The sequence below is a fragment of the Ursus americanus genome, chromosome X, assembly GCF_024610735.1.
Source record: "Ursus americanus isolate L20-20 chromosome X, mUrsAme1.1.p, whole genome shotgun sequence".
NCBI lineage: Eukaryota > Metazoa > Chordata > Mammalia > Carnivora > Ursidae > Ursus > Ursus americanus.
This window is the reverse complement of record NC_142164.1, coordinates 5089743-5161831: the sequence shown is the minus strand read 5'-3', so window position 1 is coordinate 5161831 and position 72089 is coordinate 5089743. Positions and strand designations below refer to the sequence as shown.

General features: G+C 44.4%; 1 long non-coding RNA gene across 1 annotated transcript; it reads right to left on the bottom strand.

The window, feature by feature from the left end:
- Positions 1-17682: 17682 nt before the first annotated feature.
- Positions 17683-68329, bottom strand: LOC148106809 (uncharacterized). The gene is made up of 4 exons (XR_015723265.1): positions 68052-68329; positions 36547-36649; positions 20036-20109; positions 17683-19472 (listed from the first exon to the last, which is right to left on the bottom strand). It is a non-coding gene; the product is annotated as an uncharacterized LOC148106809 (long non-coding RNA).
- Positions 68330-72089: the final 3760 nt, after the last annotated feature.

Genomic DNA, 72089 nt, shown 5'->3' with positions numbered 1-72089 from the left:
CGGCCCAAGTTTACATTGGCTTACATTTAGAACGGGCATGTACACTGTTAATGCTCTCCGAATGCGTTTGCTGGCATTCCAGTCACCAGCGACCTCATTATGGCTGACGTCGCTCATGATTTAGTGGGACTGCGGTAGGTGAGGATACCGAACGCCTAGAGGTCGCAGCTCAGGGAAGAAGGATTAGCAAGAGGAACGGGTCCGTCCTTTTAGCATGTTGGCATTTCTAGCTGTACTCTGCAAAACGGACTCTGCTCCTCTAGGCTCTGACGGCTGAGTCTGAGCGCTCCACAAGATTCCCCCCAAACCCCAGGGGCCATCTTGGAAACAAGGCATCTAGGACAATGGTGGTGATCTCTGGGGCCAAAGAGATAGACGGAGAGAGGTATTGAGGTGGATTTGCGTTCCCTGAATTTATTAGGTAAAGCTTTCATTGACGGCATGATTTCTTGGCCCTTCATAGTCTCTGGTTTTCCATGAAATATAGTATATAGAACACTAATAATGGATGATATTGATTTAATGGGGGATTTTCACGAGGAACAGATTTTTATGAGATGCAACAGCACTTATTTGAAACATATCGACATTTTCAGTGGTTGACAGCATACAAGCTGAGCAGCTTCCAGATTTGCAGGATGCAGGCTTGTAATAGGAAACAAGACAATAAAGATCATTAAGAATTCTAAATTAAATTGGGAATCTTTTAAGAACTGTAAAGTTTTAGTCAGAAAGTAGCTGTCAAGAGGGCCCCAGGTACTAATTCTGCAATTTCCAGCCACGGCAATCATGCCTTAGAAAACAACAGAAAGGACAATTCATTCTTAGCTGTTTTAATACAAGAAATCATCTCAATAGGAAATGGCTTGGCTTTACTCCAACCCCGGGAGTTTCTAGCAAGTGTGATCACTTCTTTTGTGGTTACCCAGCTATCAGAGCCCACGAAGAGCTAAGTGATGGAGTTACATGAGCAAGGCGGAGAGATAGAGGCAGCGTGAAAAGCAACATCTTTATCATCAACTGGGTTGTCAGCTTCTAAGTATATCACGAGTCTCTTGGGGCTGGAATATCGTCAGCTCCTCTGTACATCCCTCTAAGCAATCACACAGTAAGCCTAACTCAATGGCGTGCACATAGTAGGAATCAAATGTCACTTATTCATAAACTCACTCATTCATTAAATACATATTCCGTGAGGCATGCTCTGTGCTAGGCCCTGGGGATACAGGAAGAGACAAACAAGGCTTGACCCTAAGCCTCCAATTTCACAGTACAGCAGGGAAGACCTACATATAGGTCTCCACAGTCTAGCTTGAGCAGCACGAATAGAAGCATGCTGCTTTACAATAATATTTAATGGCATGTGGAAATGTTCAAGATACAGCAGATTAGAAAAAAAGGAAAGATAACCCTGCCTCCCTGTCATGCAAAAAATAATTATGCAAGCATCTTTTTGCAAAGAAAAGATTGGAGATGTCTGCTCAAGATGGCATTATAGATTCATACTTTGAGCCCTGTCCTGTCACATCACCCTTTCCCCCTTCCCCCTTCCCTTCCCATTCTCCAGACCCACACCAATGTGAAATGAAATGTGGGGAGAAAATTTAAAAATGTAGCCACACTCCAAAAAAAAATTACGTCTCTGGACTTAAAATGGTACAGAGAAACAAAGTAGCAAGCAGGGATGAAGTGCCCAGCAAGGTCTGTAGGGTACTGCTTCGGGAAACAACCAGAGGTGTCTAAGAGTTCAGGGTCTGACGGGTAACTCAGCACAGAAACACACCACGCAATATGGAAAAAGAGGCAAGCCTTGCTGCTTGAAATGGTAGGCTGAAATAGGACTCCTCACTGAGAAAGGAGCCTGAAATATCCTGGCACATGGGAGGAAGCAGACCAGACCGCTCGGCTAGACCTCGGGCCAAGGTGCTGATGGTCTTATGGTCGGATCTGTGAGAGTCCCCAGTATCGTGGAGGAACAGGGAACTGTATGCTGGATTGGGGACCTGGGAGACTGGATGAAGGCAAGTGCACAACCATAAGTATGTTTATAATCCCCAAAGAGAAAAAGGAAAGAGTAACAAATGAAATGAACCATAAATTATGAAAAACATACATGGAGAAAGAAAACAATTAGAAGTTTGAAATACTGGAAATTCCATATACATATATGGAGTACACAGATATACATATACATATAGAGAGAAAGAGAGATACGAGAGGCAGAGACAAAGAGAAGGAGACAGAGACAGAGAGAGATTGAAATAAAAACTCAGATGGGAGTCAAAGAACAAATTAGTAAACTGGAGAACTCTTGTACAAATCAGCACAGAGAGACAGAGATACTAAAAAGTATATGAAAGCATATGGAAAAACGTGTAAGAAAAAAGTTGAGACATAAAGGACAGATTTAGAGATGCCAACATACATGTCTTGAAAGCTACTGAAGTAAAGAAATGGCAGAAAATATTTGAAGAGTTAGTGGCTGAGAACTTTTCAGAACTAAGAAAAATATCAAAGTACACCGAATCAATTTCACATGGATTACTGATTGAAGTGTTAAAGGAAAAACAATAGAGCTTTTTAAAAATGAAATAGTAGAATAACGTAAGAGAACATCTGTATGACCTTAGGGTAGGCAAAGATGTCTTAAACAAAAGAAAAAAAAAATCATGAACCCTAAAGGAAAAAGTTTCAAAATGGACTACATTAAAATTAAGAACTTCTATTCATCCAAAGACACAATTAAGAACTTGGAAAATGCAAGAAACAAAATAGAAAATATATCTGTGAAAAATATAAATGATAAAGAACTTGTGTCCAGAATACTGAAAGAATTGCAGCAATTCAAGAAGAAAAAGACATTTTTAGAAAAACAGGAAGTGACTCGAGCAGACATTTCATAAGAGAATGGCCAACAAGCGTAGCAGAGGTGCTCCATGTCGGTCATCATCGGGGAAATTCAAATTAAAACCACAGTAAGATATTAGCACACACCTGCCCAACTGGTTTAAAAAAAAAAAAGATTCGCAACAGTATCATGTGTTGGTGAGCATGCGAAACAACTGGAACTCTGCGACACTGGTGGGGGGAGTAGACGTTGGTGCAGCTATAGAGGGAAACTGTCAGCACCCACTAAAGCTGGATATATGCATACTCTATGATCCCACAATTCTCTTCTTCAGTAGATCCAACAGAAAAGTGTATACGGTGCCCCCAAAGCCATGCACCAGAATGTTCACCGCAGCACCATTTTTAAAGCTTCAAACTAAAAAAAAGCCCAAATGTCCATCAACAGTACAGATCAGTAAATTCTGCTCTATTTGTATAACAGAACACTATCCAGCAGTAAGAACGGTCTGCTTCTAGGTGCAACGACGTGTCACGAACAGACACATGTCAGTGGATCACGTACGATTCCACAGATATAGATTGCGAAAAATGGGCAAATGAGTCTAGGGTAGTAGAAGCTAAAATCGTGGTCTCCTTTGAGGAGGACGGTGTGGGGGGGACTGGGAGCGTGCAAGACCAGGACTTCGGGGCGCTGGAAATGCCATACTTTGTGATCTATGTGGTGTTCACACAGATGCATTCACTTTGCGAAAATTCTTCAAACCACACACCCTTAGGATCTGTGCACATTTCTGTATGTAAAAATTTATAATGGACAAAAGACATCTAAAATCTCCAGGGTATACTGCTAGTGAAAAAAATCAAGGTAGGAAAAAAGAGTGTGTATACTCTCGTTTTATCTCTAAGTAAGCTCTACACCCAATGTGGGGCTTGAGCTCTAGACTTGGATATCGAGTCACATGCTGCACCCACTGAGCCAGCCAGGTGCCCCATATGTTCTCATTTATCTACAAAGGGGAAGGATATGAATACACACACACGCACACACACACGTCTGTCTCTGCTACACCCTCCTCCAAAAAAAAAAGGATAGCCATAATATTTTTTAAAGGGCCTTATATAGGGAAAAGGGGGACACGGGACGACAGTAAAGGGGTAAAAGCCATACCTTTTTGAGTATATCGGGATTGTATATTAGACTTTGGAATGATATAAACATTCCTCATAATTATAATGCAGAATTCAATGAAAATGAAAACCAAAACCATTCCTACAAACTGAAAATGAAATTAAACCAAGGAAAGGAACTGTTCATTCAGTTGGAGGCAGAACCGCACAGAAAGGAATTATTCCACACGGCAGGGATTTGACAGCTCATCCCTAGTGGGATGTAGCTTGTGGGGTGGGGAAAGCCAACCAAACAACAGCAACAATAAGACCAACCAAACCAAACCCAAACCCCCAGAACGACAAACCACAACGAGCAAAAACGACCCTTAAATTATTTTCAGTTCTCATATTGGTAGTTTAAAAAATGGTATTGCTGTTCTGAATCTATCAATCTATTGATCAAATTCTCTCTATATATATACAGCTATATATACACATGTATATATGTGGAAGTGGATTCTCTGCCCAAGAGAAAAGAAATAATATCATAATATTGAAGAAATTAACTATAAAATCTACAATCCTGATTTTGAATTGAAAGTATTAGTGGAAGTTCACAATGTGTTTGGATCTCGATTTGAACAAACCAAGTATAAAACATTAATAGACAATTTGAAAATAAATTTGACCCATGATTGAATGTTTGGTGATATTAAGGAGTTATCATTTTAGGGGTGAAATCGTCAATAAGTTTTTTTAAAGTGTGCTTAAAATCAGCATAGGGAAGATAGACACTGGTATTATAATCGGGTTTTATGGTGACAGATGGGAGCTGCACCTGTCTGAGCGTAGCAGAACCCACAGAGAAGTCGAATCACTATGTTGCACATCCGAAACTAACATTGTGTGTCAACTAGACTCAAAGAAAAAAAATATTTTTCAAGTGTGCTTAAAATGCCAAGCAGGAAAAATGAAACCAAATCCTCCCCTTGCATACCTATATACATAATAAATCTCATTTTCTGATACAGAGGGAAAAAAGAACACCTACACCACCATACAGACAGTATATTAGTTACCTATTGCTGCATACGAGTTACCCCCAAGCTGAGTGGCTTAAAACAACAAGTCTTATGTCACAGTTTCAGTGGATCGGGAATGTACGCACAGCTTAGTGGGCCGACTCTGCCTCAGGATCTCTCACAGAGCTGCAGTCACGGTGTCATCTGAAGGCTCAGCCGAGGGAGGATCGGCCTGTGCGCTCACTCATGGGACGTTCACCAGATTCGGTGTGTCACTGGTTATTGGACTGGGCCCCAGTCCTTTCCTAGCTGTTGGCTGGAGGGGCTCCTCAGAGCCTTGCCGTGGTTGCCTTTCTGTGGGGAAGCTCACAAGCTGGCAGCTGACTTCACCAGGGCAAGAAAGCAGGAGAGGAACAGAAGCCATCCAAGAGGGAAACCAGATCTTTTCTGTAACCCAGTGTTGGAAGTAACATCTCATTACTTTTGTTATATTTCATTCATTAGAAGAAAGTCACCAGGCCCAGCCCACCCTGAAAGCCAGGGGACTGCAAGAGGGGACACAGAGCAGTAGGTAGAGATCATGAGACCCCTGGCTGTGACTGAGAAAGCAGCAAAAATTAGATTGGCAGAGTTTTCATCAGCAATAATGGATTCAAAAACATAATGCAAGACTATCTTCAAATAGCCACCAATGTAGAATTTTATTTCAGGCTAAATTTGGTACAATAAAAGAGATGTTTCTTCAAAAGTCAATGAAAAGTAAATATTTTTTTTAAAAGACCGTAGCTCTGGAGTAAACAAAATTATTCAATATAGCTAGGATTCTGTATGAAGATAAACTGGTATAACATTCAAGACTAAAAGATAACACATGTTTTTCTGTGCAAAAAATAAGACCTTACCACCACACCACTACTGAAGAATATTCTTCAGTGGTAGGAAGAAAAGTGATCGAAGAAATGACACAAAGCAGTAAAGCCTATCCCATCGCGGCGGAAAAGGAAACTGAAGAAGATGTCGTGGAGAGGTGATTTCACTGTGGCCAAGGAACATCATAAATGTGACATCAGACAGCAATTGCCACCCCACCTTAGCAGAGGAAGAGATCACTGTGTTAGGTCGGTCACATGACTTGCACCTGCCACGGGACAGGGCTTCTCCCTTCCACATTCCCTTCCTGGAAGGGGCCTTTGGGATGTCATAGGAAAGAGCTGGAGGCCACTGATACAATATCTCACTGGAATTGTTCCGTAAAAGGTGGTACATATCAGCCAGAGAGAGGTTTGCTTCCTTATATATATTTTACTATGAGCTTCCCCTCCAGCTCCATCAAGAGGAAAATGGAAAGGCAGCAACATTTTCTGACTAAGAGAGGCCTATGGAGAGGCCAGAGGAGGGAAAAACCTGAGCAGTGCCCAGCCAAGACGACGTATGTTTAGATTTAGGAAAAGAAAAATAGGGCAAAACAAGACAAGGCAGGATAGTAAAGATATTGTTCCAAATGCTTACAAAGGTTATCTCTGGAAAATGTGATTAGCGATGATTTTTTTTTCTTTTTGTTTCTTTTTATATTTTTTCTTAAATTCCTATGGGAATAATACATATTTTTGTAATAATAAAAAAAAGATGTCTCTTCAAAAATGAAAGAAGAGTAAATTACAAAAACAACCTTTGTCTTCCCAGTGTCCTGAGGGTTTGTCATAGCCTGTTGGGGGGAGAGCTGCTGAACGTGGTAACAGGGAGATAGTATGAACTTGTCTCGTCCCGGCCCCACCCCCACATCAGTTTCGGGTACCCGATGGCAGACATCTTCCTGTGGGAGTCATGAGTGCTGCTCACCCAATGTTTCCGGCCTTCCATCTTCTAGGGCACGTGGCGGCATTGTACTTCTCTATCCTTCTTCGAAGTTTCGCTTGGTTATGTGACTTGATTTGCCCACCAACTGTGAGTGCAAGTGACACGCGTCCCCTCTGGGTGCTGTTTGTTCAGTTGCCCTCCTCTTGTGGAGGTAATGAAGAGATCGCATGCTCAGGTGGAACCTTCGAGGGCCTGAGTCTCTGAAGGGCTGCCATGAGCAGTCCTTCTGCTGCCCCTTGTTGGATGCGTAGCAGGTGCAAACCCCCAGACTCGTATTAGTCGCACCACCCGGACGTGGGAGCTGTTTGTTACTGCAGGCGTCCAGAGATCCTCTTGAGAGATCCCTCCACCCGATATTCTATTGTTATCAGGCCTTCTCGTTTTTCTGCTGACAAATTTAAGAACCAAATGAATGGAGCAGAAAATAGGCCTCCCCCAACATCTTTCAAATGACAAGCTTAAAATCACCTGACGGCTTCCCCTTAAACTTTCAACACTTCACGCTTAGAAGATTTGCTCCAATAATGGCCAGGGCTTCGGAAGGATCTGCTCCTATTATTTACTCACGAAATGTCTCCAGTGCTCACAGAGAGAAAAAAATCTCAGGATTGCTGCACATGAAGGCCTACTTTCCCTCCACACAAATGGCTAATTGCCTTGGAATCCCAGAGGCAGTGCAAGGCAGAAGGGAGAGGGAGAATAAAAGAAAATTGCTTTAAATGGGCTAAATATACCTATGAAGAAAAAAAAGGCAAATTTTCCTACCAGGCAAGTGCATCAATTAAACCTTTCAATGGGGAGATCTTACTTATGCTCTCGGCATTAGTCTGGAATATATATTATGGAACTCTATTTACTCCTCTAATTAATATAAATGAGCGGTTACCATAGCAATTATTGCATTATATGATGCACATAAAACTCTGGCTATGCTTAGAGCTAGGGTCAACATTTTAAATCACTCTTGACTCATCATGAATCAAATGTCCCTTTCTGGATATTCGATGCACGAAGGTTGAGCATTTATTAGTAGTAATGGAATGTAGAATTAATGTGGCACATTGTACCTTCAAAATGCTCCATCCGTATTAACTAGCTAGCCTCCACAGTGTCTGCTTTGTGAGGGACCGTCTCACCCACCTTTCCAACGGGCAACCAAGAAGAAGCCTGCTCACAGGAGGCTCGGGGAGCCATTCGCAGAGAGGCTTGGAAACCCACGGTCTAGAATGCTATTATTTGTCACAGGAATGATAGAGGAGAGAAGAGCGTACATCAAACCAGAGTCTGAGGAAATGTGAGGAGCTTGGAGCAGCCAGGTGGGGGCAGGGAGTGTTGGGGGAGGGACTTGGGCCTAGAACACAGCCTGATGGCTTGGGGCAGCCCAGGGAGGGAGACAAAGGCCCCGCTCTCCCCTCCGCTCAGAGCCAGTGGTGCCTCTCGGGGCCAGTTCTGCAGCAGAGCCCTTCCCGCCAAGGCCCACCGAGTACTCACCAGCCCAGAGCCGTGCTGCCTCTGCCCCGGGACGGCAGTGGCCGTCCCTGCCCCAGGCTGGCAGCATCACCTCACCTTCGGCCACTAGGCAGAGGTGAGCCTCCTATCCACCCCGGTCCTCCCCGCAGTGGGGGTCTCCTGTGTGCTGCGGGTCGGGGCGGTGGTGTGGTGGCAAAGGGGAGCATGTGGATTGACTTCCCTGCCCTCGAAGCCTCGGGCAGGGCCCTCTGCGGCCATCTGGCAGATGGTGGGCCTCCTGGGGCCCCCTGGGCACCTGCAAGGGTCTATTCGTGCCTCGTAAGTATCTCCGTGCTCGAGTGAAGGCGACACTAAATAGCAACTAGAAATCACCCGGGTAGGTCCAGAGACAGATGGCGGAAGAAAGGAAAAAGGTTTTCTATTCTTCTAACTTTCAGAGTCCTTTCCCTGACTTTTCCCTGACTTTTGAACGAGGGGCCTCATTCTAATTTTGCACTGGCTCTCACGAATTGTGGAGCTGGACTGTCCTTACTGCCTCTGTAACTTATAAGTGTGGGGTCCAAGTTATTTAGCTTTTATATGCCTCAGTTTTCTCATCTGTAAGATGGGCCATCTGGGAATCGACAATATGAAATTGCCATTTTGTAGGTCAGAAACGGTCCAATATTCTAATTTTGTGTGATTCAACGTAATATTACCTTCCTCATAGGAGTCCGGGGATACTTCAATGACCAGCACGGGATTCAGAAAGAGGGCCAGCTCATAATAAGCACCGAACTAAGGTTCACTACTTGGCTATTATTAATAGTGATGATGCTATTAGGCCCCTAGAAAGTTGGTGACACAGCCAGAAAGCGACGGGCTGCCTCACCTTGCTGCCCCGGGTGGTTTCCAGAAAGCACTGTGCTCTGCACATCCTGCTGCAGCCTTGGCCCCGGGAAGCATGTCCTGAGCTGACCCAGCTCCTGTCTCTGGGCTCACCCGTCCCCTGTCTCTGGGCTCACCCGGCCCCTGTCTCTGCGGCTGACCCGTCCCCTGTCTCTGGGCTCACCCAGCTCCTGTCTCTGCAGCTGACCTGGCTCCTGTCTCTGGGCTCACCCGGCCCCTGTCTCTGGGCTCACCCGGCCCCTGTCTCTGCGGCTCACCTGGTTCCTGTCTCTGCGGCTCACCCAGCCCCTGTCTCTGGGCTCACCCGGTTCCTGTCTCTGTGGCTGACCTGGCCCCTGTCTCTGCGGCTCACCCAGCCCCTGTCTCTGCGGCTCACCTGGTTCCTGTCTCTGCGGCTCACCCGGCCCCTGTCTCTGGGCTCACCCGGCCCCTGTCTCTGGGCTCACCCGGCCCCTGTCTCTGGGCTCACCCGGCCCCTGTCTCTGTGGCTCACCCGGCCCCTGTCTCTGCGGCTGACCCGGCCCCTGTCTCTGCGGCTCACCCGGCCCCTGTCTCTGGGCTCACCCGGCCCCTGTCTCTGCGGCTCACCCGGCCCCTGTCTCTGCGGCTCACCCGGCCCCTGTCTCTGCGGCTCACCCGGCCCCTGTCTCTGGGCTCACCCGGCCCCTGTCTCTGGGCTCACCCGGCCCCTGTCTCTGCGGCTCACCCGGCCCCTGTCTCTGGGCTCACCCGGCCCCTGTCTCTGCGGCTCACCCGGCCCCTGTCTCTGCGGCTCACCCGGCCCCTGTCTCTGGGCTCACCCGGCCCCTGTCTCTGGGCTCACCCGGCCCCTGTCTCTGCGGCTGGCCCAGAGTCTGCAGCCCGACGTGAACACCATGTTTGAAGCACTTGGTGGCATGGCTTTCTCACTGTGTCTAAAACGAGAGGAATCTCTCCGACCTGACAATGCAGCCTGTTTGCACGCAGGGAAGGTGGGAGGCCGTTTGCCAGAAAGCTATTGTCTAAGGAGAAGGAGTTTTTTCCTGTAGTTAGACCCAGTTTTCCAAGGACAGACACGTCTCCAGATTCATCCTCTCTGATGGCTTCCTTCTTGGAGGACTCGGCAGGATTATAACTGCAATTGATTTCTTTTTATTAGCTGAGGATGAACTGAAAAAGGGTAAAGGTTCATTTTGGATAAATCCTCAAAAGTTCGGGAAAGCTCCCAAGACTCCTGCTGAACTTTCTTAATCTCTCTACAGCTTGGCGTTCTGTGTAATTATCCATATTTGTGAAGGGTAAACTGCTCCTGCCTCCTTCATCTCTGTCACTGCCGATGGCCTGCGGGTCCCAGAAGCCCCTGCCTCTGCCGGCCCACACAAGGTCGCCCCTGTCTGGGAAGCCACAGGCCTGCTCATCCCTGAGGATGTCAGGCCGAAGAGTGGATTCTGTTCAACTCACAGAGCTGGCAGGCGGGGGCCAGTGGGGGAAAAAGGCCCGAAATGAAGGAGGTTTATAAAATGAAAGGCCTTTTGAAAATGAATGGGATACTAAATCTTCCTGGCATGACCTGAGCGATGGTCACCATTTCTCTTACTCACAGAAGAGTGAACAAAAATGTCTTTCCCACCCTCATTGCAAGAATTTCCTGACACAGCCACACCAGCAGGCTCGCTGAGGCATTTTGAGAGGTGTTTTCTCACCCGGCTTTGTCCAAAGACAACGTTGCCTGACAAGCAAGAGAAGGTAGGTAAAGTGACTTTGAAATGCTCCATGCCAAATTCTGTCCTGTCACACGAGGCAGCCGCAGGGGTCAGAAAGCTCCCTGCACTGTCTGAGAAGCCTGGTCCTCATCCCAGCTCTGCTGGTCTCTGGGCCTGGGAGTGAGGCTTCTCTTCTCCGAACCTTGGTTTCTCTGGCTAGAAAACCAGGGGGCAGACCAGCCAGAGAGCCTTACAGGCCAGTCCTGCCTCCATAGGATTAAAGAATTCCAAATAAAATTTTATCCATAAACTTGTATTGACGGCTCTGACCACGTTAAGGAAATTACTACTTTCCTTAATATAAAATAAAGTTTATATCCTTCAAGGCTGGCAATCTCTGCTGTGGACTGAATGTTTGTATCCTCCCCTCCATTCCTATGTTCAAGCCTCAGTCCTCCATGTAATGGCATTTAGATGGGAAGCCTTTGGGAGATAATTAGGTGATGAGGGTGGAACTCTCATGATGGGATTAGTGCCCTTATAAGCGGAGACACTAAAGTGATGGTCTTTCTCTTTGCCCTGTGAAAATACAAGATGGCAGCCATCCGCAAACCAAGAAGAGGGCTCTCACCACACCCAGCCATGCTGGCACCCTGATCTTGGACTTCTAGCTTCCAGTTTCTAGAAATAAGTGTCTATTGTTTAAGCCCATCCAGTTCTATGCTATTTTTGTTACAGCAACCTGAGCTAAGACAATCATCCTTCTAGAGGGAGGCTCTTCAAGTGAGAAGGTTGACTCTCCAAGCTGTGTCGTATACCCTGAGCTGAAGCCCCATTCATCATACGGCCTGCCTCCTCACTCATTCCTAACTCGGCTCACATGCTGGCCATACTGGAGGTGGAGAGTGGGCATGGTGGGGCCGTGGGGGAGCGGTTGGGGTGGTGGGGTGGCAGTGGCAGCAGCGGCAGTGGGCCCACCCTGTTATCCATCACTCTGGCTAGAGGCTGGACATAGGACCCGCCCCTTCATCACTTCATAACATAAAAGAGGCATGGCTGGAGCATGTAAATAAGCCTTTACAGGACTCAGGAATAACAACTGGAAATTAACCACAGTAGTCCAGGAATCTAAATAACTATCTCGTAAGCTTTGTTTTATTCCCTAGAGAGTGCCTCGGCCCTGCCCCATCCCAGCTCCGGGACTACATACAGTCTCTACCACAGCAATCTCGGCAAGCACACCCGGGGTTACTAGCTCGGGGATGCACACTCCCTAGATGGTAGACTCAAAAACGTCAGCTTAAAGAGAAGTTAGGTCACTTTACACTCTCCTGCCCTCCTCAAGGTCGCCTACCTAGTTATAATTGTCTAAGAATCCACCTTTCTAGGGAGAGACCCGGGGAGTCAGGGCAGAGCACAGCTACCGTGGACTACCCAGACAACTTGAACCTGATCGCAATGCAACAGAGTAATGGCAACCCTTATAGCTACACCAAGAGCTAGCGTGCATGAGCGCCTATCCTACCCAGACATGCGTCTGAACAATTTCACATCGGCTAAGTAATTTCCTGCTCACAACAAGGCTATGAGGTTGATACTACTATACTCATTTAACAGATGAGAAAATTGAGATCCAGAGAGGGGAAGTAGCTTGCCCGAGGTCACAGAGCCAATTATAACAAAGCTGGGATTCAAGCCCAGGCAATCGGACCCCAGAGCCCACACATTGCATTGTGACACTGTGCCGTGTGATACATCCAGAAACGACACAGGGCTGAGCATACCCTGAGATGAGCTAGTGGGACCAGTCCTCAGACGTGGAGACCAAGAGCAGCAATATAACGCTGTAGGGCACTGAGAGGGTAGTGCCTGCCTCCTCCTGGAGGGTGGCCGGAAGGCATCAAAGATGAGGAGATCCGGAGGTTTAAAGCTTGACACAAGCAACTGCTACGGCTTTCTTCCCGAGCAAGCACACTGAGTCTCCCAGAGTGCACTGTTGCTGTGGGTACAGAGAGTACATTGTTCTTCATCATTTTGGTGAAATTCTACACAGTAGGCCACATTTGATACGTAAAGAAGACATTTGATATGTCAAGAAATTATTGCAGAGAAAAAAAAAAAACAACAGGTGTTGGTGAGGATGTGGAGAAACAGGAATCTCTGCTGGCGGGAATGGAAGATGGCGCAGCCGCCATGGAAAACAGTATGGCCGTTACTCAAAACACTAACACAGATTCACCCTGTGATCCAGAGATTACGCTTCCGGGTGTATTTCCAAAAGAACGGAATCAAGATCTCAAAGAGGTATTTGCACATCTGCATTCATTGCAGCTTTATAACACGCAGACGTAGAAGCGACCCCAGTGTGCACCAGCAGATGAACGGATAAGCAAAATGCCGTCTGTATGTACCGAGTGACGTTATTCAGCCTTAAAAAGGGCCATTCTGTCACATGGTACGACCCGCATGGATCTCGAGGACATGATGCTCAGTGAAAGAAGCCAGTCACGAAAGGACAATAGTGTATGCTTGCGCTTAGAAGAGGCACCCAGAGCCCTCAGATTCCTGGAGACAGAAAGGGGTGGTGTTGCCAGGGGCAGTGGGAGGGGAAGTCTGGAGTTAACGCATGACGGCAAAGAGTTTCAGCTTTGCAAGATGGACGAGTTCTGGAGACTGGCTGCAAAGGATGTGAATATACTGAACAGTGCTGAACTGTATACTTTGAAGTGGTTAAGATGGTCAATTTTATGTTACAGGTTTCTTACCACAATGTTTAAAGAGCCTCCATATAAATTATGGTACTTGTGTTAGAATCCTGATCAAATACAAAACCACCATTTTGAAGTGATGTCTCCTGATTCCTAATGGATCTCTGCTCACACCAATGCTACCTTGATTTCGAAGCCTAACGTGAGACGGCAGCCACATGCACCTGGAATCCATGAATGAACCCACTTTGCCCCTTTTGTTCCTAAAAGCCTTTTCCCCCATATTAGCGCATTATTAGCAACAAGCATGCCAAATGCTTAATTGGGAAGACATAGCCACAGCATAATGATCGATGTGTTCAATGACCATAACGGTATTTATTCTGCACGAGATAAAGATCATCAGAGTCTTGTAAAAGGCCTCAAACATGGAAGCTATTGTCTTCCCATTTAAATTGAAAAGAGGAGTCTATGATCGGTGCTGCATGTTAAGCAAGAAAAGCCCTTGAAAGGCAAAGAATGGCCTCATGAAGTAAAGACTGGGAACCCCCCCCCCCGGGCTTGGCTCCAGCAAACCTTGATCCCTACCAGTGTCCAGTCAAGGGGTCTTTGGGGGGAATGGGGGTGGGGTAGGTTTCTTCACTACGCAGCAGAGGCAGGCTCCGTGATACCTTCCATAGGGCCAGTCTGCCAGTCACCATGTACGCATCGAAGTGGAGTCTGGAGGGAACTTTGGCCACAGCTCCTGCTCTCCGCAAGGGCTCAGTCCCGTTGGGGAAGACAGTAATGTACAGTGTCTGAGAGTATGGTTTCTGGAGTCCGAAGCCCTGGATTCAAATGCTAGCCCTTCCCCTTACCAATGATGTGAGATCACAAGTCATTTTCCTCTGTCAGTCATCGTCCTCTGAATTTCAACGTCCTCCTCTGTAAAATATGAGAATAACAGCAGTGGGTTCACAGAGTTATGAGAATGAATTCGTGGGATAATACACATAAAGCTCTTAGCACAATATCTGGAACTCAGTACATCCTTAATATAGTCTTGCTGTTGTTATTGCCCTTGTAAGATGGTGCTTCAAAAAAGGGAAGGCTCAATGGCCTTCCAGAAGTATTTTCCTAGCTTAGATTTCCTGGAAGGGGAAAAGTGAGTGTCCTCAGGAATCACTACACTTGGACGTGATTCAGTCAGTCAACAAGTAGATCCCGGGGACTCACGGGGCTCTAGCCCTGTATGGCCCTGCACGTTGCCAGCCCTGCCCCTCCATCTGCCCATTAGCCATGCTGCTCCGCACTGAGTAGGCCTCTATAAATGGCTGAAGGGAGGTGTCTGAGCACGCACTCCCATGGCTCAGAACAGCGATCTCTGCTGCGTCGGCTGAACCCTCAAACCACTATACCTCCTCACCACGACCGCGGCATGAGGAGCCAGTAGTAGCAAGACCCGAAAGCCAAGCTCTCCCTCCCAGGGCCAGTGCAGGCATTTTTTGGTTGGCCTTAAATGGCCAGACCCCCAAAGAAGGGACGCCTTCCTTACCTGCTAGAGCTTAGTCCCTCCACAAAGGATTAGGAGGGCTTTCCCAGACCAGCTGGACACTACTTTGAGGGCCACGAAGGCAGCAAGTTGGCAACTCACACCCCCACTGACTACCCTAGGCTCCGGGCTGCCCCCGGCCGAAACCAGGTCGTCAGTATCTCTACTAATCTTACACGCCTAGCTTCTCATTCCGACAGCATTTAGCACTTGCCAGGCACGCTTCAAAGCACTTTACCTGTACTTGCTTAGTGCTCACAAACAACCCTACAAAGTTGGTGCTCAAGCAGGTCGGGGCGTCCGGCTGCTGAGCTCCTCCTAGAGACCCAGCACCACCAAGGAAGTCATCTTCCCGGTCCACACAGCGTGCCTTCTGCTTGTGAACCGAGGACAGCTGGGGCTGGGGTACAGACGAAGACGCAGAAGAAGCATTCCGTTTGAAATGAGTTGTGGACCAGAGCTGAACCTGGCAGCCGGCGGACATCACAGAAGACAATCTAGCACTGAGATAGTATGTGTGGGATGGGTGAATCAAGGAATGAACGAAGGAAGCCTGTGAATTTTTTTCAGCAAAGATTTAGGTTAAATGACCCTTGCTACGGTCTGCACGTCTGTGTCCCCCCCTAAATTCTTCTGGTGAAATGCTAACTCCCAGGGCGAAGGCTTTAGGAGATGGGGCGTCTGGGAGGTGCTTTGGTCATGTGGACGGAGCCATCACAAATGGGAGTAGCCTTCTTACAAAAGGGGCTCCGCGGAGATCCCCCTCCCCGTCCCCCCTGTGTGGATACAACAGAAAGTCCAGTGTCCGAAGCTCGGAAGTAGCCTCTCAGCAGAACACGACCAGGCTGGCACCCTGATGTTGGACTTCCAGCCTCCAGAACCATGAGAAATACGTCTCTGCTGTTTATAAGGCACCCAGTCGGTGGCATTGGTGACAGCAGCCTGAACCAACTAAGCCCATCAAACCGCTCAGTAAGCCAAAGAAAAGCAGTGAGGTAAGAAGACACTTTTCACTTCTACTTCGTAGGACCCAGAGCTCAGGAGGCAGAGATCTACTTCTGTTGGGTTCCCAAACCTCTGCTGGGCCGTGGAATGGGAAGGAGAGAATCAAGGACTCGGGAACAGAGGGGCGCCACGCCTGGGGCGGCCACGTCATTTCTACCAGGACGGTGAGGCTGGGAGTTGGCTCTGGACTTTCAAGGTGGAACTGGCCCCTGCCCACGCCATCCCTTGAGCTACTGAAGGTGAAGTTAGGAGACAGACGCAGGCCTCTTAGAGTCTTGCACCTGTTCCGAACCGCACTGAAAGGCCCGTGCTCGTGCTCTTTGCCCAGGGAAGTGCCTTGGCGGGGAGCTGGGCCCAGCCCTGCGCTATTAGCTTCGGGTGTTCTGGGCAATGCGGATTTGGCGTCCCTCATATGGCGCTTCAGTCCGATCCCCGGGAAAGAGCTTTCAATCCCGGTTTCAGTAAACATCTTCCCTCTAACCTGTAAGCTATTTATCAAATATGAATGTGCTTTTTGAAAGGAGTAACTCATTTCCCTGGTGTTTTTGTTCCAAAAATAATTGGAAGTGACAATACAAAGAATTACACATGGAGTTGAATCGTCATAGAATAAATAGAAAGTTGCAAGTGCCCTCGGAGGGCTCTCTCTCGCACGCGGGGACTTCCATAGGCAGATCTGGGTTCCATTATTGATTAGCTTTTAGCTTCTTGTTACATATTCGATTAGGCTGGCTCTCTGAATAGAGAATGAATCGTCCAACTACACATTCAAACATCTTACGAAAGAGTTTCTAATGTGATTTTTAAAAAAGGAAACCTCATTGGGACAAAATTGGAGAAAATGACAGAGTCCGTTAAGCCCCCACTCTAGAATGAAGCTAAGGATCCCTTTTACCCAATTGGGCATGGAGGCGTGTGTGTGTGTATGTGTGTGTGTGTGTACACATGTATATACATCAACTGCTTTGGGCAACAATTTGAAACGAAGGCATTAGAAGACATTCTGAGGGAATAAATGATGTATAGGACTATTCCTTAAGATTAAGCCATTAAAACTCTAAAATTTATGTTTAAAAGGGGTTTCGAGCTCAAATATCCTGAATGTAGCCAAAAACATTTGGCAGCACACTCTCATTTCTGCTTCCTCTCCCTCTCCTGCTCTCTCTCAGTTTTCCTTTCTTGTTCGTGGATCGGCCTCAGAAACTGCACGGGCAAGGGACCAGGGAAGCTCGGAAAGTTGTGCTGGTTCTAACGGTCCAATGCCAAAGCAGCGAACTGGAGGTGGCCTGTTTATTCACAGCACTCCTTACGCATGATCCCAACTGCAAAATCCCAGTTGCTAGACGGAACCCCACTTTCGTAATTCTAGAACTTATTTCTGCTGGTTAGAGCAGCACAGACAATGCTGTAGTGTTCCTCGAACAGACAGAATAACCTTTCTGAGCACACTCTGACGATCAGTGTCTGAGTCTGGTTTGTATTGCTGTTATAACAAATTCCAACAATTTAGTGGCTTCAAACAACACACATTAAGTTTTTTAGATATTTGTTTATTTATTCGAGAGGGAAAGGGAGAGGGGGGAGAGGGAGAGAGGAAGAGAGAGAGCAAGAGAGCAAGTGAGAGAACAAGAGCAGGGGGAGGGAGAAGCAGACACCCCGCTGAGCAGGAAGCCCGATGCAGGACTCGATCCCAGGATGCTGGTGAGATCATGACCTGAGCTGAAGGCAGACGCTTCACCGACTGAGCCACCCAGGGTCTCCTACAAATTTATCATCTCATAGTTCTGGAGGTCAAAAGTCAGACTTGGGTCTCACAGGGCTAAAGATCAAGGTGTTAGCTGAGCTGAGTTCCTTTCCAGAGGCTCCAGGGGAGAATTAGTTTCTTTGTCCTTTCTGGCTTCTAGAAACTATCTGCATTCCTTGATGTATGGTCCATTCCTCCATCTCCAAAGTCAACAATGTCACATCTCTCTGACCCTTCTTCCATCATGACATCTTCTTCTGACTACAGTTAGGAAAGTTTCTCAGATTCTAACAACTCATGTCCCTTTAGCCATAAAAGGTAACATATCCACAGGTTCTGGATTTAGGACATAGATATCTTTGGGGGCCAGTATTCTGCTTTCCAGAGAGCGCCATCGTTTTCATTGTTTTTCTTTTTTTTTTAAAGATTTTATTTATTTATTCGACAGAGGTAGAGACAGCCAGTGAGAGAGGGAACACAAGCAGGGGGAGTGGGAGAGGAAGAAGCAGGCTCATAGCGGAAGAGCCCGATGTGGGGCTCGATCCCGTAACACCAGGATCACGCCCTGAGCCGAAGGCAGACGCCCAACCGCTGTGCCACCCAGGCGCCCCTTCATTGTTTTTCTTGTGGTGGTGATGCCAGGAGAACCTCCTCGCTTCCAATGGATCTTAAAAGAACAACAGGGCTTACTCTATCCAAGAAACTCAAGGAAGAGCTTCTTGCCTCTTGGCCATCATGGTGGTCATTGAGTTGCTCATTGGCCAAGGCCTAGAAGCAAGGTGAGAAGCTTATCTAGTCAGCTCTGATGGGTGGGCCGGCACACTTAGTCCCCCTCAGTGTTTGTGGTCCATGACACAACGTGGCCTCTTAATAGCTCCTCCCTCTCCTTCTTAAGATTAGAAATTGTTTCTGCACGGATGGACATTTTCAACTTTCATAAAATTGTACTTTGAAAGTTGTCTGTTGTTAACAGATATATAAAACGATTGTGTACATTTAACATAAAAACCACATTTTCTTTTGCCAAATTAGCACATAGCATGTTTTTGCCCTCACTTGATAAATACCCTTTTCCATTTAAATGCCTACTAAATTGCACCATAATTGTGCAGAGTGAGGGGAGCAAACTCAGCTGAGGGGCCATAACCACCTTCCAAGCCCGATTATGAGGCTCTCACTGAATCACGATTCTGTGGCAGTCCAAACAAGTGTAGGTGTCTGACGTCGAGCAGGAGATCAATTGCCTTTTTCAGCACCCGGAAGGTATGTATTTGCCCCCCAAAAAGGTCTTTAAGTGATAAAATATTTCACCACACAAACTGGCTAGTGGGGGAGGGAGGAGGCCTTAATTCGCAGTAGGTTCAGCGTGGGAGCTGACAAGGGCACGGCCACTCACGTAGACAACCCGGGCTGCCAACTCCGGAGGACTGGTAACGTCTTGTGAATTTGGGCAGCTCAGACTGTATAATTCAGGCTGAAAAAATAAATAATCTCCTTCTCCTTCATTTCCTGGGTAATTAAGGAAAGCACTGACTTCGTGGCCTGTATGATTACAGGCCCGGAAACCCGGCCTCAGGCTGTCTACACAAGTGCCAATAAAATCACCTGAAAAGTGAAAAATATCAGATAATTGACTGGTGGCTTTGTCAAACAACTGGTTTAAATTATTTCCTTCCCCATCCCCACCCCGTTCCCTCTGAACGGATGAGAAGAGGTGACTGGGCCCGGGAGTGTCTGCTCCTGCACCGCTTGCTCTGCCTCAGGCGCTCACACCCCTGAGCTATGGAAGATGCTGACGAGGACACTCCTGGGTGTCTGTCCGGCACCCAGCAAGCTGGCTCTCCCGCTCGCCCAAACCTCGGCGCACCACCTATTCCCTCCTGTGTCCCTACTTCACTGAGGAAATCGAGACCAAAGGGCATGGACTTTACCTCAACTTTCTGCCCTCTGCCCATCTGCTAGAGTATCTTCTAAGCCCACTCTGAATTCGGTCCCTCTTCTTCGTTGTGTGACCTTGGGCAAGTCATTTCACCTTTCTGAACCTCAGGTTGCTCACCCAGAAATGAGGAAATATGAGTGCTGATGATAGTAGGGAATGTTGTACCAAGGCCTCTGCTACCTCCTGAGGGAAGGAGAAAACCAACAGCGGTGACGTTAGAGTCACTCACCTTGACCAATCTCTGCTTGCACCTTTCTCCACCTCTTCTCCTTCCATCCCATCTCAAGCCACGCAGCTGAGGGCCTGGAGGGGAGAAGAGGGGGTGAGGATATAAGAACTCTCTAAGACACATGATGGCAAACAATTCTGACAGAGGTCAAGCTGCCTTTCCTATTCCTTCCTCTCCTCTGGGAGAGGGAATTACAGATGTGGGATAAGTGAAACCATTCAGTCCTTGGAGTAAAGAGAGATTTGAGGGCCATGAACTCCCTTTCTTTTTGCAAAGATGACACCGAGTGGTAAGACGTGAGAAGAAAATTTTGGAACCAGAGGTGTTTTCTGGATGGAGAGTGGTCCAGTTGGGTCTCGGAGGGTAACCTCTGGGTCCTATCTCTTGATGCTGGGCCAGCCTGGAAAAGATCTCCATTTGTAGCCGTGCCCACATCACCATTCAGTTCTCCTCCTCCAGGCAGATGGTGAAGAATACAAGTTTCACCCTGTGCGAAAAAGCTCTCTTTTATTTAGTGCAGTCTCTTCGAGTGTTCCATCAGAGATTTTCCAGAATATGAAATCCAGAAAGAAAAAATCAACCAGAAGTAGAACCATCAATTTCATAAGCCAAACATGCAAGCAAAACATGGCTTACAATACAGTGGCATTTCTCTACTGCCTGGCTTCCTTCCATTCAGACCAAGACAGGAGAATCAGGGAGATGTGGTTCAAAGTCCTAGTTCCTCATGTACGAGCCTCTATAATGTTGGGCTACCTGGTCTACCTCCCGAAGCCTCTCTTGTCTTACCTCTAAAATGGAGGTGAGGATTATAGGTGCCCTAGCTACTTTTGAACATAGGAAACACAGCTATAATAGCTTATTTTTTTGTGTTTTTAACGAATGTTTACGTTTAGAATAGTTTCACATTTAGAGAAAAATTGTTAGGTAGTACAAAGAGTTCTTGTGTACTCCATCAGTCCTCCCTATTGTTAACGTCTGATATGGGCATGAGACATTTGTTACAACTAATGAACCAATGTTGATACATTATTATACATTATTATTAAAGCCCATACTTTATTCAGATTTTCTAGGTTTTTACCTAATGTCTCTTTTCTGTTCTAGGATCCTATCCAGGATTAGAATTAGATGTCATGTCTCCTTAGCTTTCTCTTGACTGTGACAGTTTTCTCAGGCTTTCCTTGTTTTTGATGACATTGACAGTTTCATGGAGTACGGGTCACGTATTTTGTCAAATGACACTCAGCTGGGATTTGTCTGATATTTCTCTCATGATTAGAGTGGGGCTCTGGCTTCTGGGGAGGAAAACCAGTCACAGGGGCAAAGTGTCCTCCCCATTTCATCATATCAAGGGAGCATGCTATCAGCATGACTCATCACTGTTGACTTTAACCTTGATCACCTGGCCGAGGCAGTATTTGTCAGGTTTCTACACCACAGAGTTACTCCTTTCCCTCTTCATATTGTCTTCTTCGGAAGGAAACCACTAAACACAGCCCACACTTAAGGGGTGGGGAGTTATGCTCTGCCTCCTCGAGGGGGTAGTATCTACATAAATTACTTGGTCTTCCTTGTACAGGAGATCTGTTTGTTCTCCTTCACTTAAGTATTGATTTTATCATTTATTTATGTCAGTGTCGACTCTTGAATGCTGTTTAATGCCTTGAGAAATAATCTAATAGTCCTTTATTTATTTTGTTGCTCGGTTTGTTCTAGCTGTGACCGTGTGGAGCTCTTTCAGTGGCTCCTGTGTCACTTTGAGATGCACCACCCTTTTGTGTTTTTGATCACATCCTCACTCTCTGGCACTACAAGATGCTCCACGCTGATCCTGCACAGTTCCTTCCCCAGCCCTGGAACCTTCCATTTCTCTAAGGAGCCTTGGTTTCTTTCTTTAGATAACAGGATTAGAAACCAAGTTCCAGGTGCCAGCTATGCTTGTTGCTATGGGGATGTCATTGCTGCTAGCCTGTCTCAGTGGATAGAGGTAGGTAATACACCTGTGCTTACTGACCCATGTGTGCACACATATCTGTAATTATTTCTGTATCTATCTGTATCTGTACCTCCATCTGTATCTATATGAAGTTCAACGTGAGTCCGTACTGTTGTCTCTACTCTAGGACCACGAGGCTCATTCTAGCCTGCCTTGCTTGATGGTCTGTGTCCCTCACTCCGACACTGACCAACCTGCCTCTCACCCTCTGCCCTCCATTTAGTTATTTTGTTCGATCCCATCATACATGTATGGTGATTTCCAAATTGTCAACCCAGACAATGGGAAACAACTTCACCAACTAGAATACAGTACTCATGTACAGTTCCTTTTGTCTTTAGACTTAACATCGTCACTCCCTTCCAAAGTGACTTAGGCCAACACCCTTACACCCTATCCGGTTCAGTGAAGTGATGTCATCCATCTGTGATACAGTTACATTATTTTGTCATGGTCTGCCCATTGGGGTTCATGATTGCCCAATGGACTCTTTTGAAGATTGATACTTTGTGCTGTGAAGTTCTGTGGGTTTTGACAAATGCATGTTGTTGTGTATTCACACCACTGTATCATAGGATAGTTTCACCATCCTAAGAAATCCCTCGTGGTCACCTATTCAGTGCTACCACCTCCCCAAACCTCTGGCAATGGCTGATATGTTTTCTGTCTCTGTTTTGTCTTTTTCAGAATGTCACAGAAATGGAATCATACAGTGTGTCCCCTTTTCAGACTGGTCTCCTTCATATCTCATTCCTTTTTATCACTGGCTAGGATTCCATTGTATGGATGGACCAGTTCTTTGATCCATTTACTGACTGAAGGCTGTCTTGTTTGCATCCAGGTTTTAGTGACTATGTCTGCTTAATTTTTGAACATATGGAATGTAGTTATTATAACTATTTTAATGTCCTTGTCTGCTAATTCTCAAATCTGTGCCAATTCTAGGGCAGTTTTGATTTCTCAAGGGAGTTTCAATTTTATTTTTCTTACTTTAGTGAGGTTAAATAGCTTGTTAATATGGCAAAAGGTCAGTGTTATATCTTTTTCATAAATTGTCTGCTTGTATCTTTTTCACTCAGGTTTTGGATCCTTGTTTTAAAAGTTGGAAGAGGCTTTATGTATCAGTGATATTAATGACCTAGGTTGCACTCCCCCCCCCACTTTGCCCATCGTCCTTTGACTTTTTGTATGGTGTGCTTTGTTCTGCCTTTTAATTTTAAGCAGTGTGATGCATCCTGGGTGAGTCAGCAATCAGTGGACACTGGGAAGTGAGTGCTTCATAGGAAACGCCAGAAGTCCTGCTAAGCCTAAAGGCTGTGTGTCTGGGTCAGCACCTCAGACTGGCTGAATCCACTAGTCAATTAGGAACACAGGGCTTACAGTGAGGCCCATGGCCTGCTTTCCTTTTCCTCCAGAGCCAACAACCTGAATGGGAGACCTTCAACCTAAGGAACTATATGGACAGGACTTGATGACATGTTTTCCCCTCCAAGAGGTTGGAAGCTTCTTGGGCTCCTTCATAGAAATGACCTCAACCCATGTCTCAGCTATGATAAGAAGCTCCAAAGGAGATGGGGTGCCAACAGCGCTAACAGTAAAATCAGACGAGAAGAGTGGTTTGTGAGGACACATGTTGAGAAGACCCGTGCACGTGAGGCTCACGCACCTGTGGTTAAGCTAAGACCGCCCCCTCCCCCCGGAGCATTCACCAGTCCTAGGTTGAACTTCGCTGCGTGCTGTCACCCTGCACCGCTGGCACGTGGATACCTGCCTCATCCCCTACAGGGTTAACACCCAAGTCAGGAACTATACCTAATGAGACGAGCCTGACCCCCAGATTTGAAACAAGACTGGGATGCTCGGTGGGGCAGTTCTATTTGCCGAAGCCTGGCGGCCGGAAGGCAGTGCTTTCAGACTGGAAAATGGAAAATGGAGCAGAGCTACGTGGACGCCGGGCAAAGCAGGTGGGATGGGAAAGCTTCCTGGTGCGTAAGAGTCATTTGTAGCCAGGAAGTGGGACGATTCACATCTCCACAGAAAGCTAAATGTGACCACATCACCTCACAGGGATTTTCAGTTAGACATACCAAATCTAGGTGAAGGTGGGTGAGTGACAACAGAATGAGTCACTGAAAAGGATGACTCTGAAAAAAGGCACGGAGGAGACAGGTGACCCGGCCAGGTGACCCAGCAGAACTGACTTGTGGAGATGAGGGGGTGGCAGGTGAGTCTGGAAGGCTGTTTAGGGGGTGATAAAGAAGTGGCCCCTTTCTCCCACCAGAACATCTCAGCCTCACCCGCACTGCACTCCCTCCTGCCCATGAAGGTGTCAAGATGGTGCTTTGTGATGTCTGGCCCGCCCCCCCCAGAGCCGCCATTGGCTGGGGGAGTGACTTGTTGACCACACAAAGCTTTGGGTGTGGCCCGCCATTGCCCTGGGATGGGGTATATATAAGGGGCTCAGGCGCTCGGGGGTACACCGCTGGGAGTCTTCGAAATGGCTAAGGTGACTAGGAAAACACAAGCTCCACTGGCTTCTAGGGCAGCTGCGCAGCAACCGACCTCAAGCACCAAGGGGAGAAAACACGCGAAGACATCCTGTCCACCCAGGTCCACAGAGAGTGGCAAGGTGAGATGATCCCACTCAAGGTCTTCCCCATTGTCATCCCTGCAAGACTCCTCACCTGTCCTTGCCTGGCGCACACCCCCTCTGCAGAGTGCACTCATTCTCCTGAAGCCCCTGTTCCCATCCATCCCTCACCCTGTTCTCCCAAACCAGTACCCCTCTGTGATCACTCTGTTGTCCTTCCAGGTGACCAAAACAACCATGAGGGTAACAAGTCACCCTCGAAGGAGCTTGACAAAAAAAGCTTCTCCAAAACCTTCCACCCCTTCAAGGAAAGTTAAGAAATCGAGAGGGTCAAAACTCTTCGGCCACTACCATAGACTGAACGAAGTGCTGAATCACAATGAGCCAGAGTGGGACCGAGAGAGGGCGGAGAAACCCACCACCTCGCGTGCCTACCTGGGTAGCCAGTAACTCCAGAGCGAGGCCAGAGACCTCAGGACTACCTGCCAAGTCTCTGAGGTCTGCCCCCTGAGAAATGACCGATTGCATAGACATCGAATTTTACACCAATGGGGTATACCATTCGTGAAAATTAAAATAAAACCAACCTGTTAACGAAAATTTGTGTGTCTCTGTGAGTTCTCTGATGGTGGGGAGTGGGGAAGGAAGGGAAAAGGAAGGCTTGCGCGGGAGGGAGCAGGGTCTGTCGGGGTTGGGGGTTAGACCAGAAGGTCCAGTTAGCCAGAAAGTGGGGATAAGGACTGGGTCAGGACTGAACACCAAAGACGAGCCTCCCACAGAAAAACATGGTATTTCCTTGTGTGCGTAGGGGTGTGGACCTAGCTGGGGGGAGGTGTTCTGTGTGGGACAGCAGTGCCAATCCCTGAAAAGGCACACAAAGTCACTGCCTGCCGGTCACCTACCTCACAGTGGGGTTTGTGATACCCACCCTACTGTGTCAGCAACTCACAGCCCTCACAAAAACCACACTTCTCAGCCTACTAAAAGTTAGTCCAAAGGACTAAAGTAGTGGTATTTTTGGAGGCCACAAAGCCAACACTGTTTAGGCCACTTTCTTCCTAAGATATGTATCTTAGGAGATATATAGATAGATAGATATAGATATAGATATAGATATAGATATGTAATTTGGGTCTTTTTTATGCCTTCTATGACTCTACTAAACTGTTTGAATAACTATTTTAATGTTCCTATCTGCTAATTCTAAAATCTGTGTCAGTTTTGGGTTGGTTTCCTTTTCTCAGGATAGTTTTTTTTTTTTTGACATTTTTCTTACTTTAGTGAGGTGAAATAGCTTTTTTTCAAAGGATTTATTGATTTATTCGAGAGAGAGAGTATGAGTGGGAGAGGCAGAGGGAGTGGGAGAGCATCCCAAGCAGACTTGGGGCTGATCACGGAGCCCCACGTACAGCTCAATCCCACTACCATGAGATCGTGACCCAAGCTGAAACCGAGTTGGATGGTCAACCAATTGTGCCACCCAGGTGCCCCCAGCTTTTTTTAATTTTAAAGATTGATTGATTGATTATATGCAAGTAATGAATCATGGAACTTTACAACAAAAACTAGGGATGTACTGTATGGTGACTAACATAATTTAATAAAAAATTATTATATATAAAAAAGATTGATTTGAGAGAGAGAGAGAGCGCACACACGCACACACGACTGGGGAGAGGGACAGAGGGAAAGAATCTTCAAGGAGACTCCCCACTGAGCACAGAGCCCCACACAGGGCTTGATCTCTGGACCCTGAGACCATAACCTGAGCCAAAACCAAGAGTCAGACGCTTAACTGACTGAGCCACCTAGACGCCCCTGAAACTGCTTTTAATACGATTAAGGGCCAGTTCTATATCCCTCTGGTGAATTGTCTGTATTTTTTCACATGTTTCTATCAGGTTTGGGGTCCTTCATCCAGTGATTTTTCAATCTTTTAAATATAAGGAATAGTAGCCTTAATATGAGCCCTAATCAGAGATCTAAGTTACAATATGTTTTCCCAGTTTGTTAGTTGTCTTTTGATTTATTTTATGGTGTGTTTTTGTGTGTCTTTTACAATTCTCAACAGTGTGATGCGTCCCGGGTGAGTGAGCAACTGGTGGACACCGGGAAGCGAGTGCTTCAGAAGAAACCCCAGAAGCCCCACTAAGCCAAGAGGTTGTGCGCCCAGGAGAGCCCTCAGGCTGGCTGAACCTTCTAGTCTTAAGAACATAAGGCCTGCGGAGAAGCCCACCGTGCCTTTCCTTCAGGGCCATAAACCTAAGTGGACAACCGTCGACCTAGGGAGCGGTGTAGACAAGACACGATCACACGGTATCTCCTCAAAGAGGCCTGAAGCTTGTTGTAGCCAGAGCCGGCTTCCTGCGGGCCTGACGGGGAGTTTGCCCGCTGCCATGTCTGCTGTTGGAGCACTGAAATTTGTAATACCTTTTGAACAGGGGCCTGCATTTTCATTTTACACGCAGCCTTGCAAAGTACGTTACTGGTTTTGTCCCTACCCCCTCCGGCCTCTGGAATCAGAATTTCTGTGGCGAGTGCCAGACGTCGAAGTCAGAGGGCTTGAGTCCCGTGGCTGTCCTGCTTCCCAGCCGCAAACAATTCTCTGACTCGCTCATCCGACTTCACGTGGGAAAGACATAGGTGGGCGCACTTGAGCCTACAAGCGCGTGGTTCTCGGGACACTCCTCCCAGCGGGTCCCCATGCTGGCCGGTGGGGGTGCCCACGGGGGGCAGGCCCGCCGAACCAGGACCCGGGCTGCTGGCGCCTCCTGCCTGCGTCTGAAACTCATCCTTTCACCTGGCAGTTGAAGCCCCAGCTTGAAACCCAGGGCAGCCCTGCAAGGAGGAACACGGCTGCCTGCCAGAGTTGAGATCTTTGAATACTCTTGACTTCTAAGTTCTGAAACGAGGCCGTGACCCGCTGGAGCTTGGGGTGTCCTCTGATTCCGAGTCAGAAGAAAGCTGTCGGCAGAGGCTTTGTGGATTGGGAGGACATCAAAGGGCCCTCACGACCTCTTTATAATTGTGAAGGATTCAGCAACATGGGGGTGGAATGCCGCCCGAAGCACTCGGCAATCCCAACACGAGGAGGGGATGAGCAAAACGCGCTGGTCAGACTCCCAAAGCAGCGGAGGATGTGGGGGACCCCAGATGAAACCTCACCTGCCTGTTTTCTCTCCGTCTATCTCAACAGCCACGGAGATCTGAGAAGGCAGATTTCAAACGCTGATGACCACACGCTCTGGAGGATCGTACATTCGGGGCACCACACGCTGCGCCTTTCATACCTTCCCCTTTCTAACTTGCTAGCTGCACATCGGAGCTCTCACCGGCCCTGTGGAACACGAGCCACGCCACCTATTTCTTTCACAGTCGCTCCAAGCTGAAAGTGACCCGACTACAGACACGGCTGTTTTGCACCTGCCGGGAATTTACTCTGGAGGAGTTTCTTTCGGCACTGCCTCCCCTGCTCCGCTTCTGCCAAGGCTGCGGATGAGCACGAGGGTTCTGCCTCTCGAGGGGTGTCGCCTCACATTTCAGCATTTCCTTTCAAGGCCTGAGCAGGAACTTCTGAGGTTTGGAGGGAGATGGATTCTGTCCCCTCTGAGTGTTCAGAGGTGAAGCATCACGGCAGTGGGCTTGGCAGTGGCGGGATGGGCACTGTGCAGGCATTTCGACTTGGACCTGTGCCAGCCCCCCTGGGAGCCCGAGATGACTCGGCTTTCCTAGGCCCTCGTCTATGGCATACTGTTCCAGAGGCTTCTTCACAAGGCATGGAGACCTCTGCATGCTGGGCTCCCGCAGCCCTGGCTGACCTGCCAGGGGAGAGAATGGACGAGCTCACTGTGGGTGCCGTAACCCTTCAGGGCCTCCACCGCAGGACTCGTCAGTTCCCTGGTTTGTGAACCACTAATGTCAGCGCTGCTCGCCAATAGGAGCAGGCCCAGAGATTGAAAAGCCTGCCAAACACCAGTCATCAGACAACAGTCTCTGAGGCAGGCTGGGCCAGTAGCTGTCCCCAGCCCTCAGGCCAGCTCTCTCTCATTGGGGAGACTGGTTCCCACAAGCGTAGGAATCTCTGGATTGCAACAGATTCTGATCAGGAAGAAGTTAACCCACTTCTTCTTACAAAAAATATGCTCCAAACTGAGAAGGCAGAAGAACCAACAGGAATCTCTTCCGAAGACGAGCGAAGCCTTTAAATTGTGTGGAGTCCATGCTGGCGCTTCGTGTCGCTTACTTTAAGGATCTTGCTGCACTCCTGCAACATGCAGAAATCGAACGAACAAAAAAGGTAACCCAGCTCACACCTGTAAGGAGGGTCATTATTAAGAAAACTGAAACCAGACACAAAACCCCAGAAAATAAGCTTTGGCAGGGATGTGGGGACCTAGGAACCCCTGTACACGGTTGGCTGAGAATGGAAATTGGAACAGGATGGAGGTTCCCCCTAAAATTAAAAATGGAACTAGCATTTGTTCCACTACTGGGTCTACATTCAAAAGCATTGAAACCAGGATCTCCAAGAGCTGGCCGCACTCCCATGTTCATTGCTACACTATTCACAACAGCCAAGAGGTACAAACAACTGATGAATGGATCAATAAATATATATATATGGTCTAGCCAGACAGTGGCATATTATTCAGCCTTAAAAAAGAAGGAAATCCTGCTCCATGTGACAACATGGATGAACCTGGAGGCCATGATGCTCAGTGAAATAAGCCGGCCTCGTGAGGACAAATACTGCATGACCCCAGTCCGAGGAGGGGTCTAACACAGTCGAATGCACAGGAGCAAAGATTAGAATGGGGGTGGCCAGGAGGTGTGGGGAGACGAGCTGGGGAGTCCCGTGCAGAGGTGATAGTTTCAGTCATGCAAGATGAAAGCACGCTAGAGGTCTGCTGGCCAGCACCATGCCTACAGTTAACAAGACTGGGTTGTGCGCTTACAAATGTGTGAAGAGGGTAGCTTTCATGTTATCCATGTTCTAGCACAATCCAAAAAAAAAAAAAAAAGATAATCCTTTATTTGCAGAGGCATCCCCAGGAGCTGCAGGTAGCTGGCCGCCGTGGGCTGGTGATGGGCCCAGAGGATGTCCCCCAGCCCAGAACAGTTGGGGGATGTCGGGGACCCAGAGCCACTCGAGGCACAGGTCCCACTACCCTACCACTCTCACCCAGTTTTCATTCTTTGTTAGGGCATATCACTCCTTCTCTCAGATGACACAGGTAAGATCGGATGTCCAGTGTCACTTTGAAAGGCCACCTGAATCACCTGTGCCTTCCGACGCAGCTCAAGCACAACATGGACCCCAAGGAGGGAGGAGGAGAGGCTCCAGCAAGAGAGAAGACTGGAGACAAAGTGTGGGGCCAGAGTTTTGGGCATCTGCCGTCGGCCTCCCGGGCTGCCAATTCTGCTGGAATCGCTGATGTTTGCTGAGGACAGGCCCAGACAGAGCCAGACCAGCGTACTTGACTGGGGACATTCATCTGTCATTCATGACTCTGTCCCACCGCCTGCACTCGCTCACTCACACCGCGCGCACATTTGCATACCATTTGTGTGCCTGACACTGTGCTGGGCACAGAGGAGCGGCAGAGAAAGATGGCCAGAGGTGCCCAAGAGAAAGATCTGTTGGCCTCGGTGCTAGACCAGTGTTTTCCCAACCTGCGAAACCACACGTCTTTGAGGGGATTCCACGTTAATGCAGAAGGCTCAACATGGAAAGCAGGTCTCGACCCCAGACTAAATAAATGGTCCAGAGGCTTCCTAGAAATGCCGTGGTATAGTGGTCAAGAGAAGGGACTTTGGAGCTAGACTGCCTGGGTTCGAATCTCAGTTCTGATGGTGTCTCACTTCGCCATGTCCGCTTCCTCACCTATATGATAGGCGTAAATAGTAACATTCACAAAAGAGTTAGCATACATGAAGCATATAAATATTGGATCATTATTCCACACACGTCACGATTTTCTGATGTCTGTATTATATAAAATGTCTATATTATATATTATAATAAATGAAATATAATTTTATTTTAAAATGTAACTTATCTAAAGTAGTTTATTCCGCGCATTTCTCAGTCAACTGATGCCAAGAAATATGGTGACTGTCAAGTGAGGGCATCGGGATTGATTTGGATGTGCAAAATAAAGCCTGGCGGGCCTCCTTAATGCACGGCCCTTGACTGTGGTGTTTCTCCAGCCATTTGTTTAGCTGGACCGAGCCTGAGATTTGGGACTGGGTGGGCCCAGGTTCACGTCCCAGCCCCACTCCTCAGCCAATCATCAAAAAACCATTTATTAGGAACCCAATGATACCAGGCCAAGATGAGACTCTCCCTCTTACCTGGGAAAGTTACAACAAATTCCTTCACCAGCCTACGCCTCATTTTCCTCACCTGTGAAATGGACATCTAACTCCCAGTTTGTTTTGCAAATTAGATGAGTAACATCCGGAAAATCATCTGGCACAGTCCCTGGCACGGAGAAGACGCTCAATAAATGGCCACTGTTTCCCTGACTCATGAAATGGCAATTGAAAAATGGCCGTATAACTTGCCTCATCTCCTAAATATGAAAAATCATATATGGTTTCACTGTAGTCACAAGAGGTAAAATGTACCCTGCCCTCTTCAAGCTGGGCTGGGCAGATTCTACAAATTAGATCCCGTAAATGAGATCTTAGCTAGGGGCTGCTGCCGTCCTTTGTGGGAAAAAGCCTAGCACACAGGCACTGGGAGGAGAGACCCTAGACTGGAAATGCTCAATGGCGTGGAATTTAATCAGGTTAGGTGTCAACATTTAGTTATAGATATGACTCCTAAAGGAGCTCTGATCTATATCAACATCCTTTAGATAAACATGTGGGGCCCCAAGGCCAAACAGAGGAGGAGTGGGGCTCTGAGTGCTGGGCTGAAGGATGGGAGGATGAAGGGAGGCAGAACAGGGATATCAATTAACCCCAGGCACAGAACACTCATTTGTAATCTCACCCTGTGGTTGACAGGACATTCAAGTAAATGCACAAGGAACACTGCAGTAATGATGGTAAGTCCCCCACCACATCCGGCAGCAGGGTGACACGTGCCCGGAGCTTTCTAGAAGCTAGTTACGCATCCCCCCACCTGGCACAGGGGTGAACAAATTGGACAAAGACCCTGCCTTCATGGGGCTTGCGGTCTAGGAAGAGAGACAAATAACAAACACACGAACATACGATATCGAGGGTTGATAAGCACTATGAAGCAGAATGAACCAGGGTAAGGGGTCTATGAGAGACACAGTAAGTGAGGCTGGGGGCGGAAGTGCTGTTTGAAGATAGAGTGGTCAAGAAAAGTATCTCTGAAGAGGTGACTTTTGAGCAGAAGGGTGAATGTGGCAGGGGAGCAAGCCTTGCAAAGGTCTGGGAAAGTGTTCCAGTCAGATGACCAAGCAGGTGCAAAGGTAGAGGCAAAAACAAGCTGGTGAGACCAGGAACAGTGAGAAGAGCAGCATGGGGGTTGTGAGGGGGTTGTGAGGGGGGGTTGTGAAGGTAGGAGAAGAGGTCAGAAAGATAGCCAAGATACGACCACTTGCAGCCACCACTATGCTACCATCTTGGTCAAGGGCTGCACCATCTCTTCTAGATCACCGTGACGGTCTCCTCAGCCAGTCTTGCGGCTTCTGCCCTCGGTCTCCTTCAATCTATTCTCCTGCTTCCTAAACTTGGCTATGCATTAGAATCATTTGGGGAGCTTGTAAGACTTTCCACGACCGTGTCACACTCCAAACGAATGTAATCAGAAAGCCTGGAAGGTGGGGGCCAGGCATTAGCATGTTTAATGATCCCCAGGTGATTCCAGTATTCAGTGAAGTTTGGGAATCATTGGCCTGTTCTCAACACTGCAGCTACAGTTATCTTGCTAAAACAGACCGAGAACTATTTACCCCTCTCCTCCTTAAATCCCTCCAACGGCTTCATTACACTTAGAACAAAATCAGGCTTTCTCCTGTGACCTACAAGGCCCTACATGACCCGGCTGGCCCCCGTTCATCTCTCCATAGTCATCTGGGGGCATTCCTCCCCTCTTAGCATGTTCCAACCACTGGCCTTTTTTCTCTCCTGCAAACATGCTGAGCTTCTCCTGCCTCAGAGCCCCTGGTACCTTGAAATTGGAACACTCTTCCTGATGAGATGTGCAGGGATGGCTTCTTCCTGCTAATCAGGCCTCAGCCCTAATAATATCACCCCCAAGAGGCCTTCCTTGACTCCTCTAGCTAATTTTATATACACACACATACCGTATGGATGCCATCATTTGCCATCCAGACTCTCCTTTAGGAGAACTTATTTCCCCAGCTGCTAGGAATGGTGCCGGCACTTGACCTTGGCTGGAAAGACCACACCTCAGGGATAGCCTGCATGCAGTGACTCATCATTCATGAAGTTCAAGGACACAGCCACCTCACTGCAAAGTGAAGGGCCTTTCCAGCCTCAGCACTCATGGAGTGACTAAAGCTTTGAGCAGATGTCACAGGCCAACGTTCCCCTCTGCCCAGGCCTGCTTCCTGCCATTCTACAAAAACACTTGGTCACATTCCCTAATATTCTGACACCCTAATTTCCATGTCAGAATCCAATGTAATGCAAACTGCCGGAGCTGGTGCCAGTCATCTGGGGAGGCGAACACTAGGACAGCGTTCTGGAGCCGATCCACCTGTCAGACAGCTGGCATTGAGGCACCTTTCGCTGGACATAAGTGGCAGTGGAATATCTCCAGGACAAGGTAACAATTCAATTGTTAACACTTGTACCTGTGGGACCTGGGATGTCAAGATAATTCACTCACGAGAGTGGAACTGGGTGGCCTTTGCTGAGCATGATTGATGCTTTTGGAGAAAGACAACCAAAGGCTGTGAGTGATTAATTGGCAATTAAGAGCTAAGTGTGAAAAACAGAGGGCTTCCCTTGCAGGAGGTAAAGAAGGTCTCATCTCTTGTATCCAGAGAACAGAGAAAGCTGAGGTCCAGGCCTAGAAATCAGTCATCAGGGTGGCAGAGCTCCAAAGAAGCTCGTACCCCCAACCCCATTTCTGTTAGCCGTGATTGGGAAAGAATGGGGCCCCGAATCACAGCGTGTGGCACCTGAGCTGATGCACCTGGAAACCTGGAATCCTCAGGATTGGCCGGAAAGCTCTGTAGCTAGAAGCAGCCCACTCTTCTAGAAATGCTCCCCCCTCTCTTATGGATGATGCAAAGGCTTCTCCCCTGAAGGTGCCATATGCGCCCTCGGGATCTGCCCCTGCCTCTGCACCTGCCCAATAGCTAGGATTATGTCACAGTATAATCTGGCTGAGGAAGTGCTCGGCCTGCCAAGGCAGGAAAGGGACTTGACCTCAAAGGAGCAGCTGGACCTAGCCAGCATGGACCAGCAGGAGTCAGGAGAGTGGGCCTGGGTCTGAATCCTGAGTGTACGGGGTCAAGGGGGAGCCAAACAGAACACTGGATAAAAGGTCCTGACATGGGAGCTCTTGCTAGAAATATAAGACTTAACCTGGCAAGGACCCCGGGAGACCATATGAAAATGCTGCTTGGGATGAATCTTAGAAATAAGGAAAAAGCAATGGTCCACACCAAGCAAGGTAGAAATGCCAGAATTATCAAGGCAGACAATAGAAATGAAAGGATCAAAGGCTCCAAGAAGTGGGCATACTAGGGTAGCTACTCCATCGAAGTCTGGATGACTTACCAGACAACCATATTCTATAGGAGGGCCTGGGGTATATACCATTCCCCAGGCCATCAGGAAAACAGCAGTGAGAGGGGCACTAACATCACTAACAAGGTCAGTGGTGGATCTCCCTTGTAGGACAGGGAAGACAGTAAAAGAGGTGATCATAGAGCTGCATTCACTGACAGCACCGCAGACATAAATAGAGGCCAGGTGGTGACACGTTAGCATCAGAAATTACGTGTGTGCAATCACTGTAGGTGCCAGGAGGGCCTGACCCATAGAGAGCTATGGAGATAGTTAACAACACACAGGCTCCCTAGAGACAAGATAGAGGAGTAGCCTGCAAGGGTAGTTCTCAATCTACACGATCAGAGGAAGTCAGATGGGTGCAAGAGGATGTGGGCAATCAACAACAAAAAAGTCAAAATCCCTTGCCTAGTTTTGAGACCCGAGCTACTTTTCAGACCTGAATGAAGGGTCTCCAGGAGGGAGAACCCTGCAGCACCATGCATGTATATATGGCAATTGTTCCTCTGGGGTTTTCGAGAAAGATAAATGGCCATTTACTTGGGTAATTATATACTCATGAGAGGGGACTATCTAAACATTTCACAGAATTCAAGTTTCTATTGATATCCATGGAATGTATATCTAGATACTTGAAGGCATCGTCATGACCCTTAAAGTAGGGGCAGATGAAGACTAGATAATAAACGCAGATCTGGCCCAGGTCTGGCTCACAGTGTGCCCACTAGAGCCACAGACTCATGTGATGATCATTCCCCGGTCTCCAAGTATATAATGAGAATGGACATACTTGGTAGTTGGCATGAGACCCGTATTGATTTCTTGGCCTGTGATACAAGAGGTACCATAGTGGAGAAGGGCAAATGGAGGTCTCTTGTGTCAGTTGGGTTTATGGCAAGCCCACACAGAAGAATCACAATGAAGACCTCTAGGGTTCTACAGCAAGGCCATGCCATCTATGGCAGAGAATTATACACATTTCATAAGCTAGTCCCTGGTATGCTACCAGGCCCTGGTTGAGACAAAGTGCCTGACCATAGGTCATCAAGTGGCTATGCAGCCAGAGCTACTCTACATGAGCTGGGTTCTTTCAGATCCAGATTACTTCACTGAAGAATTCTACCGGTACCTGGATGGTTCAGTCGGTTAAGCGTCTGCCTTCAGCTCAGGTCATGATCCCAGGGTCCTGGGATGGAGCCCTATGTCAGGTACTCTGCTCAGCAAGGAGTCTGCTTCTCCCTTCCCTACTCTCGTGCTCTCATTTGCTCTCTCTTTCTCCCTCTCAAATAAATAAAAAAATTATCTAAAAAAAGACATTATTTCAGTGTTACACAAACTATTCAAGGGAAAAAACAGGATATATATCAAACTTATTTTATGAAGATATCACAACTATGACATAAAACCTGACAAGTACAGTACAAAAAAATTACATGTTGGGGGCGCCTGGGTGGCACAGCGGTTGGGCGTCTGCCTTCGGCTCAGGGCGTGATCCTGGTGTTATGGGATCGAGCCCCACATCAGGCTCTTCTGCTGTGAGCCTGCTTCTTCCTCTCCCACTCCCCCTGCTTGTGTTCCCTCTCTCACTGGCTGTCTCTATCTCTGTCGAATAAATAAAATTTAAAAAAAATTACATGTCAATCTCATTCATAGCCACAGACGTAAAAATCTTCAACAAATACTGGCATACCAAACCCAGGAGTATGTGAAAAAAACACATCATAATCAAGTTGGGTTTATCTCAAGAATGCAAAGTTCAGGGCGCCTGGGTGGCGCAGTCTTTAAGCATCTGCCTTCAGCTCAGGGCGTGATCCCAGCATTCTGGGATCGAGCCCCACATCAGGCTTCTCTGCTAGGAGCCTGATTCTTCCTCTCCCACTCCCCCTGCTTCTGTTCCCTCTCTCGCTGGCTGTCTCTCTCTGTCAAATAAATAAATAAAATCTTAAAAAAAAAGAATGCAAAGTTGGTTCAACATTAGAAAATTAATTTATGTAATTCATTATTAATACACAGAAAATTACTATTAAATTAATATAAAGGAGAAAAATCACATGATTTTATCAATTGATGAGGAAATAATGTTTGATAAAACCCAGCATATATTTGTGATAAAGCATCAAAACCTCTTAAGTGGCAGAGAGCTTTCTAAATCTGATAGTGTTTCAAAAAACTTACCACAAACAAGCGTTTGATGAAACACTCAAATCTTCCACTCTGTGATAAAGAAGACAAAGACTGTCCATTATCACCACTTCTGTTCCACATTGTGTTAGAGTTCCTAGTCAGCACAGTAAAGCAAGAAAAAAAGAAAAAGGTAAGGATTTTAAAGAAACAAAACTATTGCTCACAGATGATATTATTACATACATTGAAAATCCAAAATTACTCACAGATTATTTGAATTAATAAGAGTTATCAGGTTTACTAGATTCAAAAACAATACTCACAAATCAATTGCATTTCTAGATAAAACAACTTTTAAATAGATACCCTTTAAAATAGCATTAAATTAATATAAAACCTAGGAATAACTCAAAAAAAATGTTCAAGTCATCTGTGCAGATAATTGTAAAATAATATGGACAGAAATTGAAGAACATGGAAATAAATGGGGAGATATTCCATGTTCATGGAATGGAAGACCCTATATTGCAAATATATTAATTGTCCCCAAACCACTCTATAGATTCAATGCCAATTCTGTGTGTGTGTGTGTGTGTGTGTGTGTGTGTGTGTGTGTAGAACCTCAAAGCTGCTTCTAAAATTTATATAAAAATGCACAGGGCCAAGAATAAGCTTAGAAAAGAACAACATGGGAGGATTTGCTTTGTTGAATATCAAGACTTGTTACAGAAGTACATTAAAACAGTGTGGCACAAACATATAGCAAAGTAAACAAAGTGATCAGAACAGAAAGCCCAGAAATAGACCCACACATATATGGAAAAGGTCACTATAGAGCACTAGAGAAAGCATAGCCTTTCCAATAAATAGTATTGGATTAATAGGATATATATTTGGGGAAAAAATGAAATTGGGCCTGTCCCTCATTTATACAGAAAAATCAATTTGTTGTAGAGCTAAATGTGAATGGTAAAATAATAAACCTTCTAGAAATTAACATAGGAGAGTATCTTCAAAAGCTGAAGATTAAAAGTCATTTTAAATGGAATGCAAAAGCACCAAACAATAAAAGAAAATATTAATAAGTTGTTTTTATTAAGAGACTTCACTGAAAGTGAAAAGGCAAGCAATGCTCTCACCCTTACCCCTTTACTCCAGTATGCATACAGCAGACAGAGCATTCACTGAAACAGAAATCGGATCACATCACTCCCTCGTTTAAAACCTTCCCACCTTCTTACCCTAGCCCATACTTTGTCTAGTACCACTCTCCCTCTCGTCCGTTATAGTCCAGCTATACTCCAAATGCCTTTCCTACCTCTGGGACTTGACACGTGTTGTTTTCTGTCTGTCTCTATTTCGTTCTTCAGTTAACTTTCATTCCCATCCTTTAGATTTCAGCTTAAATGTCTCCTCCCCAGAGAAGCCTTCTTTGGCCATCTAATCTAAGCAGGGCTTCACATTATTATCTCTTAGAACACCCTGCCCTTTCCTTCATAGTACTTAGTATATATTTTCATTATATAAACCGGATATTTTACTTGTTCATGGTCATCTGTCCGATTACACTTAAGTTCCAAATACATAGTAAATATGGGTGGATGGATGGATGGATGGATGGATGGATGGGTGACTAAACTAATAACATAGTTATCTCCTTAATCCAGAATTTGCTCTTCATATCTGGTGAAAGGTCTCCTTTTCCAGACCCCAAATTCAATAATTTTCTTTTCAGGTGTGTAAAGGATCAGTTAATGATTTTTTTCATTTGCTCATCTATTCGATTATTCATTCAACAAATGTTTTCGAAGAGGTTCTCTGAATAAGAGGATATGGGTCAAGCCATTGAATGAGCAGATTTGTAACTGAAAAGAGAGACATGAAGGGCGTAGTGAAATTCCTACATACGTATATACTTTAAGGACACGTAGAAATATAATTTAAGGGAGAAGTTTTCTATGTTTCAGCGGTGGCTTTCTTGGCAGTTGAGAGAGTGAAGGATGGCAATGTGCTCTGTAACGCCAACAACTTTTTATTCCCAAATTTGCAAATGAGTCATCGGTTACTTCTGTCAATTTTTCTCAAGTATGATATAACAGCTGTAGTTTGGAGATTACAGTGTTTACTGAGTTGAGTATTATTTCCAGTGATCGTTTGAAAGCGACGTGGGAACATTCTGGCAGCACTTTCTGAGAAATTAAGATGTGTGGTGGTTGTAAAACATGGCTGCAAACCCTTTGACACTCTTCCCATTGAGATCCTGGGTTCGCGCCCCCTCTCTTGGAGTCCGGGTGGGCTTGGGACATCTTTGACAGTTAGGTATGGCAGAAGTGACTCTGTTCCAAGACGAGGTCATAAGAGTCCATGTACATTCTGCCCCACTCTCTTGAAACATTTGCTTTCTTTGAAAGCTCTTCTCAGGATGCTCTCTCTTAGGAAACAGCTGTCATATCATAAAAGATCCCAGTCACAGTGGTAGGCCGCGTGCAAGTACTCTGGTCAACAGCCCCAGCTAAGCCTACCCTTGAAGACCTTGCAGCCTAGGTGTCAGATGTGAGTAAGGACACTTCCAGGTAGTTCCTGTCCCCAGCTGTTTCAGTTACCCTGGTTCTAGGAGTCTTCCCAGGCGAGGCCCCAGGAAAGGGAGAATAATCCGCACTGTGCCCTGTCCAAATTCTTGACCCACAGAACCCTTGAGCACGGCTAACGAGTGGCTGGCATTTCACAGGGTAGTTTCAGGCAGTTTGTTATGCAACAATAGTAATTGGAACAGAATGATAAAATGAAAATTTTGACTAAAGCACCAAAAGATGACAACACCTTAATATGGAAAGTTGAAAGATGAATAAATAAGTAAATGCACTATAGAAAGATTCACAAGGCAGACTGGGAACAATGGCTTAGAGGCAAGAGGCTCATTTTCAAGGTTAAATTATTGGACAATGTCCCTGCATTATGTGATTAGTAGTATTTGACCCATAATTTAGGAAGAATCAAATACCCTATTACTTTAATTATCCAAAGGTCAGTGTCCTGACATCCTCCAGCAACTGGAGCATAGCCATCAATCTAGAAGTGAAAAAGATACGTAGCCATAAAACAAACAAACAAGTAAGATGGGCTGATGGATAAATAGAAGGATGGATCGATGAACAGATAAAGGAAGTGCAGTGATAAGGCAAGTGTAGTAAGAGGTTAATGATAAGATATAGATACAATGGGGGGATGATATGTACTGCTGCGTACCGAATAACTCCAAAAGTTAGTGTCTTCAAACAGCATCCACTTATTGTTTCAAAGTTTCCGTGATCAGAAATGTGGGCGTGGCTCAGCTGGGTCTTCCGGATCAGAGTCTCTCATGAGGTTGACTGGGGGGAGGCGGGTGGACCAAGTTCACTCAAGAGGTGGTTGGATGGATTTAATTCCTCACGCATTGATGACCATAGACCTCCCTCGGTTCCTTATCACATGGGCCTCTCCAAAGGGCGGCTCACGACATGGCAGCTGGTTTCCGTCAGAGTGATACAATGATAGTGCTAGCAAGACAGAAGTCAGTCTTCTGTAACCTAATCTTGGGAGTGACACTTCATCACTTTGGCCATATTCTATTTATTAGAAGCAAGTGATGAGGTCCAGCCCACCCTCAAGGGGAGGGGATTACTCAAAGGCCTCAATGCCAGAATGCGGGGACCATTGGGGGGGCGGGGGTGGGAGGGAAGAGGGGATCATCTGTAAAGGCCACCTCCTGCAGGGTCTGCTGTAAAATGAACACTTTCATTATAAAATATTTGGGGAAATTATTTTACATATATATATATATATATATATATATATATATATATATATATATATATATATCTCCAAATCTGTGTTCTCTACTCTGTGGGAAGCCATAACAAACTTCAGGCTTTAATGTGATTATACAAAATAAGGCACCAGCTTAGAAGCATTGAGGCCTATAGACAAAGAGAAAAGCAACAGCTAATATGTAAAATAAAGAGAGTGAGCTTGAGAGAGAGAGAGAGAGAGAGAGAAGGAAAATGTTATCTGGGGCCATGTAGTGTTTTTTTCAAAAGTTTATTTATTTTAGTAATCCCTACACCCAATATGGGGCTCAAACTCATGACCCCGAGATCAAGAGTCCCATGCTCTTCCGGCTGAGCCAGCCAGGCGCCCTGGGCCATGTGGTGTTGGAGCAAAAAATTCCACAGAGCTCTTTGTGCCTGCGAGTATAGGTAAAATAGAAAACATACCGTTCTAAAGCCTTTACACATAGTAGCATATTCGACCCACACAACAAAACAATGAGGAAGATAATATTATTAGCCCCATTTACAGATGAGAAAATTGAGGCATAGAAAGGTTGAACAATTTTCCCAAGGTCATAATGTCACTCTTAAATCATCAAGAAGAACTTAAATTCATTCTTTTAAAAAGGCAAGGAAGCATTCCCTATGCCTTAGAAAGATTTCCAACTGAAAGAACTCAAATCAAAAGCATTCTTGAGCTGAGGGCTATAAACTTGAGCTATCTGAAATGTCCCCTTATAAGGACTCGCGGCATTCTGCTGCTTCCCTGAAGAGACTTTCTCTGACCTAGGAAGATTCCATCCTTCCTCCTTGAACCCCTGGCTTTCTGCTCCAGAATCCTTGCAGCCCTGGCAACCCACCAAGCGTGTGATCCCTACCCAGGGATGTGAGATAAAATACAGGACTCAGGTTAAATTAGAATTTAGATAAACAACAAAGACTTTTTTTTTTTTAAGTATAAGAATACCCCACATATTATTGCATGGAACGTACACTAAAAGGGATTCATCGTTTTTCTGAAAGTCAACTTTAGGCTCCCAATACCTTTATTTGCTCATCTTGCCGCCCTATCCCCGGCAGAGCTCTCCTGCCCAAGCCCTGAACCTCCCACGCCCCCTCTCTTTGATTCCCCCAGGACTTTCCACCTTCCACCTTCCAAGCCTGAAGGAAATGAGAAACTGGGGAGTTTGGGCTCCAGCTGCCAGAGGCTAGAAAGGGCTGGGGAATTGCTTCTGGCATCCACAATTAGCCCTGGGAGCACATTTTCCCATAGAAACAATGATCCTAATGGCGGCTGGCTCCCTAGTGCTATGGGTCCTACAGTCCAGCCATATTCTGGGTTAAATAGGCCTTTGTGGACTGGCCTGGGAACCTTCTCACCATTTGTAACATTGTTTCCATGGGAAAAACCGCTTCTCAAGTTCCAAACAACTGACTTACAAACAAACTTTTGGAACAAAATGCTTTGGTAAGTTGGGGAAGCCTGTAGACTCTCCCAGAGTCATTCAAAGGCCTGTGACTTCACTCCAAGATGTTAGCAACGTTTAGGGCTGCTTAGCATACCAAAGGGAGGCCACTGGATTTGCCAAAGAAACTTTAATAAGCAAACAGACAAGACTGACAGAGCCATAATAGACAAGCTGACTCCGCCTTTGATTGGCTCCATAGGCCAGCATTTACACTGAACGATTTCCCTTAATCAAACACATGCCTTATCTGGACAGGCGGGACACTTATCCGACTAAGTGGGTGGTTATTAAGGAGATGGCAGGTACTCCGTATCTAATTGTACCCGTAGCAGCCTTTCACAGACCCCAGCACGCCTGTCCCTCCATTGTCGGACACTTTCAGTGTTTCATTGGTTCGTTCACCTTGATGAAAACAGAGCAATTACGCGGCTTTTTCATCTGCCTCTTTGAAAGGCATATGGAAAATTCTGCTTTCAGGAATAAAATGTTAATTCGAAAAAAGTACTTCAAGGCATTCTGAGAGGCCGTCTCCCATATTGCTGAAATGACATGCACAGCAAATGCGGCGGGATGGTTACTTCAGAGACTAAAACAGGAGGAATAAAATGTATACGGATACCTCATTTCTCATTAATTATTATTCAGAATGAAACGTAATGCCAGGAGCTATAGGGTGCCAGAAGTAGAAGAAGGAAATCTATCATCATGTATTTAAAAACCTTTGCAGAGTATAATAATAATTAAGAAATTATTACACTACTGATCTTTTAGAAGCAGTGTAGCCACCTGTTCACGCCTTTATTAATCACCAATTTTCTTCTTCCTTAACACTGCACAGCAAGGATTATTAAAGGGAAGAGTACGAAAATGGAGGTGCTGAGGAATAATTTATATCGTGTAGCAAAAGGATATTAAAATGCATCATTTTAATTAAGACTTTCACGAGTGGAGAAAGTCGTAGTTTAGGTCTGGTTTATAGCAACATATAATTTGACTTAAAAGAATAGCAATACGTATTAGTAATTATTATTGTTGATATTATTAATTTGCTCTAAAATTAGCTCTAAGAGATTCTTTTTTTTTCTCCTCTGAGCAGCAAGCAATCACTACCATAAAAGTGTGTTTCCCAGGTAGCTCAGAGGGATCCTTTCCAGCCAGGGTGGTACACAGCGGGGAAGGGACTGCGATTCTCAAGGGACGGGTGGCCTAGGGTTCTGCCGGTACAGCAAAATTTGGTCCCCATGTCCCACGTGGCTCAGTCCCTGCCCAGGGCAAGTGTGTGATCCTCATGGCTACTGGGGGGACACTGGTTCCACAGGGTACATCAACGAATACCCGTTTAAGGGTGCTGGGAAGGAAAATGGCACATGGAGTCACAGCTCTCTGTTCAGGTTTTGATAGGGTCCTTTCTTTCTTTCTTTTCTTTCTTTCTCTTTCTTTCTTTCTTTCTTTCTTTCTTTCTTTCTTTCTTTCTTTCTTTCTTTCTTTCTTTCTTTCTCTTTCTTTCTTTCTTTCTTTCTTTCTTTCTTTCTTTCTTTCTTTCTTTCTTTCTTTCTTTCTTTCTTTCTTTTCTTCCAGAGAGAGAAAGCATGAGCAGGGGGTGGGCAGAAGAAGAGGGAGAGAGAAAATCTCAAGCTGGCTTCATGCCCAGGGCAGAGTCCAACACTGGGCTCCATCTCACGACCCCCAGATCACAACCTGAGCCAAAATCAAGAGTTGGGAGCTTAACTGACTGAGCCCCCCAGGCGCCCCTTTTTATTTGATTTTTAAAGTCATACAAAGTGAAAGTGACACTTGGGGGTATACATTCTATGACTTTTGACATATGCATAAATTCAAGTAACTGCCACCACAATTGCGATACAGAACAACTCCCTCACCCCATAAAACTACCCCCATTCCTTTATAATGACACTTCCCCCACCGAGCCCTGCAACCACGGATCTATTCTCCATCACTACAGTTTGATCTTTTCAAGGTCGTCATATAAATGGAATCATGCAGTATATGACCTTTTGAAATTGGCTTCTCTCATTCAGCATGCTTTTGAGATTCATGCAGATTGCTGCGTCTATCAATAGAGCGTCCCTTTTTATGGCTTTGTGATAATCCATTGTACGGATGTACCACAATTTGTTCAGCCAATCACCCTTTGAAGGACGTTTGAGCGGTTTCTAGTTTGATTATGTTTCCAACTATGACTCAGGTGATTATGAATAGACCCACAGACAGTCGCCTACAGTGTTTTGCATGATCACGACTTTTCATTTCTCTGGGAGAGGGTGATTGCTGAATCATAGAGTGAGTATGTGTTTAACTTTATAAGAAATTGCCTGTTTTTCAGAGTGGCTCTACCGTGTTGCACTCCTACCAGCAATGTGTAAGAATTCCAGTCGCTCTGCATTCTCACCAGCACTTCGTACTGTCAATATTTTTTATTTTAGCCATTTAAAAGGTTTGTAATGGTATTTCACTGTGGTTTTCATTTACATTTACATTTCTTGATTTCATCTCAGGTCACGATCTCGGGTCCTGAGGTTGTGCCCCGCATCTGACTCTACTCTCAGTGGGGAGTCTGCTTCCAGATTCTCTCTCCCTCTCCCTCTGCCCCTACCCCTGCTCTCTCTCTCCTCTCTCCCTCTCTCAAATAAATAAATAAATAAATCTTTTTTAAAAGAAGTTTTGCTGTTTTAGGTTTTACATTTGTTTCTATGATATATTTTCAGTTAATCTTTGTAGAAAGCATGAAGTTTAGGTCAAAGTTTACTGTCTTGCCTGTGGATGGCTGTCCAACTGCTCTCGCACCATTTGTGGACCAGGCAATCCTTCCTCTATTGAATTGTCTTTGTACCTTTGTCAGAAGTAAATCGGAGCCATCATCTTTTGCCTAGACCAGGGATTAGCAAACTACGCCCAGGGGCCAATCTGGCCCCACTACCTATTTTTGTATTCAGTTTTATTGGAACAAAGATACACCCGTTTGTTTATGTCTTGTTTACATATTATCTATGGCTGCTTTTGTGCTACAAGAGTAGAGTTCTATAGTTGTGACAGACACCAAAACTCTTTCCTATTTGGCCCTTAACAGAAAGAGTTTGCCAGCCCCTGGTCTAGGCTACTGTACCAGTTTCTGCAGTGCCGTGAGCAGAACTACCAGACTCTGACCTTGGCCGTTCACGGTGGGTCACCTGAAGAATGAGCTGGCTAGGGCTGAGGGGTCCCCCATCTCCTAGAAGGGAAGAGGCTGCACTCAAGTGCAAGTTCCCATGAGACTGATGCCTTATTCACCCCAAGAGTGGAGACTGTAACATTCCTTGGGCAGCTGGCATTCCCAGAGAATCCCTGTAAATCACTGGCACCCCAAATCCAAACTGGCTGTTGCTCGGCAGCTCGTGTCGTCCCCCATTGATAGGAATCCTCTTCATGTTTGTGCGATAAAAGGCAGGACTACAAGGGACGTATGTTCTCCTTACTGAGACCCAGTAGTGCGCTGGCCCTCGGCTCGCCTCTCCATCAGACGGGAGAATGGAAGGTCCAAGCCTTTTTCCCTGGCTATCCTGGCCCTGTAACTTCGTATTTTCTTTAACAAAGCCCATTCCTTAACCCATGCTAGATGACTTTGTGAAGTTTGTCCTGAAGGCTAGTGTAGAGCAGCTGACAACCCTGAATAGACTCATCTTGCATGCCAGTGGGGACCCCAAAGGGACCTATCTAGCACAACAGCCTCCCAACTGACCTCCTTGCATCCACATTGACTCTCCTCTGATGTCGTCTTCACACTGCAGCTAGAGTGGGTATTTCTAAACACACCTCTTGTGTCACACACCTTCCCCCCACAACCCAATTTAAAGCACTTCAATGAGGGGTGCCTGGGTGGCTCAGTCAGTTAAGCGTCTAACTCTTGGTTTTGGCTCAAGGTTGTGGGGTCAGGCCCACGTGGGGCTCCATGCTTGGCATGGAGTCTTCTTGAGATTCTCTCTCTCCCTCTGCCCCTCCCCCGACTCATGCATGCTCTCTCTCTCTCTCTCTCTCAAATAAATAAATAAATATATTTTTTAAAAAAACCACTTCAATGACTTCTTATGGGTCTTAAAACAATGCAAAATCTTTAACATGGCTTCATAAAACCCAGCATGATCGGGTCCCTGCCTTTCTCTCCAGTCTTAACTCCTGTCATTCTTCTTCCCTCTCTGAACTCCAACCAAACAAACAAGGATTTAACTTTATTTCAGTGAATGTTCCACATGCACTTGAAAAGAATATTTCTTCCGCTGTTGTTAGTGTTCCATAAATGTTGATTAATTCCTCTTGGTTGATGGTATTGTTCATTCTTCTATATCCTAGACTTTTTTGGTTTACTAATTCTATCAATTACTGAGAGAAGAGTGTTGAAGTCTCTGATTATACTTCGGAATTTTTCTACTTTTCTTTTTAGTCCTGTCAGTTTTTGTTTCATATATTATAAATATCTGCTGTTGGTTCATACATATTTTGAATTATTATTTCTTCTTGGTGAATTGACCCTTTACCATTATATAATGGCCCTCTTCACCCCAATAATCTTCCTTGTTCTGAACTCTAATTTGAGTGAAATTCATTTGTCCACTCCAGCTTTCATTGGGTTGATGACTGACAGTGTATCTTTTTATATCCTTTCACTTTTTTCTTTTTAAGTAAGTTCTACACCGAACTTGGGGCTTGAACTTATGGCCCCAAGATCAAGAGTTGTGTGCTCTACCAACTGAGCCAGCCAGGTGCCCCTCCATCCTTTTACGTTTTATCTAGCTATACCATTATGTTTAAAGTGAGTTTCTTGTATACAGCCTATAATTGGGTCCTGTGGGTTTTTGAATGAATTCTGGCAATCTCTATCTTTTAACTCATATGTTTAAACCATGTACCTCTAATGTAACTGCTGATAGATTTGAATTTGGAACTACTATTTATTATTTGTTTTCTCTATTTTTCATTCATATGTTGCCACTCTTCTGCCTTCTTTATGGTTATTTGAACATTAGTAATGCATATTAATTTATCTCTTGTGGTTTTGGTTATATATCTTTGACGAGTTACTTTTTATTATTTGTTGTTCTAGCAATCACAATGTACATATTTAACAGTCTACTTAGAATAAATGTATTACCACCTCAAAGGAGTATAGAAACCTTACCACTCCATCAGTTCCTTTACCTTCCCCCATTTTATGTTGTAATTGTGTTATGTATTACACCTTTGTTCATTAAAACCCAATCAGACAATGTCATAACTTTTGATTTCCACTTTCAAATATGCTTTAAGAACTCAAGATGAGAATAATCTATCATAATTACCCAGATATTTACTCTTTACATTGTTCTTCTTTCATTCCTAATGTTCCAGGTTTTCTTCTGGTATCATATCCCCCCCCCCAGAATTCTTGGTTGATAGGTTTTTTCCTTTAAATGCTTTTAAAAAGCTTTACATTTTCCTTCTGGCCTAAACAATTTCCAGTGAGCGTCAAGCATTCCCTGAGCAATAGCATGGTGGCCGCTGCCAGGCTGGCTCATCAGACTTTCATAGACTTAGCTAGTAAGAAGACAGCAAGCCCAAATGGAGTGACATAGTTGATTTCCATTTCTTGAGCCAGAACCAGAAGTTTTCTCCTGGAGCCCTTTTTGGGTCCCAGGCTACCATGGGCTCAGGAATGGAGATACAGAAGGAAAAAAAAAATGGTCAAGTTACCACCAATTTGGCACACAGCTTAATTGGATTAAGATCATGATCTTGCCATTCCATGAAATTCTAATCCAGGAAGATGAAAGTATATATACCCCCCCCCCAGGAACTTCCTGAAAATTCACTGATTTGAACAAAAGGACAAATAACTCTCCTCAGAATAATGGTCCTCTTCTTAAAATGAAAGGTCATTCAACGGGCTGTTTATATAATTGTTTCTCTTCAAGGCTTACTTCAAAAACCCTCACTTCACTGTCAACCAATTCCAAACTATTAATAAGGCACAAACTATGTCCAATCCTAATCATGCTTTAGCATTGATTTATCTACCTTTCCTTGATCAGACTTTTCTTGATCAACAGTTAATTATGGTGGGTTATTTTTCTTCTGAGGTTGACAATTGACAGACCTTAGGCCAAAATAATCTTGATAGACCAAGGTAGCGATTAAAACCCCTTAACAATACTTTCTATTTTCACAAAAATAAAGCAGTTAAGACAGATCACTGAATAAAGATTTCAAAGAGTGTTTATGCATCACAAATGAGAGACATGAAAACTGTCCAATTCATTTACATATACCAACCTTTGCTAACTAGGAAGTTCCCTGGATCTCTCTCCCAGCATTGCCAATGAGAGGCTTTTACATTTGTTTTTCTTTGTTACACATGATATGGAGAAGAAGACAATTTTATTTTTGTATGTCTGCTTTTCCATTCAAGAACTTTCCTATATTGCAGTCCTGTGGTTAACTCCTCCTGGGTCTCTCCCAAGCTCCCAGACACCCACCACAAAGCACATGTTAACTTCCGTTCCCTTCTTTATCAAATCAACGTTCCTTGTTTCTATATGTGCAAATCTATCACCTCTTTCATAGAGAACCAAGCCATAATTATTGTATGCATGAATTGTAAATGCCACACACTACTGTGTTAATATAGGTATGTGTGTAATTCAATAAATATGTCTGAGCTAAAGGAAGAAAAATAACCTGTTCTAATCTTATTCCAATTTAGTTACAGGTAATCAGGTTTGTCTGTTCTTTTTATTTTGCTTAATTTCCCAAAGGCTCTTTTCTCCCCCTTTTGCTTTTTATTCTAAAGCAGACTGACGTTTGGTTTTTTAAAATTATTATGTAAATATCACGTCATGCATGGTGTAATCAAGAAGCAAGGCGTTGTGATTTTTAAATCTGTGTCTTTAAAATTTTGCTTTGCACTTTAGAAAGGTTTGCTGTAGTTTTAACTGTCATGCTGCAGTTTCCTTTTCATCTCCAGCTTCATTTTAGACCCCAAAGTGTCCACTCCTGTTTGAACACCCACTCCATTTTCCTCTCTGTTTCCCACCTGGGTCCCCTCACTCTCTAATTACCCCTACCAAGAATGACTCACATTTTCTCATATGGAGATTTGTCTCTGGTCAAGTATACAGAGATAAAGCTATCGACACTAGAATTTTGCTTGAGGGGAACTCACAGTGGGGAAAGGAGTTGTATAATTCCATTTTGGGGAGGGCTTTATTTATCTCTGTTCTCTGGGCTTCTTGTTAAACAAATTCCCAGAACTCTTCCGTTTAATATCCGTGTTTCCTGTTTACAAATCACTTTTATATGCATTTGATCCATACAAATCTTGGCTGCTTGAGACACAAAACATCATTGCTCTTCTTGAACAAATTAGGAAACTGAGGCTCACAGAAGAAAGCGGGCATCATGGGCTAAGGGCTAAACTAGTGTCGGGGAGGAAGATATTTCCTCTGTTCTTCAAAGTCCTTCTAGCTGGAATAAGTATCAAATTAACATGAGGCAGATTAACAAGAGAAAATGAAATTTTATTTCCTACGCATGGGGAACCCACACAGACTTGAAATTTCAAAGACAGTTAGGCAACAGGAGACTTATATGACATCCTGAGCTAAGGAGAGGGCTAAGGGTCTGAGGATGCAACGGGGGAGGAAGACCATTACCAGAAAATTGAGAGGAGCTGTTCAGAAAATAAAGGTTGCTCTGTTATGGAGATAAGTTTCTTAGGTAAAGAAGAATCTGTTAATAGCTGTCTTCCTGGTGCAGTCTCTCCCTTCCAACATAAATTTAGACAATCGAAGGGAGGCAAAGAGCTTTCCTTAAATCTGCTGGGTTTTTATTGCTTTTAACTCAAAATAATTTTCATGCCCAAGTGGCCCATCTTGGGGAGGTCTGCCCTTGGAACCTATACTAGGCAGCTTTCCCATGATTGCTTTTGTATTTATTCACTAATTTATTTACTGGATAAATACCTTCTGCACTCATAGAATGTGCCAGTTTCTGTGCTAGGTGCTAGGACCAGCTCCTGTGTTTCTCCCCAGCTCCTGAAGTAGACAGATGAGACACATTCCTTTAGAATACAGACAACAAAATTCTTATTTCCAGATCAAGCGCAAGTGTATTTCAGCCCAGCCCAAGGTGAATTAGAAATTACTGAAAGCAAGCAGAAATAGCAGCAAAACAGGGCTCAAGAGATATTATATACCAAACCTGACTCAGCCTTTAACTCCAAGTATGACTTTAGACAAATCCTTTCCCCCGCTGGGCCTCAGTTTCTCCATCTTTAAACTAAGGGTATTAGTACCTTTAGACTAAGGATATTAATAGCTCTAAGAATCTGCCTTTAAAGATTCGTGTTAATTGGCTCTTACTATTTATTTCAAGATACACTAGGTCAGTGACTCTCAGTGGGAGAGGGGGGCTACATTCCCCAAGGTAAGGGTGTGTCAGATTCTATGGAATTTGAAAAGGCACTCTTCATATTATAATTGAATATTTCAAAAAGGGAGGAAACGTTGATTTTATATTGGAAACTGCAGAACGCAAAGTTCATGTACCCCAGAGAGCCCCTGCTGGGTTGTGTGCTGGGTGTGAGTCCCCTTCTCCTTCCTCCAGGTCCCTGTCTATCATGTTGCAGGGAGGGGGTTCTAGTGCAGGGCTCTCCCCTTGCTGTAAGGGCTCCCCTCCCTGACTGAATTACTGATTGATTTACTGCCTGCTGTATGCCAAGTGGCTGATTACTTAACAACTGTTTACCTTGTTTTGCTGTCTTGCTTTACAGATGATTTAATTTTGGTTTTGATCTCCATGTTGTGTTTTTTCCTTTTTGGTCTCCCAACTTGTTGATTTCAGCAAGGATGCCCTTGCTGCCCAATCCACTCTTTATTTCATCTCTTATTTCATTTAACCTGTTTACACATCACTCACTCTCATGGTTTTTCATCCCCTCTTCACCAATTATCACCTTGGTTTACACCCCCTCTCCCACCCTCATCTGTAGCTTTTGTCTATCTAGCATTTATCTGCTCATATCTTTGTCATAGTCTTGCAGCCTGCTAGACCCGAAGCAGTGCTTTCCCCCCTTTTTGCCTGAGAAAATAGTTACTAGCTAAATGGTTGTGCTTTTCAAGCCTCCCCTACTAGAAGCCCACAAATTATCATTGATCAAGGACTTTCATTAAGTGCATCATTAAGCAAACACTATTCTTTAACGCACCCGAAATCTGTCTCTCCCAGAAGAGGGAGCGGGGGAGAAGCCCAGGGCAATTCTGTCGGCTAAGTTCTTCACACAAACGCGAAGGCGGCATAAAGAGCGGCCCTTCATCTCGATGGGGCTGCTCTCGTCTCCACACGAGCACATAACTGGCAGTGACATAAATCGATTTCGTATGGATTAACACAGGCTTCCGTGCAGGGGACAGGCGGGCTTCCTGGCGACTTGCATCTGAGGAATGCTCCCGATGCTTCTCTCGCCCTCTTTCAAATGAAATGAATGCGGAAGCTCGGAGCTGAAAGTCTCCAGGGTGCTAGCCAAGCTCCGTTGAACGAAGCAGCTCGGCATGCGCGGCTGAACTCTCCGCGCTCCCCGAAACCCACTCGAGCCACCTTCCAAACCTCCACCGCCGTGGCACCCCTTTGAAAAGCCATTGTTTCTACTCCGACTGCTAAATGTGGCCACTGACTCCTCATTTACGTCTTTGAAGCCCAGAAAAAGGAGAAGTCAGAGGGAGGAAAGACCTGGGAAAAGCCACCCAAGAGCAAACATCAAAATGCCGGCACCCCGCGTGTGTTTAAAAAAAGTCAGGGAAACCCGGTGGGAGCCGATAGCGTGTGTGTCTTATTCCTAAAACTCCAGCAGGCTTCCCTCTGCCCAGACCAACTTTTGAAATGGAAAGGAGAAAAAAGAAAGAAGGGATGATTAACAAGGAAGAAAAGCCATGCTTAGATGATGATTTCATTTCCCAGATACGCCTTTCCTGCCTCATTAATATACCTCTGCGGTGGATGAAAGTACTTGGCATCCAAGGCAGGTAGTAATGGCCCATCAAGAGAGCCCATGTCAGCCTCCTAATGTCTTATCAAAGGTTCATTGAAGAACACAGTCATCTTGCTACTCGCACTGGTTTTAAAGAGTTACATGAAGCCAAATGAAATGCCCCTTTCCTTCACGCATTTTTTTCCTCAACCATTCCTGACAATATCTTTGATGTATAAATCATACTTTTCTGATAGCATTTGGCTGGGTCTATCATATTAACAATGGGACCAAGACAAGGCCAGAGGTCTGAGCAAATGTGTTATGTTCATTTAAAGATGCAGAAACGTGTTCGCAGCATATTAAACCCCAGAGAGCAGTGGGCTGTGTGTGCGTGCTACGATTTGATCGGGGCTACAGTTTGGGATTTGTAAGACGGTAAATATATTATTGGAGCTCTTTATATAGATAGAGTTGAGACTACATTATTAGCAACAATAAAATGGAAAAGCTGTTCTTACCAGAGGTTTTATTCAACCCAAGCTTGAATGACCTTCCGCCTGTCTGTCACTATGTAAGAGCGGAAGCAGATTTACCCAGGGGTCCAGCCTTGGGTGGTTCAACACGCCAGACACTAGCAGTGGAGCTCAAGTTCCTTGTGTATCGAAGACTGCCTCATCACCCCCCTGCCTGCTCCTCTGGCCCTAGGCTTTGAGCCATTTGGGCTCCTTCCTATCCTCTGTTCTCTGCCTCTTATCATTGGGTCTGTCCTGTTATTTCTTTGTATTATAGATTCTCCCGTCTGTTGTGTCCTCTCTGTGGCTGCCCCCACAGCGCCTCATTACCTCTTATTGGGACTGTTGGGGAGCAGGAATTTCCTCTGCCCTTCAGGGTCCTTCTGGCCGGACTAAGAATCTAATTGACATGAGACTGATTAATAGGAGGAAATCAAATTTAATAGCATATGTACAGGGAATCCACACAGACATGGAATTCCAAAGACAGTGAAGCAACATGATGCTTATGGGAGCTCAGGAGAAGGGTAGGGGTCTGCAGATACAAAGGGGAGAAAGACAACTAAGCAAGAAGGTAGGAGGAGATGTTTGGAAAACAAAGGTGCCCTATTAAGCAAAAAAGTTTCTTAGGTAAACAGGAATCTCTGTTAACAGCTCTCTTCCTGGTGCAGTCAGGCAGTTGAGGGGGAGGTCAAGAGATTTTCCTGAATCTGCTGGGTTTTGAGTGCTTTAACTCAAAATAATCTTCATGCCAAGTGGCCCAACTTGGGGTGGCCTGCTTTTGTCCCCTACAGGATACAGTCATGATCTCTCTGAGGGTCTACTGCTGGGTGTTGGACACACATACACCATTCCACCCAATGAACGCACCTGTGCCAATCCACCCCACACACTGTGGCTGAGCACCTATCCTGGAACACAGCCCTATCTCATGCCTCTTTACTCACCACTTCCACTGCAAAACCTTGAAAGGTTTCAATTTGCTTGCAGATGGAAGTCCTGCTTCCTTGCCCTGGCATTCAAAGTCATCCTCCATGAGAGTCTAAAAGACTCACCAGGACCACATTTCCATACCAATATTTTGTTACTACTCCTCTTCCTGTATCCTCTCTTCCATCCAAACTAAACTACTTGCTGCTCCCCCATATGACAGACTTTCCAAGCCTTGGCTCTTGCTTAAGCTACTCCTTCCATCATTCACATCCTGCCCCTACCCCATGCCTACATGTCCAAATCTTTCTCATCTTTCCTTTATTTTTTTAAAAATTTTTTAAAAAAGTTTTTAGGGGAAGAGTGAGAGAGCAGGGGGAGGTGCAGAGGGAGAGGGAGAGAGAGATTCTCAAGCAGGCCCCACGCTCAACACAGAGCCCAATGCAGGGCTCCATCTCACGACCCTGAGATCATGTCCTGAGCCAAAAATCAAGAGTCAGATGCTTAACTGAGCCACCCAGACACCCCGAAATCTTACTCATCTGTCAAGACTCAGTTCCCAGGTCAATCCCCCCATGCAGCCTTCTCTGTTCCCACAGCCACGGGTGATTGCTCCCTCTCGGGGCCTGCAAAATACTTGCTCTTTGCCTCTTTCATGCTTTGTCACTGTTTAGCCTGTATGCAGATAATTCCTCCTTATACATGTAACAGCATCTTTTATTTCCAAATAGTGTCATATATCGTAGTTCATGTGATCTTAACCCTGTGACACAGGGAGGCTTTGCTATCTCTATTTTACAGATAAACTAAGGCTTAGGATTATAAATGACAAGGTCGCACAGTTTGTGGTAGCATCAGGAGTCAAACCCAGATTTGTTCCTCCAGTTCCAAGTCTTTATAACTCCTGCTTGTCAATAGGAAAAAAAACGTGGTTGAAATTTCTTATTGACAGAGAAAGACAAGTTTTCATCTGGATGAGAATGAGTTGTTTGACTCAATTCATCTACCCATCTCCTCCTTCTAAGTGATTTGGGTGTATACATACTGTAGGATAGTGGAAAGGATACATTTTTTTTAAAGATTTTATTTATTTATTCGACAGAGAGAGACAGCCAGCAAGAGAGGGAACACAAGCAGGGGGAGTGGGAGAGGAAGAAGCAGGCTCATAGCGGAAGAGCCTGATGTGGGACTCGATCCCGTAATGCCGGGATCACGCCCTGAGCCGAAGGCAGACGATTAACCGCTGTGCCACCCAGGCGCCCCGGAAAGGATACATTTTAATCTGTGTTCTGTCACCTTCAACTTATATGTTCTTGGCAAACCACTTTCCCACTCTTGTCTTTATTTTCCTGATCTGTGAAATGGATCTGCAATCCTGTCTTTCCTTAGCCGGGATTAAGAGGAAAATACATTCACTAGGTCCACATGAAGTGTTCAACAAACATCAGAGGATCACTCACTACCATTCTTTCTCTCGTGCGCCGGGCGCTCCCTGGGGCCGGAGGAATTTATCGTAATTCTCCACCCACTTTGGCAAATGGAGAATGAGGATATAAACACCCCCATCCCTGCCACCAAACCTAACCTGACTTCTGTCCCAGGGTAAAGCAATGGAGTAGATTGTTTTCTGAACTTTTCTAAGTGGGATGGGCTCAAAAGTATTTCAAAGAGCCACTTTTCTTTTTCAGAAGTAGCTTCACGCAAATGATAAGGCTTTGCTCATAGGTCTGACCAGAGCATACCCAGGGATAAGAACCAATCTTGGATTTGATGCAAAAAAACAATTTGTGATGGGGCCACTTTGTGCTAACTGGCTAATTTAACTCCATCATCTGGAGAGTACAGTGCTCAACAGATCAAAGGTTCCAGACTGATCTACACATGGACCGCTTAGCCATGTAGCATGCTACCCCTTAATTCCATCTAGCCTCCTGCCACTTTGTCATGGGACAGTTACCTGGCCAGTTACCAGGAGACTGAATGATTGATTCAAAGTGGGAATAAATAATAGAGACAGATCAGGGGCAAACAGGGTAGGATTTTTTTTAAAGTACAGTATACATACAGAGAAGTATAAAACAATGAGTTTTTAAAGTGAACACACCCATGGAACTCCATCCAGGTCAAGAAACAGAATATTACCTGGATCCCAAAAGTCTTCCTCATGCCCTCTTCTAACCACTACTCTTTCCTCCAGGGAAAATTAATTTTGCCAAAAGACAGATCAAGAAGGGGTGAAACTTCTAGAAGGCCATCAGTATGGGAGGCAAGACACAGCACAGTGAGTACGAAGTGAACATAAGGTTCTTAACTGTTAGGCTGGTCTCTTTCTAGCCACCCTGAGACAAGAGAACAAATAACATGGCAGCCTGGGAGAGTAGAGTGAGAACTGGACACACTGGAAAATGGAAAAAAAATAATGTCTACTTTGAAAGGCTATTGTGATAATTAAGTGAAACTGCATGTACATTTTTTTAAAAGATTTATTTATTTGAGAAAGAGAAAGCATGAGTAGGGGGCAGGGCAAAGGGAGAGAATCTTCAAGCAGACCCCATGCTGAGCAGGGGGTCCAACGGGGGGCTCGATCCTACAACACATGAGATCATGACCTGAGCCAAAACCAAGAGTCAGACACCCAACCGACTGAGTCACCCAGGTGCCCCACGTTTACATTTAATTATATAAACTTAGTAGGTGCTCAATGAATAGGGGCTACTATTTTGCCATCATTATTGGTGAGTTTAGGTGATGCAGCATAATCCTAAACTCAAGGCACATGTGCTCCTAAAGGGATTGGCTATAGTTACCTTTATTCACCACAAAGAGCATGTTTTGTGAGCAACCTATTTCTTTACTGTTTATTTAAAGCATATCAAGTGTTTTGATTGAGTAGAGAGTTGTTCAATTCGGAAGTTGACACTGCACTATAACAACTGGTTTGTATATTTTATTCAGTGAGCAATTATCCTTATTAATTGCCAAAAACAGTTTTAATTCTATTTCACGAACATTGTTATTTGAGGACAGTGTCTCCAGGGTGACACCTGTAAAAACAGCACGGTGACCCTTCCTGCACACGTGGGCTTGTTTGACATCTTGGAGATTACCTCCCTTTATTTCAACGGGTCTCAGCTCTAACCCCTGAAAGTCGCCTTCACTAGAGCTGTAAGCTACTTTAATTGCCACCCTAGCTTTAATCTTTGTCAATAGCAGTGGCTGCAAGAGGTGAAGCCTTGTGGCTGTCCTCACCGACAGACACAAGGCCAGTTCCTATAAACATCCCTGAGGACCAGGCTACAGATGCTCAAGAGTTAATTCTACCTGCTTCATCAAATAACCAACACGTTTCTGGGCAATCCAGGCCCCATCTTGGCTCCGCCACTTGCAATTAGTTAGGACTGCAGGCAAACATTGAACAGAAACCAATGGCAGTTCCCCATGGGGAGGGCTGCAGGAGCAGGGTGGGGAAAATAGAACACAGAGGGTCCAAGGGCTGTGATGCGTGAACTAAAAAAGAGTAGAGTGTCATGTTCAGAATGTCCTTTTCATATCATTTTTGTGAGTTGCTCGGGTCTTGTTATGGCCATCTCCTTTTAGTCATATGTATTATGAGGCGTTGGGAAATGGGTTATCTTTTCTGTTCTTCTAAAGAACACTTAGAAGCAGTGGGGTAGTGATTGGTTCAACCCATTTTTAAAATTAATATCTCTAATCTTGGCTTTCTTTTTCAGCAAACGGTGCAGGGAAAACTGACTATCCACATGCCAAAGAATGAAGTTGGACCCTTACCTAACACCATACACAAAAATTAACTCAAAATGGATCGAGGACCTAAATGTAAGACCTAAGACAATAAAATTCTTAGAAGAAAACATAGGACAAAAGCTTTGCGATATTGGATTATGCGATGACTTCTTGGCTGTGCTACCAAAGACACAGGTTACTTGTCTAAATAGACAAGTTGGGCTTCATGAAACTTTTTAAATTTTGTGCATCAAAAGACACTATCCATAGGGTAAAAAAGCAACCCACAGAATCGGAGAGAAGATTTGCAAGTCATATATATGATAAAAAATTAATGTCTAGAATACATAGAGAGCCCCTAAAACTCAACCACAAAAACCCAAACCACCTCGTTCAACAATGGGCAAAAGACTAGAATAGACACTTCTCCAAAAAAGATATACAAACAGCTAGTAACATGAAAAGATGCTCAATATCACTAGTCACCAGGGAAATGCAAATCAGAAGTACAATGAGATGCCACCTCATATCCATTAGGATGGCTACTATCCAAAAAGCAGAAAACAACAAGTGTTGGCACAGATGCAGAGAAATTGGAACCCTTGTGCCCTGTCAGTGGCAATGTAAAATGGTACAGGTGCTATGGAAAACAGTATGGAGGTTCCAAAAAAATTAAAAATGTAATTACCATATGACCCAGCAATTCCACTGCTGGGCATATAATCCAAAGAATTTAAAACAGAGTCTTGAAAAGGCATTTGTATACCCCGTTTCATAGCAACATTATTCACAATAGCTAAAACGGGGAGGAAACACAAATGTCCATCGACCAATGGATGGATAAGCAAAATGTGGAACATACATACAATGCAATATTATTCAACCTTTAAGAAGAAGAAAATTGCACAATATGCTACAAAGATGAACACGGAAGACATTATGCTAAGTGAAATAAACCAGTCACAGAAAGACAAATATTATATGGTTCTACTTATGTGAGGTACTTCGAATAGTCAAAATCATAAAGACAGAAAGCATGATGCTGGTTGGCAGGGGTTGGGGGAAGGGGAGCCTGGGGAGTTAGTGTTTAATGGGGACAGACTTTCAGTTCTGCAAGATGAAAGGACTTATGGGGCTGTCTAGTGGTTGGCTGCACAGCACCGTGAATGTACTTAATGCCACTGAAGTGTACACTCAAAAATGGTTGAGATGGTTAGTTTCATGTTATCTGTATTTTACCACTATTTAAAAAAAAAGAAAAAGAAAAACAAATAACCGTGGCTTTCATGATCCTGTGCTCTGAGCCTTCAACAAAAGCACTCAGTAATATCTGGTAGGATGCTTCTTGCCCTCAGAAGAAAGGACAGATACGTTCTCTGCTTTCTGGCTTCCTTTTTACAATGCCCAGCCTTTCCCCCAACCAATTCCATCTCGTCTTTGGGCCCATCCCACCTCAAGGCTCCTATAGGCACTGGCCCCTGTCCTCTCCCTACTACCTGTGGTCCTTACTCTTCAGGGATGGCCACTCTGGGCTTTCCAGTCAGGCAGCTTGGAGGTTTCTCTATAAACTCTGGTGTCCCTGGCAAACCATTCCTCTTTATAAGGACAAGATCCAGCTCAGACTTCTATCCCTTTGGGAAGCTTTCCCAGACCCACCTAAGAAAACTTGATCTTTCCCCTCCTTGTTGCCACCTTTACCTGACCCAGAGTCCAGCACTGACTCCTTTGCATGGGGAAGGATTATTTATCTCTTGGTCTCACACTCTGTGACCCCCTTGAAGAGTAGGGACATAGCTTTATTATTCACCTCTGTATCTTCAGCTTTTAACCCAGTGCCTGACACGTGAAAGGCATTCATCCCCCAGATGGATGAATGAGTCTTGGTGCTGACCATACGCTATGAAAAAATTTAGTTGCCAGTTTCTTTTGTCTCACTTTTTTCTCAAAAAGTAACAATAAAGTAATAATAATTTCAATCTTTCCCACGTTCCACCTACAGTAGAAGCTTATCTTAGTGACGTATCTACTCGTATTTAAAAAAAAGAAAACACTAGAAAACCCCAACCACCTAGCCCTCCTGCCAGACTCCCCTCACTCCACCCAGCCTTCCTTCCCTCCTTCCTTCCCTCTCCCCTCACAGACATTCTCGGGCCTGGTCTACTGGGCCCATCACACTCCTTGACTGGAGGGTGAACTATTTGACTGCATGTTTTGGGGGCTGGAAGAGTTATATTCAACTCTCACTTCAGCTGGACGTCCAAAGTTGTCCTAAAACTAGCCTGCAAACCACTTATCCAGCCTCATATCACAGCACCCCCTTGAAGTTTGAGTTATACTGGACTACTCCCCCTTCCACTACATCTATCACCAGCTCTCACGCCTTCAGGCTTTTGTTCAAATTGGTCCCTCCGGTAACTTCCTTTCCTATCCTTTCGGCTCCCTGCCATCTTATTCAGGTCCATACCAGCCTCTAACGTCACCTCTACTATGGCAGGAGCGGCTTCCCCTCTCCTCCTGTAACACTTTGTGTGCCTTCCCTGAATGCACGTATCCTTTGGAGTTTGCAAGATGCACTGCTATTTGCATACCTGCCTGTTACCCGCACTGGTCTCCATAATTCCCTGCCTTGTTCATGTTGGTATCTCTAGTATCTGCCCCAAGTGGGTACCCAATGAGCTGTCCTCCAAATGTCATTTTATTTAATATAGATTTTAGAAACCTTAAAATGCACTTAAAGTCAAACAGATTGTGGTTTTAAAATAGGATTTCTCTATTAACTTTTTTGAAAACAGTCTTACTTATCAAGAGAAAGCAAGCCCATCATAATTAGCTGGGAATTCTTTTGTAAGATTTTCAAATTAGTGAAGATGTCATTAGCTGAATCACATAGCCCTCATTACTTGATCATATGTGACAATGATTCAACTGTCATTAAAGAAGAATTAAAATATTTTTCTGATGATCTTGATTTTAACATGCATTTTAATATGTATTGATGGCCCTCTAACGAGGACTACAGGCAGCAGACCTACCACAGATTAGAAATCATTTTTTCCCTAATGCCAATTATTAAGGGTCAATTGACATTTTCATCTTGAGATGTGATTTGCAGGTACGACTGGCCCAGAGATGCGAGCTGAATAAGAAATACTTGATTCTGAAAGGCAAGTCACAGAAACCATGCCATTTTTGGAGGTCAAAAATTGTCTGTGGCTTTCTTTGGGGTTGGCCATGGAAAAGAATAGCCCTGTATGGCTATGGCTATGGCTATGGCTTTGCTTCGGGAGAATTGCTTTCGTTTTTTAGTAGTTAAACCAGACTTATCTTCAGAAGTGAAACGTTTCTCTGGAGGATTTCTGAGGGAGGCACTCTGATTGAAGCTTGCACGTTTGGCCTGTTTGCCCTTCCACATTGTGCCGCCCCTCACTCACAATCTTCCTGTCAACCAAGTAACCGGGAGCCTCCTGACAGTGAGACGTAAGAAAAGACGGAGAACTCCCCGAGGATGACTTTTCCCATAAGTTCTCTGGTTCAGAACCCCCCCCACCCAAGTTGGGGGGAAGCCTTTTTGAGGTCCCTGAGCTGTTTTCTATCCATTTAGGTCACTTAACACCTTATCAAGCCAAGTCATTTAGAGAGCATTAAAATTAATGTCCAAGAACATTCAATGTAAGTGAACATATCCGGGAGATTTAATCACTCTGTCTAATCAACCTAAAGGCTCTAAAAGCTAAACAAGCAGTCTATGCCAGGAGTTACACCAGAAAGGTCAATGGGTACCGACTTCCCTAACACCAGATCGCAGGCTTCAAAACAAGGGCCAGTCAAAAGTGACAGATTCCAGCCATGATGATGTATGGAGACCTTCTCGGGTGACCTGAGGTGGCAACCCACAATGTAATGACTCATCAGTGAGGAAGAAACAGTGGAGAGGGATCAGGAAAAAGGTAATCTGGTTATGACATGTAATGTATGCCTAGAAACGAGTGTCAATTTCACCCAGACAGCCTTTTTAGCCTTGAAAAATTAGATCAACATGAATGAATGGAGTTCTGAAAGTTCAAAAGGTTTTTGTTTTGTTTTGTTTTTTGAGGGGGGAAAAATCGCTTCCTTAAAATCAAGCAATCACTCAGGAGAGGCGTACGATGCTATTACTTCCAAATGTCTCTCATTACCACTCCGAATATTTTTGTCTCAGATTTATGGCAGTTCGAGTTTGTTTTCCCCCAAATCTTTCTTTAGCCAAAGAACCCCTTTTAATTTGTAACTTGGAAAAAAATAAATTCCCCACAGACATTCATAGGCAGCTGCTACCTAGTGTTGCAAATTCTACTTTCAGATGGGATTCTAGTTTTGCTCATTTTCACCTGAATTCTTTTGTTCTGTGCAGCAGAAGCATGCATTCCTATTTCCACCCCCTTCCGTATTTCCCTTGTTAAGACTTCTAGGTCCTGAATAAGAAATTCAAGCTTTTGAAGGCAGATTAATAAAAATCAGAAACAGGAACAGATTACTGTTTTCAAGAGCACACATAGCCACCCTGAAGTCACCGAGAGCAGCGGGTATCAGAGCCCAGAGTCTGCCTTGGCAGACAAATCTATTTATTGCATCTACATCTTAGTTACTTGGATTGAACAGGCAAACTCACTTAGCGATTCACTTATCGCACCCAAACCCCAAGGCTTGTTTCATCTTAGGGAATGTTCATGTGCCTTCCAGATGCCGGCAACATGAGGCAGTAACCATGATGTCTGTTGTATATGTGTGTGTGGGGGGGGCACAGGGTAGCAGAGGGTGTCCCTCAGGAAATTTCTAACCGGAGTGGTTTTGTGCACAGCGGTGAGTACTCTATAGATTGCAGTCTTTGTGTTGGTGGGAAGGGTTTAAATTGCAGAGTTTTCAGCGGGAAGATGTGATAACGACAGAGTGGCCCTAGACAATCCACTGTATAATTAGCTTCTGCTGAAATTAAAGGCTCTTAAGTGATATGTTATCTTGTTGTCAACTTGAACGTGATTGCAAGAGATTTAACACAAATCACACTATCCTCCTTCTGCATGTGTCACCCCCGCAACACACATCACCCCCAACACACACACGTATACACACACAAAGGATGTGTAGATTCCATTTAGAGTAGGTCGTCCTTCCCCCCTGCTGCAGAATAAGTTTGCTATTTATTCTACAATGGGATTGTTTTTAGTCAGCTCAACATAGATGAAAGCCACACACCCCAGGAGCCCACATGTAAAGTTTTCCTTTGAGTTGTTGCTGTTATTCTCCATGTATTTAGGTCTAACAAATGTAGCTCCAAGCCAGTTTGAGCTGGCTCGGTTTTTAAGAGTATTAGAAATATCTCACTTTTTTGGTGGGGGGAGGGCTATTGTAATTTAGTTACACTTGGGATTTGAGACTTTAAAATGATTCTTTGGGTTCAGTTCCAGGTTGGGGGTGGGGTGGGTAAGGTGGGAGATCAGTTTAGGCTGGTTTCCAATTCAATCCTGTTTGGAAAAAGAGAAACTTGATCCCACATACACAGGGCTCAATATAAGAGACCTTTGCTATTCGAGGTGGGGTCTCCAATTTCAATTCTTTTTTTGAAAGGGAAAACCTGGACTCAATCCATCTAAGTGAAGGGTAGGTTTTTAGCTTATTTAAGTCTCAAAGGAGCCCCCTTAGAAACATCTCTTTGGTTACAAATCTGTTTTAACCTTTTCCAGGCAAGACACATTTCCCTCCCCAGTTTCCAGTCTATAAATATCAGGGTGCACAGGAACAGCCCTTTCCAGATCATTAAAGCATAAAGTTAGTGGTTCCTCTATCAAATATTGGCCAAAACGATATCCTTATTTATAGGGGACTCTGTCCTCCTCCTCAAACTCCCACCACGCATACTGTGCAATCTCCTAATGGATTGTCTTTGAACACGGCCACCTGATTCATCAGCTGTCAGATTCCCCGCTGCTTCTTATAGCCTATGTTATTCCAGTTCTCAAGAGTTAAAAATGTCCAGACAGAAGGCAACGTCACAAAAGGTAAAGGAAAAATAAACTAGCAGAAAATCAGCAAGCAGCAAAGAAAAATCTAAACTGCATTCCACAGATACATGGATACTTGGCTGAAACATGGCAAAATGGAGTAAAAAATGGAACATTTTAAATCCAAATACTGCATCAATCCATTGGTTTAGTATAATACCTCACTCCTTATAAATATGGTTAAAAGTTATGAGTACGACTCTGAAAAATGACACAGCCAAAAATGAATGCATCGGAGACGGGCTGCTGAGTTTAAGGCACTGGGTCTGTCAGGCAGGAAGGAAAAATCTCCTTTGGGAGGAGAGAGACTGTTACATCATTTGTGAATTGGTCCTGCTCATTTTATGAGGTGTGTGATAGAGTTAAAAAATAGTTTATGCACAACTGTGTGGTCCATAAATCAATAGATAGAGGTATCATAATTTCTAAAGGACAGTACAACATTGATTAAATGACTATTTCCTTACTAATAATATTAACATCAGAAATTGTTTCTATCCATTCCAGATTTTTATGAGGAGACTTTACAACCAGATTTACATAATACTTCATGCAAGACATCTTTGTTTGAAGGAACACTGCATTGGGCCCGAGTGCGTTGACTCCGATCTGACTCAGTGTCTTGACTTTATGGAACTGGCTAATAAAAGACCAGGTTGAGCACCTACAAGCCATGTCCCAAGAGACTCTGGAATCAGGTGCAATGATCCGAACAAAGGCTTCAAGACATTTTTAAAGAGAAAATAGAGAAAGGCCAACAGAAAATATCGGACATGGAGGCGATGTGCCAGAGGTTCAGCACGCGGAATTGTTGGGGAAGGAAGTTTTTTATTTATTTTTCAAGATTCTTTTGGTTGGTATAAGAATTAAATTGACATGAGTCAGATTAACAGGAGAAAATCAAACAAAGTGTAATAACATGCTTACCTCCTGTATCCATGTGAGAGACACAAGAAAAGTGAATAACTCTCCAAAATGGCCAAAGCCACCACCTTAAATACCATCCTCAGCTAAAGACAAAAGAAGATTTTAGGGGGGTGCGGAGTCAGTTACGAGAGGTGATCAGGAAAAGCACAGTAATAAGGGAGAGGTTGTTATGCAGATTTAAGTCACTGTCTTCTCCACAGATAATAGTTTCCAGTGATTTAGAGCAACCCCCCCTTCCTGGTACAGGGGAGACACCCTTACAAATCTTGATTTCTCTTTTTAAATGTCAATGGTTCTTACAACAAGGTAAGTTGTACCTGGTTTTCAGAACCTCACCACATCTGCTCTTTAAAAAAAATAAAAAATAACCAGCTCAAAATAATCAATATGCCAAAAAGGCAGATTTGGGGTTGGTACATTCTGCTCCCCTTCAGAATCCAATTGCCTCAGGACAAATCGTGGCTCTACCCCCACAGTTATGTGACCATGGGCAACTTAATGCCCCTGAGCTTCAGGGTTCTCATCTGTGAACTGGAGATAACCAAAGCACCTACTTCAGAGAGCTGTTGTAAAGGTAAAATGAGCTTACACATATAAAGCGCCTGGAAGAGTGTCACGGAATAAGCACCAAGTGAATGTTAGCTCTTGTTTTTTGCTAAAAGATAGAGGAAGGATTCTGGACTACCGCTGAAAGAATTCACACATGGCTGCCTTTGAGATTGTATCCACAGGGTGCCACGGGTCAAAATCTCATTCTGGCATTCATATAAGAACAGGAAAAGAGAAGTGTGAGGGCATAACTGACACCTTCTCGCTGGGCAACAAGTTCTCTTTTCCCTTCATTTATTGAACAACAAATATGGCTCAGGCACAAGTAATAGAGCAATGAAACAAACAGATGTAGTTCCTTGATGGGTGAGTCTTACAGTCTACCTCTTCTTCCCACTTGTGAGCCTGAGAGATCTGAAATAATCTTTTGCCATGCAGAAACCATCATATTTCTGTCTCTGGAGACCCGACAGTTTAGGATGTAAGCCCCCAAAACTGTCTGCAAGATAACATATGACTGACAGCTTTCAGAGTTGCAGGGGTTTGTGGTAAATACTTGTATGAAAATGAACAGGTAACATCGCAATAACTTCTACGATGTTTATGTATGTTTATGTATTCGTTATTTTTAACCTGCCTAGTTCTCCAAAGTTCGTGAGGCAACATAAATCATACTCTGTACAATAAGACAAAAATAAATGTGGAGGCTTGGCTCAAAATAGCAGATTAAGAACATACATCTTCAACCCCACTGCCTAACATCATTAGAAAATACATTAAAATATGTTTTACAGGAAAGTAATAAATGTAAAGTAGTGCTGATAAACAAGAAAGATTGCCATTGGGAGGCCAGAAACGTTAAGGAATCTCTGGAAGATAGAAAACAGATCAGACTGAAACTAAGAGATCCCTTCAAACTCACAAACAATAGATGCAAGTAGCTGGAGAGTCTCCAGGATACCTGTCAGGGCAAGTAGCTGGGGAATTGTTTCCAATCAGAGTTCTAGAAAAAGAGTTGAAAGAGATGATAGAGGGAAGAGATTCAATAATAGAAGAAAATTTCCCAGAGCTAAAGAAACACGTGACACTTGAGAGATGCAAATGCCACAGAGAATGGATGAAAAAGATACTCACTTATGGATATCATGGTGACATCTCAGGACCCCAAAGATAAAGAAAAAAATCCTAATAGCTGCCAGAAATCACACACAAAAGCACAAGAATCAGATTCACATCAGACTTCTCATCAATTATACTGGGTGTGAGAAGAGGATAAGATGAGATGGTAAAAGTGAGAATTATTTTGAACCTTGAATCCTATTCTTAGCTAAACAAGGTCTCATGCAGAAAAGTAAAATAAAGTGATTTTCAGGTATATTTGAGCCCCAAAAGTTCATAATGCTTTGATTATAAACCTTTGAATTTCTTTCTTTTTGTTTACACCTTTGAATTTCTTTTCTTTTTAAGATTTTATTTATTTATTTGGGAGAGGGAGAGCAGAGTGAGAGAGAGAGAGCACGAGCAGGGCTGAGGGTCAGAGGGAGAGGGAGAGGGAGAAGCAGACTCCTCGCTGAGCAGGGAGTCCGACGTGGGGCTTGATGCCAGGACCCTGAGATCATGTCCTGAGCCAAAGGCAGACTGATTGAGCCACCTTGGCGCCCCTAAACCTTTGAATTTCTTGATGCTGTAGTTCAGAAAAATGAAATAATAAATATAAGAACAAAAGATGACATGAGATGCACAAAAGGGAAGTGGACAAAGTAGTCTGTAGAAGTTACACTTCGGTCCAAAGAACAGGTGATGAATAATATTTTTAGAAAGGCAGGGGAGGGGAACAGTAAGAAATTAAATATCAAATGATCGAAAAATGGAGGGCAAGAGCAGGCAGTGAACACACACTAAAGTTCTTGTGAGAGTTCAAAGGCCATTGGCCTGATTCTATCACTGCAGAGAGGCTGGATCACGGTGGTGGTTTAGAACATGGGCGGCAGGATCAATTGGCGGAGTCAAGTCCTAACCTCTGCTGTTTGCTCACTGTATGACTTTGGAAAGTTTACTTACCTCTCCTTGCCTCAGATTTTTTCATCTGTATAATGGAAATAATTAAAACCATCTTCATGAAGTGCTGCGAAGCTGAAATTAATTAATAGTTGTACAGTGCTTGGAACAGTGTCTGGCACTCCATAAATGTCAGTTATTACTATTAGCATTGTTAGTGTTAACTTTAAGATGTTGACTTTACAAATATAAGATTAAATATGTGGACAGACTTTAAGGGTTCATGTTATAGGAATAGAAGTAGGGATGTATAACTTGAAAACCACTACAGGAAAAAACACATAGACTAAGGAAAACATGCGAGGCAACAGAGGCTAGACAGAAAAGCTAGAACAACAATAACAAATTCTTATGTAAATAGAAAACAAATCAAGATAGCATGGATCAGTAACCATAATAATTGCAAATAAATCCCTTTATTAAAGACAGAAATGGCCAGATTGGGTGTAAAAAACAAATCGAATTGCATACTATTTCTGAGAGGTGCACCTAAACTAAAATGACACACAAAGGTAAAAACATGCTCCATGTGCACGTTCACAGAAGGAGAACATAGGCAGCAGTATTAATACTGAAAAAGATAGAATTCAAGATGAGAAACATTAAAAGTGACAAAATGGACATTTTGTATCGAGTTTCCCACACATTTAGGAACACAGTTTGGAAATACATTATGTAAAAATTATTATAAATGGAAAAATAAACTGAAAATTCAGTCTACACTCCTGTTGGGAGACTTGAACTTAGCCATCTAAGAAATCAACAGATGGAACAAACAAAAATATAATTAACTCTCTATGAAGCCACAAAGAAAATAAATTCTCAAAAACGAGATCACACAGGTCAAATTCTTTAACCTCATTCACTCAAATTTGAAATAGACCACAAAAGGATGAACGAAAATATTGTAATGTTTTTCTAAATAATCGTTGGGTTAAAGTGAAAACTAATGACCGAAATTTATACACTGTTTAGAAATAAACAACCATAAGCACGCTATCGACCAAAACCTGTGAGACGCATCCAGTGTAGAACTCACAGTGAAATGTCACTCCATGTATTAGAAAACACGAAATATTCAAAATAAATGGCCTAAGTCTTTACACAAGATGATAAGGAAAGCACAGCAAAGTAATCTCAAAGAAAGTGAAAGAAGTAATTACTAAAGGCAAAGCACACATTAATAAAATATAAAAATTAGGCTTGATCAATAAAACTAAAAGAAACATAAATAACAGCAACAAATCTTTGAAACTATGCCAAGACAAGAAAGAAGACACATCTAAACAAATTAGGAATAAGAAAGGGGATATAACTAGTTACTGAGGAGAGTTTATACCTTACGAGAGAATATACAGGCATATCCCAATAATTTCGAAAATCAAGAAATTTCATATGTAATGCAAGTTGTTTTACAGCATATGATGGCATGGAGAGTTTACTTTCGTGTTCTACAAGGCTATACTACATTGAGTTCCACAAACAACAGGTTTAACACCAAAGGAAAAAACTATAGGCAATCTTACCTTGGAAAATAGATCCCAAATCCTAAATAATATATTAGCAACTGATCACAGCAGCAGGATCAAATAGGCTGTAGCAAACAGTCAGTTGTCTACTCATTATCCATTCTCCTCTTCCTTTGTAACAGCAGCTTAATTTTATTTGGTGGGGAATGTGCCCAGCTGAAAACAAACAAACACACACCACCTACATTTCCCAATATCACCTATAGATTTATGGGATGATATAACTCAGCCCTGGCAAAGAAGATGGTGAAATTTCTGGGTAGGATTCCATGACAGCCCTTACAGTGGGGACAGGCAGCTGGCCTGATTCCTTTCATTCCCCCCCCCATGCCGTCTTCTCTGCAGAGCCACCCTCTGCCCTTTCCCACTCCACCCACTCAGCTCTACGGCCCAGCAAGCTGACCTGGATGGAAGCCATCAGCAAGGATCCTTGCCCTCTAGATTCTAGCTGGGTTTGGCCAGTGAGAGGCACCAGCAGGAGGTGGAGTCTGGAGGGCGGAGAAATCAGTGTATTTATTCTCTGGGCTCCCTTGCTGTCAGGCCATACACTGACAGTGGCTGCTTCCCTCTACCTAAGGCCACAGCTCTGGACAGGTAGCCCCCCCTTATAAGTATAGTTGCAGCTCTCTCTGGATTCCTGCAACTATTTCCTCCCCTCACCTCTTCAAGCTTACAACTCCTAAGGGCTCTCTGCTGTTGCTAACCCCTGGGTTCCTTACCATTCCTTGTTTATTTCCTTTCCCCCTTCCCACACTGTTATGAAGAGTCCATCATCGAATTCACACCGTTACACCAGGTCTTGCCAGGACGCTGCCTGATGCACTCACCATGTCTCCTGCCTGGAGCACAGATGTGTTAGCTGGAGTACCCACAGCCATCTCGGATAATGAGGCAAAGTGAAGAATGGAACTGCAGGTGAAGAACGGGGAGGCAGAAGAAAGGAGTCTGGCTCCTTGATAACTGGGTACAGTCTCCAGACCAGTTCTGGACTACCCTAATGTGAGAGAATTAACTGCTCACTGATTTAAGCCACTCTTCAATTTATCATTAGCAGCCAAAAGTAGCTCCTAATTAATACACGGGATTTATCCAAAGAATGAGAAGTTAGTTTAACATTAAGAAATGTATTGATAGGGGTGCCTGGGTGGCTCAGTCAGTTAGGCGTCTGACCCTTGATTTCAGCTCAGGTCATGATCTCAGGGTCGTGAGATTGAGCCCCACATCAGGCTCTGCACTCAGCAGGGAGTCTGCTTGAGATTCTCTCTTTCCCTCTCCCTCTGCCCCTCCCCCCATGCTCTCTCTCTTTCTGTCAAATAATAAATAAGTCTTTAAAAAAAGAAATGTGTTGATAGAATCTACTACATTAACATATTAAAGGAAATGAACACCAGGATTATCTCAATAGGTGCTAAAATAGTGCTGATAAAATTTGATATCCTTTTTTGATGAAAAATAATTATAGGTATCTTCTTTACTTTATAAACATGCCCCCAATAAAACTATAACACAAATAATAAGGTATCAGGAGTATGACAGGCAGAATTCCAAGATGGCTCCCAAAGTACACTAGGAATACCAACCAATGGAATAAGGTGATTTTAGAAAAAGTAAAGATGTGTAAATGTTGGTAAGAAAAAGACAAAAGTATAATACTTTGAAAATAATATTTTATCTCTACATAAAACCCCTAACTAAAAAAATACTAAAAAAGTAAGGGCATTCATTAAAGTGGCCAGATAAAATGTCAATAAACAAAACTCAGAACTTTCCTTTACATTGGCCATGACAATTTATAATGTGTAAATGATAAGAAGGTCCCTTCTACAATAGCAAATAACAATTGTCCAACAAAAAATTAAGCAAAATAACAATAAAAGCAAAATAGAAAATGCCCAGGAATAAACCCAAATACCTGTATGAAGAAATTTACAGAAAAACAACCAAAGAGAGATGTGTCATAATCCTGGACAGGAAAGATATTTGATGTAGTTGACATCAAAATACCAGTGGGATTTTTAATGTAACATGATTATGTGGTCCCCAAGTGTATATATATATTCTGCTCCATTCATCCATCCATATATCTATTTCTATACCCATATTTCATGGTCTTAATATATTAATCATGATTACATATATATAATAGAACATATATACATATATTTAAACACATATATAACATATGCATATACATGCGCATACATAAACTTAATATGCACATGCATGTATGTGTATGTGTATATATGTAATATATGTGTTATGTGTGTGTGTATATATGTGTATATATATAAAATAAATTGTTATGGGCAGCAAAAATAGAAGCAGGGGCTTAGTTAGAAGACCTTTGCAATAATCCAGGTGAAAGACGATGGTAGCTGTGCTGGGGTACAGCCCTGAAGATGGCGATAAGTGCTAAGCTTCTGGATATATTATGCTGGTACAGCCCATTGGATTTGTTGATGGACTAGCTGTAGGAAAAGAAAGGAGTCAGAGAGGACTCCAAGATTTCTGACTAGAGCAACTGGAAGAATGGAATTGATATTTATTATGTATTATTATAAGGAAGATTGCAAATAGTCTAAGGACTGAGATTGCCCTTGGATAGGATAATATAGAGGTCATGTGTGAAAGAACACTTTCAGTGGAGGAGTAAGGTCAAAGCCTGCCCGAAGTGGGTGTGAGAGAGAACAGCAGGAGGACAGTGGAGACAGGAAGAAGAGACAGCTCTTTTGAGTTTCCCCATAAAGGGAACCAGAGAAGTGGGACAGAAGTTTGACAGGCATGTGAGGTCAAGGAGGCTGTCTTAAGCCAATCAGGCTGCTATAACAGAATGCCACAGACTGGGGAGCTTATAAACAACAGACATCGATTTCTCACAATTCTGGAGTCTGGAAGTCCTAGACGAGGGTGCCAGCATGGTTGGAAGGGGGCCCTCTTCTGGGTTGTGGACTGCTGACCTCTGGCTGCATCCTCACCCGGTGGAAGGGCTAGGGACTTCTATGGGATTTTGTTTAAAAGAGCACTAATCCCATTCCTGAGGGCTCCACCCTGGGACCTAATCACTGCCCAAATGCCCCACCTACAAATACCATCACCTTTGGGAGTGCGAATTTTAACATATGAATTTTAGAGGGACAGAAACATTCAGACCACAGCAGAGTCGTGGCTGTAGGATGGGATGTGTTCACATGCTGAACATTGCAGGTATATTTGTTGATGCGAACGAGCCGATTGGAAGTAGAAAAGTGATGATGCATTTCTCTCTAATTTATGTTTTGGGCCTTCTCTGGAGATCTGTGTATGGATATGAGAACTTATGGACTCCCTCCCCTGCTATTCTGAGTCACAGGAACTAAGCCTGGCCCTCTCGTGCTTAGACACAGAGCTCTTCCATTTGCACTCATGGGTCTAAACTCTAAATTTGAAGGCGATTATGTCATGCCTGTCTTGGGACTCTGCTTGGTGGAGGAGGTAACGGGGGCACCCTTGGGGCTCCTGTACGAAATGGACTGCACTGCTTCCTTTCCAAACTCTCACCTGGTTCTTTCTGCCCAGAAACCTTGTGCCTCCTTTCCTTCCATATTAGGGTAAAACCAGCTAGAAGTTCAGAAGTCAAGATTTATGGCATAGATTGCGGTGATGGTTTCCTGGATGGATACTTATCTCTAAACTCTCCACGTTGTACACATTAAGTATGTACAGCTTTTTGTATGTCAGTCATAGCTCAATAAAGTGGTTTAAAAAAAGAGAAAAAAAGAATTAACTTTTTCCCCCCTAATTCAACTGCCGACATTCCTTTCCCTGAGGCTGTGAAGGCCAAAGTCTAGCTTGAATGGGGAGGGGTGATGTGGCAAATAAAAGGATTGTACGGACAGAAAATATGTGAAATGTCATTATTTCATGTATCATCCCACCACATCCAACAATATGTCATCAGTTGCCTTTTTCCACAAGTGAAAATAATGAGCAAGTGATGGGAAAGAGTCCAACTCTTGGAGATCAAGCTGCTAGAACCAATTTGTTTTTAAGAAATCC